The following is a 64,466-nucleotide window of genomic DNA, read 5'->3' as shown; positions in this document are numbered from 1 at the left end:
GGGAATGCAAGTTGGTACCGCCACTCTGGAAAACAGTGTGGAGGTCCCTTAAAAAGTTAAAAATTGAGCTACTCTATGATCCAGCCATTGCACTACTGGGTATTTACCCCAAAGATACAGACGTAGTGAAGAGAAGGGCCATATGCACCCCAATGTTCATAGCAGCAATGTCCACAATAGCTAAATCGGAAAAGGAGCCGAGATGCCCTGCAACAGATGACTGGATTAAGAAGTTGTGGTCCATATATACAGGAATATTACACTCAGCAATCAGAAAGAACGAGTTCTCAACATTTGCTACAACATGGACGGCACTGGAGGAGATAATGCTAAGTGAAATAAGTCAAGCAGAGAAAGACAACTATCATATGATTTCTCTCATCTATGGAACATAAGAACTAGGATGATCAGTAGGGGAAGAAAGGGATAAAGAAAGGGGGGGGTAATCAGAAGGGGGAATGAAACATGAGAGACTATGGACTATGAGAAACAAACTGAGGACTTCAGAGGGGAGGGGGGTGGGGGAATGGGATAGACCGGTGATGGGTAGTAAGGAGGGCACGTATTGCATGGTGCACTGGGTGTTATACACAACTAATGAATCATCGAGCCTTACATTGGAAACCGGGGATGTACTGTATGGTGACTAACATAATATAATAAAAAATCATAAAAAAAAAAAAAAGAGTTCAGAAATGGACCCTCAACTCCATGGTCAACTAATCTTCGACAAGGCAGAAAAGAACATCGAAAGGAAAAAAGACAGTCTCTTCAATGCATAGTGCTGGGAAAATTGGACAGCCACATGCAGAAGAATGAAACTGGACCATTTTCTTACACCATACCTAAAGATAAACTCAAAATGGATGTAAGACCACAATGTGAGACAGGAATCCATCAAAATTCTAGAGAAGAGCACAGGCAATAGCTTTTTCAACATTGGCCACAGCAACTTCTTTCAAGACATGTCTCTAAAGGCAAGGGAAACAAAAGCAAAAATGAATTTTTGGGACTTCCTCAAGATAAAAAGCTTTTGCACAGCAAAGGAAACAGTCAACAAAACTAAAAGGCAACATACAGAGTGGGAGAAGATATTTGAAAATGACATATCAGATCTATAAAGAACTTCTCAAATTCAACACCCAAAAACAAATAATCCAGTCAAGAAATGGGCAGAAGACATGAATGGACACTTCTCCAAAGAAGACATGCAACTGGCCCATAGACACATGAAAAAACGTTCAACATCACCAGCCATCAGGGAAATTAAAATCAAAACCACCATGAGATACCACCTTGTACCAGTTAGAATGGCCAAAATTATCAAGAGAGGAAACAAGTGTTGGTGAGGATGTGGAGGAAGGGGAACCTTCTTACACTGTTGGTGGGAATGCAAGCTGGTACAGCCCCTCTGGAAAACAGTATGGAGGTTCCTCAAGATGTTAAAAATAGAGCTACCCTATAACCCAGCGATTTAGGTATTTACGTCAAGGATACAGATGTAGTAAAAAGAAGGGGTGCATGTACCTCAATGTTCATAACAGCAAAGTCTACAAGAGCCAAACTGTGGAAGGACCTGAGATGTCCTTCAACAGATGAATGGATAAAGAAGATTGGGTTCATATAGACAATGGAATATTATTGAGCCATCAGAAAGGATGAATACCCACCATTTGCATCAATGTGGATGGAACTGGAGGGGATTATGCTAAATGAAATAAGTCAAGCAGAGAAAGACAATTATCACATGGTTTCACTCCTATGTGGAACATCAGGAATAGCGTGGAGAACCATAGGGCAAGGGAGGGAAAGCTGAATGGGAAGAAATCAGAGAGGGAGACAAACCATGAGAGATTCTGGACTCCGGGGAAAAAACTGAGGGTTACAGAAGGGAGGGTGGTGGTGGTTGGTTTAGTCTGGTGGTGGGTATGAAGGAGGGCACGTGTTGTGATGAGCACTGTGTGTTATACTGAACTATTGAATGGTTGAAGACTACAACAATAACTTATAATGTACTATATGTTGGCTGACTGAACATATAAATAAATAAATAAACAAACAAACAAATAAATAAAATTTGCTTTGCTGGAGGGGCTCCTGGGGCTCAGGAGGGGTTCAGGTCATGATCCAATAGCCTAGGTCATGGTCCTAGAGTTCTGGGATCCAGCCATGCATCATGCTCCCCAGGGAGCTTGCTTCTTCCTCTGCCTCTGCCTCTCCCTCTCTCTCTGCCTCTCCCAGCTCATGCTCTCTCTTTCTCTCTCTCTCAAATAAATAAATAAAATCTTTAAAAAAATAAAATATGCTTTGTTGTAACTTTGTATAAGGAATCTAGTTTGAACTTTCAGTAGGCTCTCCACATCAGAAGCCAAGCCAAATACTTGCCATCAGACATGCCTGCAATACCTGTAGATTTGGGCAACTTACTCTACTCAAGGTCCCCAAAGTATCCGGAGGTCCTGCACCTGCCAGGAAGTGGCATTCTTTACTCACTTGTTGAGGCTGCTGGGAACTTTGTAAGCAAGATATCAGACCAACAGTTCTAAGGGACTTTATTGGCTCCATTAAGTCAGCCTTAATTCCTTATAGCTCTTTGGTCATATCTGAGTCTGAATGTCTCAAATATTCCAGTGAAAGCCTTGGTAAATGTTTCCAATGGTGTCCTTTTACAAGGATAACAGATTCTTACTGAATTCATGTAAATAACTGTGCTTGCCAATGAAGAATGAATACTCACTGAATGTTTTTGAATTTCAGAGGGTTTAGGTAGAGAGAAAAGTTAAATGCTTCAATTTGTTTACAAAGGAATATTTTATCATACTTTTGTACATCATAGATATCTTAAGAGAAAGTTTCATTAACCTGGAAGAGCAAATATTAGAGAACCAGCAATGTTTCAAACAAGAGTCACAAAAGCTGTAATTATTGTCTTTCATTTATTTAGTCCCACGTTACAAATTCTTGTTCTGTTTGAATGCAGCTTTTAGTTAGTTTTGGAAATTCTTCCCCATTTAAGTTTTATGATTTTAAAGATATAAAAAACCTGTATTTGTTAAAAAAAATTTTGTTATCAATCTCCTTGAAGATGAAACTCGTTTTGCAAGTGCATCAGAACAAATACTTATAAATGACAAAAGACTAAAAAATGGACATGGTTAAAGATCTGATGAGAGATCATAATATAGCTGGCAAGAAAATCTGGTTATTTCTATGACACATAACATTTTAATAATCAGAATATCAAGTGATGGCCTCATACCAAAAGATATTAAAACTTTAGGAATTGTATACAATCTCTAGAACAGTTAGAGCATTTACCCAAACATAACCAAAGGCTTATTATTTGTTTAACAATGCTTCCAGGATAACCTAACATACCAAATAAACAAGCCTAATTGGTCAAAAAGACTTCACTTACAATTTAAATCTCAGGGAAGTTTGTTAAAACCTCAGAAAGTTATAAATAGTAGAGAGCCTAAATAGGATTACAGATTATTATAAAACTTAAAATTTAATTATTTATTTAACCAAGGTGGCAATAAGAGATTCCAAAGGTAAATATGTAGGGTTATATATTTGTTAGCAAAACTTAGCTCCTTTAAAATGGAGAAGTTTTAATTATCTTAAGTAATCAAAGACTTGATAGAAACAAAACATACAAACTTTGATTTTCCAGGCAGACAAAGGAGGGAGAGAGAAAGAGAAAAAAAAGGCACTTTGTTTACATTTTCTTATCAAGAGCAGACCAACAATCCAAGAAAATTTGGTCTTTTTAACAGAGAGAAAAGCAGAATTTCATTCTTATACCAGAGTACTGTTAAAATCCATTTATTTCCTAAATAAATAAATAAGAAAAATAAAATACTATAAAATCAATTTTTTTCAACCCTAGTCCTGATGGCGCATAAAATTTTTTTCCAAAGATTTCCCTTCATAAATATTTTACAACCTTTTTTTTATTCATTCAGATTTTGACCTAAGCCCTTTTCCTGCATCAGCCTTAATTATTCTATTTAGCAAAATTTTAACTCTTAGAAACCTTAGTCTCCAGTGAAAACTAAATAATAACCTATTGAGAACTATCTGTTATACCAGAATTCTTTTAGATCTGAAATTTATAATTACATTTTATAATTTAAAAAAACCATTTTTTTCATAGTACAATCTTTTAATAAAGCACAAAGCATATTTACTCACAGACCTAATTATTTTTAGCGTCTCTGCAATAAGAAGTCAAAAGCACAAACATACATTCAGTAATCAATGCTTCAGCACTCCATCCTATTTGGAAAAGACCTAGATGTCCAACAAATTCAATCCAATTTATCATCCAAGCAAAACATTAAAGTTTTGGGTTACCAAAGACTTTGAAAGCTATCTTAACAATTATCCATGAAAACTTCGAGACAGACAAAATTAAAGATCATTTTAAGTCACCTTTTTGCTGACAAATTGCAATGGAGAAAACATGAACTTATTTGACTTTCATCAAATCAAGGTAGAATAAAAGTTTCATAATGCTGATAACTCTAAAGATGGTACCTATCTTAATTAAGCTGATGAGGGAACAGAAGGCAAGCTGAAGACAAAGCAGAAACTGACACTCTGCACCCCCCTCCCCCATGGGATGTATGTGACATCCCTCAGGCACTCCTGGCTGCCCTAAAGGACAAAGAAATAGTTAACCTATAGAGACCACAATCCTGCAAGTCTTGAGTATCCCTCAGTTTACAAATGTCTTAGCAGTTTACAAGAACAAAGCTATCAGTAACCTCACTTCCAGAAGGAAATGTAAATACAACTGAATGTCTTTATAACCTGCAGGCCATAGACAGATACTTCCAGGAATCCAGGACCTTCATGTTAATGCCTTACTAGAGTAGTAAACAACCTTAACTTGACAATAGCAAGGCCTCTGGTATCCTGTGAGTCTTCTTTAACATATGAAAGTACTTTCTGGAAACCTCCCTTTTTCCTTACCTCCCCCAACCCCATAGTATATAATGAGCCACCCCTCAAAACCCTGGGGCAGCAGCTCTTTCTGCCCATGGGACTTGTTCCCGTACTTTAATAAATCACCATTCTGTACCAAAGATGTCTCAAGAATTCTTTCTTGATCGTTGGCTCCGGATTCCACCCCACTGAACCTCACTGATATTCCAAAACCTCATCAAAACCAACAAACTTAAATTAAATACTGAATATATTTCACCATTTCCCCTGGGTCTACTTAAAGTTCAATCATTTTGTTCCCCATTGTCAATTTTTACCTGGGACACTGGTGGGGAAATCTGATGTGGGCAGTGTAAGTCCACAGGGGTGCTCTTTGCTCCTTGACAGGAGGAGCCAATGATGCCAGAAGCACCAAGCATGGTATAGGACCAGTTTCAGGCTTCACCCAAGGTGGTGTAGAAACAAGGGGAAGGAAGGGGGAGACAGAAGAGATGAGGCACCCCCAGAAAGGCTGGAAGCAGATAAAACCCCAGAGGGCAGAGAAAGAGGTCTCCTGGTCATAAAGCTCATCAGATTGGACAGATGAAAAGACAGGTGTTTTGTTTTTTTTTTCCCACCAACAAGTGGAAATATGCAGTCCATGTCAGGCTGGAGAAGACAGGGTACTTCCTCCAAACGAAAGGAGTTTGTGATGTGATTTGGAATATAGGTGAGGTTCAGTGGGGTGGAATCCAGAGCCAACGACCAAGAAAGAATTCTTGAGATGTCTTTGGTACAAAATGGTGGTTTATTAAAGCATGGGGACAGGACCCATGGGCAGAAAGAGCTGCTGCCCCAGGTTGTGAGGGGCGACTGATTAATATACTGTGGGGTTGGGGGAGGTAAGGAAAAAGGGAGGTTTCCAGAAAGTTCTTTCATATGTTTATGCTTTGTCTTCAGCCAGCCTTTTGCTCCAGCATCTTTTGGGCAGCTGCTTGAGAATATTCCTTAAAGTCCCTGTCCTGAGGTAGACTAACCACAGACAGTTGACTCCAATTATCATAGCCATTAACCTAGGAAATGAATGAGGAAGAAGCCGCCACATATAGCTGGAGTAACCTGAGTCTATTAGAAGGAACAATGAGAGAGAATGTGCCCCGTTCATTAGGGATGGCTTGTGTTTTCTCCAGCAACCCAGGGTTATTAGGAGGAGGCCTGTTTAGACAATCATCATTCAATATGTCCAGAGGGGGTTTATCAACCTGACTGGTGGTTAGACACATTCTGCAAGAGACTCTTATGATGAAGTCATAGAATATAAGTGAGGTTCAGTGGGGTGGAGTCCGGAGCCGACGACCAAGAAAGAATTCTTGAGGTGTCTTTGGTGCAAAATTGGTGGTTTATTAAAGCACGGGGACAGGACCCGTGGGCAGAAAGAGCTGCAGTTACTTTCATATGTCAAAGAAGACTCGCAGGATATTGGAGGCCCCACTATTGTCAAGCCAAGGCTGTTTACACTATCACTGTGTCTTTATCAATGAGCTGCAGGTCCTTTCCTTAGTTTTAGGGCAGCCAGGAGTGCTGAAGAATGTTGAATACATGGGCGGGGGTTTGCAGGGTGTCAGCTTCTGCTTTGTCCTCTCCTGCCTTCTGTTCCCTCAGCACAGGGACAGGACCCATGGACAGAAAAGAGCTGCACTGGGACTGTGAGGCGTTACTAATTATATACTTTTTAATTAGTGGGGGATTACGGATAGCATAAGTCTCTAAGGAATTTGGAAGCAAGGCTTTCAGGACCTTGAGGGGCTAACTGCTGTTAAGATAAGGTTACTTTTAGTCATAAACATTAAGGCACTGAGGCAGCCCTGAGTTCCTCAAGGAAGGTCACATTCTGCATGTTACAGGTATCTATCAGTGGGCTGCAAGCTGTAAGGAGATTTAATTTAAGCTATATTTCTCATGCCTTTGTTTCCCTTATCACTAGTACTATACCTAACAGCAAAAGTAGGAAGCAAGCCAAACGCCCATCAGATAGACGGTTGATGAATCATTGTTACATAGTCATGCATGATCTGTGACTCAATGTTTCAAATGAATGAACTAAAGCAACACACAATACACAAATAGGTGAAAAAAGCAATTCCCAAAAGATTATATGCAGCATTATACCCTATTTCTAAGTTTAAAAGAAGCAAAATATCTCATTTTTGTCTATTGTATATATGGTTGGAAATAAACTATGTGAAATGGAAAATGTGGTATGGATGATGAGGGAACAGAAGGCAAGCTGAGGACAAAGCAGAAACTGAAACACCCCCCCCCCACACACCCCCCCCATGGGATGTATGTGACATTCCTCAGGCACTCCTGGCTGCCCTAAAGCACAAAGAAATAGTTAACCTATAGAAACCACAATCCTGCAAGACCTGAGTCTCCCTCAGTTTACAAATGTTTTAGCAGTCTACAAGAACAAAGCATTTCTATCAATAATCTAGCTTCCAGAAGGAAATGTAAATACAATTAAATGTCCTTATAATCTGCAGCCTCCAGGAAGTTCCCAACTATCTTCATGTTAATGCCTTACTAGAGGAGTAAGCAACCTTAACCTGACAATGGCCAGGCCTCTGGTATCCTGTGAGTTTTCTTTAACATATGAAAGTACTTTCTCAATCTCCCTGTTTCCTTACCTCCCCCCAATCCCATAGTATATAATCAGCCACCCCTCACAGCCTGGGGCAGCAGCTCTTTCTGCCCACGGGTCCTGTCCCTGTGCTTTAATAAACCACCATTTTGCACCAAAGATGTCTCAAGAATTCTCTCTTGGTCGTTGGCTCCGGACTCCACCCCACTGAACCTCACCTATATTCCACAACCTCATCATGGATAAAACCTTTTTTTGGGGGAAATAGTAAATATTTTGGTTGGGGAGGGCATGGTGGGGCTTGTGGGACAGGAACCTGTGGTTAGAGGTAGGCTATTGTCAAACCCTAGCTTTCATTTGGGTGGGCTCTCTAGTCTTTTTATATTATTTAAATGAATGAATGAATGAACGAACAGATGGACACGTCAACAAACTAATGAGGGGGAGGCCAGTGTATCTGATTCTCTAGTTCTGTACATCTAAAGTCTTGTGTTGCCAGAAATCCATTAATTTATATAATGTTCTAATTTGATTCCCACAAATGTATAATTTTGGTTCCCCATTACTCTTATAAATAAGAAATTGAGGTCCAGAGAAGTTAAATAATTCACCCACGGTCACACAGTAAGAACAGTCAGCTCCCCAGTAGTGTCTGAGCCTTTCACTCCTGTTCACTCCTCTTTCACCTCACTTCTGGGCAGTGTTACCTGCTCCTGTGGCCTCAGTTAACACTGTCACTCTGACAGCTAAGAAGCCCTTTTTAGAGAGCCCTTCACTGACCCCTGAATCTAAAATAGCCCCCTTGGCACTGAAGCACATCACCATGCTTTATGTTCTTCGTTTCACATATCATCAATAACTGGTTTCTTATTTATTTACTTTTTTGTGCCCTCCTCTTCCATCTTAATGGGAACTTCCTGAGAGAGTGAACCTTGTTACTTTGCCCAATATCATCTCTCCAGTATCTAGAATGGAATATTGTGGATGCATGAAAAATGTTTTTTGTCTACCTGGCTCCTGGGTCAACACACAAAGTCCATACATTTTCCTGAGCTTCAAATGGAATCATTTGGGTGCCTTGCAGATTTTACCAATCAAGGGCACCATTCTTATTCCAAATTCAAAATTTACAATATAAAAGCCATTCCCTAGGGGCTCTTGGATGGTTCAGTCAGTTAAACTTTGTTACTCTTGGTTTAAGCTCAGGTCAGGATCTCAGGATCTTGAGATAAAGCCCTGCTTAGGGTTTGGCACTCTGTCCCCAGTCCTCTGGAGATTCTCTCTCCCTCTTCCTCTCCCTCCCCCTCTGCTCCCCACCTCCACTTTGCTGATTGTGTGCTGAAGCATAAGCACATACTCTCTCTCTAAAAATAAAAATTAAAAAAATCTTATAAAGCCATTTCCTAACCCTCCATTCATCAAACCTCCTCTCTATTGATTTCAACTCAGAATAGCATCATCATCTGCTCAGTTCAAAGCTTAAAGACAACCTGGATAGTTGTCTCTCTTGTGCACCCCCTCCTCTTGGCTATTCATTGGGCAATGACAGGTGGAAGTGTCACTAAATTAAATGACACTCTGGCAAATGTGTAAGAATGTTTTTTTTGTGAAATAATGATTAATTCCATTTAAGTTGGTCATTTAAATGCTTTATTACATTACTGAAAAGTATCTTTCATTGGTCATACATATGAATTAAATACCTACTTATTATTTCAATGAAATTCTGGTTGTATGATGTTGAAGTAAGTCACTAACTTCTCTATGTTCAGTGTACTCTTCTGCCAGAAAGAGCTAACACAATCGCATAACTCATAGGGTTGTTGTAAGGATTGAGTGGATTACTGTGTGCAACTAAATGGCTTAGGACAGGACCATAACTATTTGCTCTCATGTGACACAAGCCCCTCAGGGACACATTTATTTCAGATTACAGTTTTTCTGCGAACCACCAACATGATCAAACTTACCTTCATCATTAAAGTCAGCATCATCACCGTGATATGGCTACTCCCATCAATTACCTTGGTCCTTTGAGCCAACCTCCATAACTAACCCAGCCCACATTATTCTCTTCTTTCCGGAATATCTAAAACTCTTGCAATCAATTCTGCATATTCCACACTCAATTGGATATTGTCTTAGTTTTTGTTTTGGCAAGCATCAAGAGATGGTAGTTATCTCATCTCTGGCCTTTCTTCTTCCTTATAAAGTTGTTTTTCACTTCTCAATTATTTACCACTTTACAAGGCCAATTCATTTACAGAAAGGATAAGTAATGACTTCTGTTCACACATCTTTGAAATCACTCTTTCTGAGGCCTCTATTGATGTCCTAACAGCCAAATAGAATGGACTCCCTGGGGCATTTTGCAATGATTAATGCCTTCTCTTCAGGACTCTTTGAATAATACTACAAGTCTTTTTGTTCTCCTTTTCTTAGGCTAGTACTGACCATTCTAATGCTGTCCATTCTGTTTCCTTACCTGTTGTCCATCAATCAAGTCTTAGAGTCCCCAGTTCTCTTTGATCCTGAAAATATGATGACTTCATTCTTGCCATATCATCAACCAGATACCATGTCCTTCTCCAGTTGGGTTACATGGCCTCCCTTAAGCTCCAGTAGCACCCAGGGCTTATGTCTAACAGAGAAGTGAGGTGCGCCCTCATCTGTCTTCCATGCTGGCTCATGATGGCCTCCAAGGCAGGAATAATTATTCTTGTATTTTGAGCATTTAGTAGAATGCTCCCTCCAATGTACAAGATATATCTCTGCCTAGTTTGATCTACTTGTCTCTAATTTCAGAGGTGTCAATAGACAAAGCATGAATTTTCACATCTGTGTATTCTCTATCCTTAAAAATGGTCTTAGAACAAAGCCCAGTGGAATCCCCTATGGCCAAGTGGTAGAATTGTCACTTACCTATCACCTCCTCTTCCAATCTGCTATGGCCTCTCATATCATTGTCTCTACCATGATACCACAATCTCTTGTGTTGTCTCTTGGCCACTGATTGGCTGCTCCTTGAGTTCCCCTTTCTGACTAGTGACCTGAGTTTCATTCCCTTGACTGGCCTGCTTACCAACACTTCATCTGAGTTTTATTCTGCTAGGCCTGTGCTCTCAGCCCTAATAAAGTCCTATTTCTGAGGCACTGATATATGAGAAGATCCATGATGAATCACATTTGATCCAGTTTGAGCCCTCCTTCAAATGATTTTTCCAGCTCAAAGAATGCAATCCTTAGGCCCAAGCATCTCCATGTATATGCCCAAAGGCATATCTTCATTAATTCTCTCAGTGACATTAACTCATTTCTTCCTTACATCTACCCCTTCTATGAGTGTTCAATGGGACTCCTGGGGGAAATGGAGAAGAATAAAGACCATACAGATTCTGCCCAAGGGAGCCCTCGCTCTGGAAGAACAGAGAGACATACAAATGGAGTTGGCACTACTCTGAGGAAATAGCTGTTAAGAATCACACCGGGGTCATAGGGCCTTCCCTTTAATAGCACACAGTAAACTGATTTACAGTGCATTATGTTCATGTACATCCTTAAGGAAACCTGGCTAATCTTTATGACAAGAACACCTTATAAAATTCTGACCTCAAAATAGATAATACATATTTATTGACTTAATGAAGGAGTGAAGTCATGAAGGTAGAATGGCTGGACTGCAGCAACCTGGGGAACAGATAGCTGGCAGCCTCTGGCTTCTGGGATTCCTCTTGGCCCTGTGCACGAGATCATAGAGACTCTGGGCTGGAAGTATGAGGATCCCAGGTGAGAAAGTGGGTGCTTAGCTACTTCCAGGGCTCTGGGGGCTGCTGTTGACCTGGGTAATGTCCAGAGGAGCAGCCATAATGCCAGTAACATGGAGCTCCCCTTGGAGCTTTATTTCTCCTCACCCTTTCTTCTATTCTGGAGTTTGAGATGGTAAAATGAAGTCTTCCCTCATTCCTGTGCTCCTCAAACCTCCCTGTCCCCTAATCCTGGGCACCCTTCTGTGGAACTAGCCTGTCCCAATCCCATCATGGAAAAGAATAAAGTTTCTCCTTCTAGCACCCCTGGTCCTTGCCCTGATGATCCCTTGGTACCACCCTCCTGAACCCTAGCCCCACTAGTGCCATGGGAGTTTCTTCAGGCAAAGTTGCCCAACTCAGCTTCTGAACATCCCAGCCAGAGCACTGCCTTGTCCAGACAATCCCCTAGGACAAATATCCAGACTAAGTTTAGTGACTTTGTCCTTTAATCTGGAAAAGGGATCTTCTTCCCTTCTGTCAGTCTCAGTGTTGGAGACCAGAAAGCATGTACAGGGTAGTAGCTCTCATGTTTCCTGTGATTTATATTAAAGAATGTTCATAACATGTATCACAATTTATTTTTATAACATTCTTTGATAAATCAACAAGAGAAACAACCAATAACGTTGAGATATGAAGATACAGAGATTTAGGTAGGTCACAGGAGGGACATGTGAGAGCTGAAACCATAGTGTGAAGTCCTAGTTCTTACTCTTAATTATTTCTGAAGTCATATGACCAGGCCTAAATGACTTCATACTCCAAATAATTTTGGCTCATTGCAAGCTGTTTCAGAAATGATTATTTTTCCATTAGGCGAGCATCATGATGTAATAAAAGAGACTGTAATGTTAAGTAATAATAATAACAATATGATGGTGATAATGACAATTGTGTTATTGAGGACTTATTCATGGCTTGACTTGTCACATCCTTTTATTTAGACTTTACAACCACCTATGCAGCAGATATTGTTTACATTATCTATATGTTGAAACTAACCAAAGCTCAGAGAGACTAAGTGACTTGCTGTTCCACACAGCTGCTTGGAGGGACAGCCACAGGCTAAGCTTTGCCCTCAGAGACCTTGCCTTTTTCCTGGGGGGCTCAGTCTCCTGACTGGTTTTACTTCTTGAGATCCAATAACATAAAATATGGTTTGTGTCTGAGGGTGCCTAACACTAGCATAGAATCAACAATCCATTATCTGAGTTAAGACAAATAGTCTCCACACCTGTGTCCCTGCTTCTGCTCCAGTAACCTCCACACCACCCCTTGCAGGGCACCCAGGGTCTGCTCTTGCCATACTCCTGCTTAGAACTGTGGCTTGCCATCTGAGGATATACAGCTGCTGGCCCCTTCCTCCTGTCCACACTCACTGGCAGCTTTCAGTTCTGTGAATGTGCCACCATTCGTCCTGTCTTCCTTGGTGTCTCTTCACACATGCTGTTCCCTCATTCTAGCATGCTCTTCATGCTTCAGTGCTTCTGCTCATCTTTAGATCTCAGCCCCATGTTCTCTTACTCAGGAAAGCCTTTTCTGGCCTCCCTGGCAGCATTCAGGCTCTGTGAACTTCTCCTGACAAATGCTGATCAGGGATATCACTGACTATCTGTGTGGCCCTTTGATTAATGTTTGTGTCTCCACTTGATCAAAAGCTCTCTATGACCCAGTCATTGCACTACTGGGTGTTTACCCCAAAGATACAGACGTAGTGAAGAGAAGGGCCATATGCACCCCAATGTTCATAGCAGCATTGTCCACAATAGCTAAATCGTGGAAGGAGCCGAGATGCCCTTCAACAGATGACTGGATTATACAAGAAGTTGTGGTCCATATATACAATGGAATATTACTCAGCTATCAGAAAGAACGAATTCTCAACATTTGCTGCAACATGGACGGCACTGGACGAGATAATGCTAAGTGAAATAAGTCAAGCAGAGAAAGACAAAATCATATGATTTCTCTCATCTATGGAACATAAGAAATAGGATGATCGGTAGGGGAAGAAAGGGATAAAGAAAGGGGGGTAATCAGAAGGGGGAATGAAACATGAGAGACTATGGACTATGAGAAACAAACTGAGGGCCTCAGAGGGGAGGGGGTGGGGGAATGGGATAGACTGGAGATGGGTAGTAAGGAGGGCACATATTGCATGGTGCACTGGGTGTTTTACGCAACTAATGAGTCATTGAACTTTATATCGGAAACCGGGGATGTACTGTATGGTGACTAACATAATATAATAAAAAATCATTAAAAACAAAAAAAAAAGCTCTCTAGGAGCAGGGGCTACATTTCTTTGTTTGCTTATCTTACCACTGTAGGCCCAGGGTAATGCAATACTTTATACACAGTAAATATCCACCGGCTGAATGAAAAATGCATGCAGGAGAGACGAATGAATCAGCATCACCAACATTATCACCATAATCCCTTCAATCTGTATTAGTATTGAAATATCTTTCTTAATTGCTCCAGCCCCTAGAATATATATATGCTGAAACATATTTGTAGTCTATCTGAAATTGTATTCAACTGGGCTTCCTGTATTTTTTTTTTTAAATGATTTTTTATTATATTATGTTAGTCACCATACAGTACATCCCCGGTTTCCGATGTAAGGCTCGATGATTCATTAGTTGTGTATAACACCCAGTTGGGCTTCCTGTATTTTTATTTGCTAAATCTGACGACTGTATCACAGACACTTGCCTTTTTATGTTGTGGGCCACTCATTTTCATGTTTGGAGGCTCACAGTCCCATTCTTCCACTGGCTTTTTCTGCAGAGAGAGAAAGTAAAATATTTGGAAGGCAGTGGCCCCTGATTCTCCTTTCTAGGCTCGTATCCTGTGCTTACATCTATCAAAGCTCTTAGTTATCACCCTGCATTGCAAATGTCTACTTATCTATGTGTTTTCTTCATTAGACTACAAGCTCCTTGAGGGCAGAGGCTGTAAGTAGCTGCTCAGAGAGTGTTTGTTGAGTGAATGGATGATGACTACTCCTAATCCAATTCTAGGAATCCAGTAGGTGATCTATAAATACTTGTTGAATGAACATATTTAATAAGCTCCACTTCATGAAGGAAGATCACATCCTTTTAGCATAGAGTATTTGAGATAATGACTATTAATAGGGAAAATATGAAAAAAGTAGTCATTACTAAGAATACATACACGATTTCCTTGGATTATGGGTTGGCTTCCAGTGGACATGTCAGTCTGGGTGATTTGTGTTCCCAAGATGCTTGGGGAAGATGCCTGACTGAGGCTCCCTAGGGATATTGTAGGAGGTACCATATATGGTAGGAATGCTAGATCTCCAAACGCCTGTGATTCTATGCTTCATGAATGTGATTTAGGTTTTACCAAGATTTAGGGATGTGTGTATGTATCTGTGTGTGTGTCTGTATACAATATGTTCACATATGTATATAGGTATACACATACACATATATAGATGTAAATACACACACACATATAAAATCTTTATTGAAATATAATTCACATTTCATATAGTTTGTCTATTTAGAGTTTATAACTCAATGTTTTCAGTATATTCACAGAGCTGTGTAATTACCACTGCAATCTAATTTTAGAATATTTCATCACTCCAAAATGAAATCCTGTGAAATCATGAAACCATTAGCAGTCACATCCCATTTCCCCAAGTTTTCTTTCCTGTTTCCACAGATTTGGCTACTCTGGACATTTTATAGAATGGAATCATTCAGGGGCACCTGGGTGGCTCAGTCAGTTAAGTTTCTGACTCTTGATTTTGGCTCAGGTCATGATCTCAGTGTCATGAGATCAAGCCCCATGTTGGGCTCTGTGCTCAGTGTGGAGTCTGCTTGAAAGTCTCTCTTTCGCTCTCCCTCTACTCTTCCTCTTGTGCACACTCCTTCTCTCCCTAAATAAATAAAGTCTTAAAAAAAAAAAGAGGTGGAGTCATATAGTATCTGGTCTTTTCAGACCAGCTTCTTTCACTTAGCTTAATGTTTACAAGGTTTATTCATGTTGTAGCATGTATCAGAACTTCATTTTTTATTATTATAAATACATATTCCATTATGTCAGCATACCACTTTGTGTTTACCATTTATCAACTGATGGACCTTTGGATTGTTGCCACAATGTGTCTATTGTAAATATACTGCTACAATACATTCATGTACAAATTTTTGAGTAGATGCATATTTTCATTTTGCTTGGTGATATTTTCACTTTGGTCAAGATGGTTTGGTGGATCACATAGTTACTCTATGTTTAACTTGAGGAACTGCCAAACCGTTTCCCACAGTGGCTGTACCATGTACATTCCCATCAGCAATGTATTGAAGATTTCAATTTCTCCATGTCTTCCCCAACACCTGTTATTATCTATTTCTTTTATTTTTTATTATAGTCATGCTAGTGGATATGAAGTGTTAGGTCATTGAGGGTTTGATGTGCATTTTCTTGATGACCAATGATATTGAACATATTTTTATGTGCTTCTTGGCCATTTGTGTATCTTCTTTGGAAAAAAAAATCTATTCAGATGCATTGTCCATTTTTAAATTGTAATATCTTTTTATTATTTAGTTTTAAGTGTTCTTTATATATTCTAGATATAAGTTCATTTTCAGATATATGATTTACAATATTTTCTTTTATTCTGTAGGTTTTTTCACTTTTTTTGAGGTTCAATTTTTTTTTTTTAATTTGAGTATAGTTGACACACAATGTTACATTAGTTTCAGGGGTACAATATAGTGATTCAACATCTCTGTACATTATACTGTGCTCACTGCAAGTGTAGCTACCATCTGTCATCATACAACACTATTACAATATCATTCACTATATTCTCTATGCTGTGCCTTTCATCCCCATGTCTTATTCATTCCATAACGGGAAGCCTGTATCTCCCACTCCCCTTTACCCATTTTTCCCATCCCCTAAACCCCTTCTCTCTGACAGCCACCAGTTTGTTCTCCAAATTTATACGTCTGATTCTGCCTTTTGTTTGTTCATTTATTTATTTGTTTTTTAGATATCACATAGGAGTGAAATCATATGGTATTTGTCTTTCTCAGTCTGACTTATTTCATTTAGAATAATACACTCTAGGCCCACCCATGTTGTCACAAATGGCAAGATCTCATCTTTTTTCCAGCTGTGTAATATTCCATTATATATGTATATTCCACTACACACATGCACACGCATAATTTTTATCCATTCATCTATCAATAGACACTTAGGTTGCTTCCATATCTTGGCTATTGTCAATAATGCTGTAATAAACATGGGGGTGCATATATCTTTTCAAATTAGTGTTTTCATTTCTTATGGGCATCTTTTCACTTTCTTGATGGTATCATTTGCAGCACAAAAGTTTTTAATTTTTATGAAGCCAAATTTAACTATTTTTTCTATTGTTGCTTTTGCTTTTGGTGTTGTATCTAAGAAACTGTTGACTAATTTACTTTTATGTTTTCTACTGAGAGTTTTATAATTTTAGCCTTTGGGTTGTAATCTATTTTGTGTTAATTTTTATGTACAGTATGAAGAATGATATATTTTAATCTTAATTTCACCTGCGTACATTTACGAATCTTATTAATACAAATTTATCTTCTCATCTTTCTGTATACATATCTAATGCTCACACTATTATCACTGCTCTATATTTATTTCATTGTTCTACCTCAATTTATAATTTTCTCTTCTCTCTTTCTAAATCTATTTCTATATTTATAATTTGAATAAATTATTAAGACCAGAAGTAACTTCAGAATTTATCTTGAAAGTTCAACTGAGACCCGGAGCATTTAAGTGATTTTGCTGGAGACCGTACAAATTTTAATGCTTTCTTTGTATCGATAAAAGAGATTTATAATGAATAAAGGAATTTTACAGTAATAAGTTAACCTCAAGATTATATTTAAGCAAAATATAAATATATATAAAATAAGGCATCCAGTCTCTAAACTGGAAGGCAGTTTATCTTTGAAACCCACAGCAAACAAATAATTCAAACATAAAAGAGGAATCTATATCTTTATATTCTTTTTTAAAAGCTTTTTGACATTCTTTTTTTTTTTTTTTTTTTTTTAGATTTTATTTATTTGTCAGAGAGTCGAGAGAGAGACAGAGAGACAGAGCGAGCACACACACAAGCCCGGGGAATGGCAAGCAGAGGGAGAAGCAGGTTCCCCACTGACCAGGGAGCCTGACGTGGAACTCAATCCCAGAACCCTGGGATCATGACCTGGGCCGAAGGCAGACACTCAACCAACCGAGCCACCCAGACGTCCCAATATATCTTTATATTTAATTTAGTAAGTGAAATCGCATCTTCTTTCTAGCCAACTTAAATCTACTGAAGTCTTTCTTGGTATCCTATCAGGCAGACAACTCTTTTAATTGGCTCCTGGGACGTATTACTAGGTTGATTTTCATAACGTCATTCAATATTTAATGGACACTTTCTAGGAACATGGCTTTCTGCTAGACACAGTCTTCTGCCACCAAGATGCTCATCTTCTAATGAAAAAAACAGACCCATCAATAAAGATGTGTATTATTTGTAAGTCCCATAAAAAAAGACTGTTGGGGCCCCAGTGTGGTTCATTTTACCCGTGGCAATAGTAATAGTAGAGCTAAGTGAGGCTGATGGACACCTTGGAGTTTGGCTAAATGTGATACAAATCGTAGCAGATGTCGGGCACATAGGGGAATGAGGTGGGTGGGGAGAAAGTGTCAGGAGACAGTGTTCTGAACAGAGGAAAGAATTCTGAGAAAAGAAATCAGACATGAAGCACCAGCCTACATTGGGAGCACATAACTGAGGATGTGGCAAAAGGTTTCTCTGTAACCAAAGACACCTTGGCATTTGATGTATCTTTGCCAGCAAACCCCTTTTATACTTCTCTAAATCACTGGATATTGATAACCCAGTGATACTACACTGATTACATTCTATAAGGCTGAGCATCTGATGAAGCAGGACTGTCCATTTGCCATGGTGACAACTGTCAGAGTTTACTACGGTTAAAAGAGTCGCTGGTTGAGTTCTGCACTAGATTCAGAGTATTACTGTTTGATGGTATGAGTGTTACAAGATAGCCAGTAACCCTTTCAGAGGCCCCAAATTCTCTATATAAGCAGAAGTATGACTTGTCTAGCCTAGTTTTTATCCTGCTAAGAAAACGTGCATATATTACTATTTAACTTAATTGAGGCAACATTATCAAATTTGCGAAATGTGAAAAAGTGTTAAAGTAGATGTGTAACTCTACTTTGGGTCTTATACCTACTCCCTGATTTCTACACACCTACTCTGTTGATGCGTTTCCAACTCCAGGCTCTCTCTGTGTTCTTCTACATCTTTACATCTCCTCGTATGTCCTTTTGATGTTCCCAATCACCATCCCTCTTGTGCTTGCTTCCTCTTTTACTTTTAATGTCTTTGCTACAGGTGGTTGCAGACAGAACTGGGGAGCTCTTCTTCTCTGTTTAGTATTAACTTTTCTTTGTTCTCCCTGACACAGGGAGGTGTTCTTATTTATCTGTTAAACAGACATTTGGTGACAATCTGTGATAGTATTTTGTGCCTTTACCTTTACATTTGCTCTAGTTGACACATGGGTACTGTGTGGTTTAAATACGCATCTAATCCATTGAAAATGAGTTTAGGGAGGACAACTCAGTGGTACCCTGGTGCCAGGATAAAACCCTGATTACTTCAATTCTTGAGGGTAGCAATCACAAGATACTGATAATTTACATGGAAAGATTGAAAGGTATCTGAGATGACAATATCACCTCCATTTCAGGGATGAGTCCCTGCACCTCCAGCTATTATAGAGATAGGAGGGGACTCAAATGAAAAGAAGAATGTGAATGATACAAAGGGAGAAGTTTTATCAAATCAATTTAAAAACATACATATTTGCAAAGAGTGGATAAGTATTTATTCTAGCTCTTAAGATCAAGGCATCCTAACACACCAGTGAATTCTTTTAAGGTTCAGCAAAACTGGGCCCCAAAGGATCATAACTCCTAAAAAGGGTACAACAAAACATAGACTGCCTCTCTATGTATCTGTAAATCAAGGTAACTTTGTCTCATTGTATATCTATTTCCTGAGCCTCTATCTTTAGACAACTTGGATTTGAATCCTGGTTCTGCCATTTCCAAGCTTGTGACCACCAACAAGTTACTTCTGTTTTGAACTTTGATTTTCTCAGCTATAAAATAACTATAATAATTCGTACCCCACCAGGGTTATTGAACATGAAGGGAGTTAATATATGTCAAATTCTTAGCCAAGTGACAGTTACATAGCAAGTGCTCAGTCAGTTATCTCTGGATTTATGCATGCTTTTTGAGTTCCCTCCATCTTTTCAAATTAATGCATCCATACATGCTGCTATCCCTGTGCCTCTGTGCTTCTTTAACATGACCTATTTCACTCCCAGCTTGTGCCCTTTATACTTCTGTATATTTTTAATCTCTAACTCATCTTTATCTTTTGCTCTATATATCATCGTATCTATTTTTATCATTTTTGTAGATATCTATATACTCAGCTCTCTTTTGATATCTTTATATCAATTTTATAAATCATTACATTGTTATCACCTGTTCCTAGGTTTATATGGTTATATGTCTAGCCATGTATATTTCTAAATAGCCCCATCTATCTATAGATATTGTTAAAAACTAACACCTCATCTCCTGGTCATTTGCAAGACTTACCCACAGGGTCCTCCTCCATGACTCCTCCCACCTTTCTCTGTAAAAAAGCAGGAAGCAGGAAGTAACAAGGGTCACAGTACTCTTTAGTCTTTGGATTGGACAATATCAATTCGTTCTCCAGTGGTTTAAGATGTGTGAAACAAGCCCAATTTCATGCCATTCTTCCATTCATCTCTCCACCCATTCATCAATAGACTGATATTAATTCAAGAATCTAGAGATACAAAAATGAAAAAGGTAGAGATTCTCTCCAGGAAGTTTACATACTATCAAGAGATGAGTGAGGGAGACTCTGGGATTCAATAATTCACATTCTGGTGAGGCCAGCTGGTCTATGTTTTCAGTTTTCCTTCTTCACTGATTTCCTGAATACCTTCTAGGCCAATATCAAGCCCAGGGCTCTACAAGTTCAGAGTACTTTGGCCAAATTTTGTGATCAGAGAACCACCTTCTCTGTTGTAGTGGAAAGAGTCCTGATCTGGTACTAGAGCTACCTGGAGTCTTATCTCTCCAAGACAGCCATTAGCTTTAGGCCCCAGAGAGTTTCATCTTTCAGGGCTTCAGAGTCCTCATCTGTAGAATGACAGGGTGGGATTGGAAAATTCCTGGGGACCCTTGTTGCTTTGACCTTCTGAAAGTCTATGGTCCTACTCAAGTTTGAAATGGTATCTTTGGAATGAGTGTTGGGACCCAGAACTTGGACTCTGAGGTCAGGTGGACCTGGGCAGAGACTTCTCCATAGGAGGAACTATATGTGCACTGTAGGTCACAAAACATTTTCATACCCATTATCTGATTTTATCTTCATGAGAACCTAGTGAAGTATTTTCACTCCCATCTTCATATGAGGAAACTAAAGCCCAGAGAGCTAAATGGGTAACTGAGTGCTAAATACTTTAGATCAGCTGTCTTATTTAAGTCACATGATAATCCTATGGCTTTTCCAATTCTTCTCCCTCTTCTTTATTTCTCTTCTTATTTCTTTTTCCTCCTCTTCACCTTTTTCCTCCTCCTTCTTCTTTTCATTATTTCCATTTTATAGACAGGCAATCTGAGACTCATGGAGATTAAGTAGCTTTCACCCATTAGTGAGTACTAGAGCTCAGATTCAATCCCAAATCTGTCAAAAGTCGGTGCTCACAAGCTTGGTCAGAATCTTAAATGCCTAGAGAGGTTGGAAGGTTACATAAAAAAAGTGAAATGATCCAGGCAAAAGGATTATTTCACTTTCCTTTAATCTCACCAAAGAAAAACAAGAGCATAAGTAAAATAATAAAAAGAAACTATACTTTGCATTGCATCACAGCTATATTATACAATGATGGAGAATTGTAGAACTTGTAAGTAGATGTAGAACATAAAAGTGGATGCCCTATCTAAGAGGGGCGCTATTAATATTGGGTTTATGGAAATTAGGCTCACCTATGACAGATCTTTTGATTTTCAAGGAAAACTTGGATGTCTAGAATCTTAAGTACAATTTCTCTATTTCTAAATATTAATGATTAATTACTAAATTATATAAACAAGAATTATGTAGGCAGGGGCGCCTGGGTGGCACAGTCGTTAAGCGTCTGCCTTCGGCTCAGGGCGTGATCCCGGCGGTCCGGGATCGAGCCCCACATCAGGCTCCTCTGCTGGGAGCCTGCTTCTTCCTCTCCCACTCCCCCTGCTTGTATTCCCCCTCTCGCTGGCTGTCGCCCTCTGTCAAATAAATAAATAAAATCTTAAAAGAATTATGTAGGCAAAAGGTAAAAAGATGTCTCATCCTGACAGTATCTAGCTCACAGGATGCTAGGTTAGTACTTCTGTCCTGCACTATGCTGTCTTCAAGGACTACTCTGTAGCATTAGCTGAGCACCTGCTGTAAAGGCACCAGGCTGCTCAGCTCATGAGTAGGAGTAAATGCTGTGCCTTGTTGCTTATTTTCAGCATTTACTCTGAGTGGATGTTGAATATTTCGAGTATCATTCTTGGTTGGATGGTTTTGCATAAAATAAATGCCTTAACCCTCACAACAATTCTGGAAAGAAGATTTAATTATCTTCATTTTTCAGTTGAGTAAATTAATACTCAGGTTAGTTTTAAAGGTCACCCAGCTGTAAGTAGCCAACCTGGGATTTTAGATTCAACTCTGACCATGTTCTCTTCATTCTGTAGTATTGTTTCTATCTTTGAGGTGACTTTAATTGCTTCAAATTAGGGAATTTTTCCTCTTTTATATTTACCTGATGGGAATCTGAGATAAGGAGGAAGTCAGGGGCCTGGAATCATATTTCAGGACAGAAAATTCCTTTACCACCCCTCATCATCCCCAGCACCAGGTCTCCTAGGGATGGAAAAGAAACTGATATGGTGAAGAAGGAGGAAGAAAACAAGAATCTGCTCCTTCATAGTCCAGAAGCTTTGACATTGAAGTGAGACACTCCCACATTCTGTAGGTGACTGCAAGGACAAGCATACAGGGAGGGGACTGGCTGCTGGAATGCCAACCTGGGTGATGAGTCAGGCAGATGCCAACCAGCTGTCTCATGGTGTAAACCAGACCCAGAACCTTTTATATAAAGACAGCCCTCTCTCCAGATGCTTCAGCCTGAATGTCTGCTTGCTGTGAGGAGGGTGAGTCTAGGGGCTGGGTCCTGGGATTGGGGTAGGGATGCATCTCAGGGGATGCCCAGATTCACAAGTGATTCAGGCGGATGCCCAGGTTCATAGTGAGGGAGGGGAGAGCTGCAAGCAGAGGAACAGTGGTACATAAACCTGAGGAGAAAAGTCTAGTAGACTTTTACAGAACGTGAGAAGAAGTGTGAAGAACTGAGGGTCTGAAGTCAGTGCATTTGCCTTTGATAATGCTGGCCTCCTCCTCAGGTACCACTTTCCCACATCAGGCCCTCTCTCCCTGGAAAAGATGCATTAGTAATTTACACTTCGTGAGCAGAGTTGTGTATAGGGGGGTTACTTTCCCTAAGGGCATGTGTTTCTAGATATTCTCTAAAAATGGAGAATGGAAGTCTTTGTGTACATTAGTATTTCTGGAGCTTATTGGGAAGTATTTTGTTGGATGAGTTAATCGTTAAATCAGCCACCCTGCTGTGCTTGTCACTGGGTTGCCTGTATATGAACAGGTGAATTTAGGAAGGGCAGAGGAATGGAGACCGCCCTGTTTCTCCCTGGATAAGTGTAGTGTTAGAGAGTATGCCTGCATCCTCCATGTCATGTTGGTAATGCTCCTGCTATGTAGGGGTTTATGTGGGGCTGAATGTCAGTCTTGTGATTGAGGAATCTTGCACTTTCTGGGTTACCCCATCTTAGGCAGTCATTCCCTGCCTCTAAGAGGGGCTGGCGAGAAAATACTTCTGAAGCCAGCGGATTGTCCAACTTTAAGCGATTTACAACAGCCACCTGCCTGGGCAAGTTGCCATGGTGGTTCTGAGCCTTTCTAAGGCTGGTGTGTTTTGTTTGTGTGTGTTTTGCATATGTCCATGAGGGTCATTTAAACAAATTCACCTAAAAAGATTGAATGTAGAGAAATAATCATTTTATGTTGGGTTTGAGCTGCCCAATAACTGACTGGATCCTTTACTTTCCAGTGGATTCTTTGAGTGCAGATGGTGCCTGAATGCTTGCTCCCACAGGCTCATTTTTATATGTTTGCACATGTGTGCATTGCCAGCACATGTATGTGAGGATATGCAAGCTCCCATGGGTGTGGAGACCCCACTTTGGGCTACAGCCTTAGAAACACCTCTACCTCCTGTAGAGTGCTCTCCTGCCACTTAGAACAAGGAATCCCATTGTCTTCAACACCTTCTTGTGTTGGACACTGGTATACCCACCCTCCAGGGGGAGACCCTGGATGCCTGCACCCCTGGCTGTGCCTTTGAAGTTCCCTCAGATGAGGACTTCAGTTAGGTCCTTTGGTAGATCCAAAACAGGTCTCATGGGCAGTGGTCACTAATACTGGGTCCATCTAGCTCAATAGGTGTTCTAGGGTAAAGGTCAAGAGTTGGGGATGAAAGTATAGGGAAGAAGCAGGGTGTCTTCCTCTTGGTCCTAGACCCTTCTCCCCCAAAACTCACCCACCTGACACTGATCTTTCTACCATCAGATCTCACTCACCTACCTGCATCAGAATCATGTGTGACCAGCAGCAGATTCAGTGGTGCCTGCCAGTCCCCCAGTGCTGTGTGAAGGGTTCCTCCTTCTACCCCTCCCAGTCCCCCAGTGCCAAGAGCCAGGTGCTGGTCCAAGCCCCTTGTGAGATGCAAATTGTGGAGCGTCCCATACCATTCCCAGTTCAAGTTTCCCAGGTAAAATGCCAGGCTCCATGCCAGTCCCAGACTATGCAGGTGAAGTGCCAGGCTCCATGCCAGCCTAAGACTACCCAAGCAAAGTGCCAGGCTTCAAGCCAGTCTAAGACCACCCAAGCGAAGTGCCAGGCTTCAAGCCAGTCTAAGACCACCCAAGTGAAGTGCCAGGCTCCTTGCCACTCTCAAATTTCCTGTGTTCAATGCCAGGCCCCATGCCAGCCTGAGGTTTCCTATGTGCAATATGAAGCTCCCTGCCCTGTTCAGACCTGCTATGTAGAATGTGCTCCAGTTTGTTATACAGAAACTTGTTATGTGGAATGCCCACTCCAGACCTTCGTACCCCGTCCAGCTCCTCAGCCTGTCCAGACTTATGTGGCTTGTCCCCCAGTTTCCCAGTCTCAGGGAAGATTCTCAACCCAGTGCCAGTATCAGGGCTCCCATGGCAGAAACTCCCTGCAGCGTCAGTCCCCAGCTTCCTACAGCAACTGCGCCCCCCAGCGTCAGTCCCGGTCTTCATTTAGCACTCGCGCACCCCAGGGCCAGGCCCAAAGCTCTTCTGGGAGCTTCCCCCTCCAGCGTCGCTCCCAGAGCACCAGCAGATGCCTCCCTCCTCGCCAACTGCAGCCTTCCTACCGCAGCTGTTCCCCTCCACGACGGTCTGAGCCCTACTACAGCAGCTGGCTGCCATCAGCATGTTCTTCGAGTTCCTGTAACTACTGCACCCCACCCCGCCGCTCTGAGCCCATCTACAGCAGTGGCTGTCCTCGGGGTCCCACTTCAGGCTGCTCTCGGAGATGTGGTCCCAAGTGCCGGATAGAGATTTCCTCCCCCTGCTGCCCCAGGCAGGTCCCTCCGCAAAAGTGTCCCGTTCAGATTCCTCCCATCAGACGCTGCTCTGAGAGTTGTGCCCCACGACCTTCCTGGGGTGCCTCCTGCCCGGAGCTGAGGCCACGTGTAGAGTCACGTCCACTCCCAAGCGTCTGTCCACCACGGCGACTGGACCAAAGTCCAGAGAGATCACTGCAGCGATGCCCACTTCCTGCCCCACGTTCATGTCCACGTCCTGCTCCACGGCCATATCCACGCCCAGAACCACGTGCAAGGTCAGATCCCCGTCCATGTCCTCCACCACGGCGACGTTCGGAACCCTGTCTGTGTCCGGAACAACGTCCAGCCCCGCGTGCAGCCTCATATCCCAGACGAGTGCAGCGTGATTTTCCCGAGTCACGTCCATGTCCACAGCCCTGTGAGCACCCAGAACCTTATTCACTTCCAGAACCAATTCCCCTTCCAGCACCCTGCCCAAGCCCAGAGCCGTTTGTGGAGCCTCGGCGCTGTCCCAGCCCATGCTCGGGACCAAATCCAATCCTATGCCCTGGAGACGTAGGCGGTCATGAATCCAACCCATGCCGCCTGGACACCAAGGCCCCCAGCTGTGGCCCAGCTGTTTATAACCAGTGGCAAGGAAGTGGTGACAGCTTTGGGCCTTGTGATGGGATTCCAGAGCCACAGGGTTTCGGTGATTACGGAAACCAAGGAGGTACCTGTGTTGGAGTGAAAGGAGGTTCTTCTGCTGGAACAAAGGGTGCTTATTTTTAAGGAAGCATGGTTGAGACATCCCTGCCTCCTGCCCTGAAAATGTCACACCTCCTTTCCCAGCAAGCTCAATTTCCAACATGTTCTTGTTGTATCTTTCCAAGACAGTCAGAGGCTCCCTGCTGCAGAGGTGATGTCCAAACTCCATTGCGTGCCATTTCAGGATCCACACCTGGGTCTCAGGCACCTCTCCGGCCTCACATGTGGCTCCTCCCCCATACACACCCTCAGTTCTAGCCAAACCGGTCCAGCCACCAGGGCACATCTGGGTGTTCTCCAGAATATACCGTATGTGCCCCTGCCTCCAAGTCTCTGCTCACTTCCCACCCTCCTTGCTTAGACCACTTCTCTGCTATGCCCAGCCTCTGAAATCCAGCCCATCTTCCAAGACCGTTTCCTTGGAGTCTTTTCTGTTTGTTCCTTCCCATGGGAGCCTACACTGACTTCCTAGAACCCATTGCATTGTCTATACCAGCCATTTGGCAACTGCTTTGTAATGTCTCTTAAATTATTTCACTTTTAAGATGTGTCTGTTTTTTGTGCCCAACTAGGTTGTAAACTCCCATTTGAGTGGAGTGAGAATATCCCTGAAGTCTCATGCTTCTCCTGGGGCAAGCAGCTGCTGTGCAAAGCTTGTGGGTTGGCAGCTTGAGCCATGATCTATCCTGATAGGCAACCCCAGGATCTGGGACAGAAAGAGGCCATGTAACAATAAAGATGATACCCTCAATATCTGAGTCCTGCAAAATGCCTGTTTTTTACCCTTCCTGACTCTCTGGGATGAGCTGCTTTATTATTATTATTTTAGTTTATTATACCTGCGATCTGATCTTTCCTTAGCCGGGTGGGCTGCCTTGTGGGTGTTCTGTCTCCCCTCAGTGTTCCTGGCATCTGGTGGGAGAAGCTGGATGATAAGGAAGGAGGAAGGAGGGAACAAGAAGAACAGCTCTTGCTCCTCCATCTTGGGGTAAAGGTCTCAGGTCTGGGTTGGGCAGGTCACCCAGCTGTGGGTGTCAGGAGGGAGAGGGGAGCTTGAGGAGAACTGGAAGTTCTCTGTGATATTCCACACAAGATACACTCTTCCTTTGTTCGAATAAACTATTTGCCCTTTCCTTTCTTCCTTCTTTCCTTCCTTTCTTTCCTTTTCTTTCCTTCTTTCTTTCTTTCTTCTTTCTTTCTTTCTTTCTTTCTTTCTTTCTTTCTTTCTTTCTTTCTTTCTTTCTTGACATTGTAGAAAAGGGAGCATCCAAGGTGGCCTCTATGTTCCTCCACCACTCCTGAATCCCAGTGGGCATAAGTGGTCTTGGCAGCACGATGGTGGGGCTTGGAGGGGCTGGAGAGAGGGGGTGCCTCTTCTCTCCACTCCCTGCCTATGAGGTGGGAGCTATAGAATGAGTGCTCTTGAGGAGAACCTTTCCCCAAATGGAAACAGTTCCCCAAGGCCACCAGGGTCTGTAGAGGATAAAGGGGGTCCTCTTAAGAGGACAGCAGGGGGGTGTCTCTGGCCTGGACTCACAGATCCAGCTCCACAGTTGGATACCACAGATCTAGGATCTGGCTCTGAGGGTGCCTTTCCCTTGCCCCAGGGATCTGGTCTTGCAGTGTCAGAGGTGGAGACCCAAGAGACACCTGGCAAAAGAAAACTGAGGTTCTTTATGTGAAGTCCATTCATTCATTTATTTATTTAATTTTTTTTTACTGACAAATATTTATTTTTTACCTGCCAGGTAGGCACTGCTAAAAGGGACAGAAATAACTCTTCTTTGGTCTCAGAGAGCTTACAGCCTAGAACACTGGTTCTCAGGGTAGTACCTGGACCAGCAGCATCAGCACCACCTAGAACCTTGTGACAAATACAAATGCATCACCCCAGACCTACTGAAGCAGAGACTCTGGGGGTGGGGCCTGGGAAGCCGAGGTTTAAACAGCCATCCAGGTGTTTCTGATGCCCAAGAATGTTTGCTTGTTACTAGTTTAGTAAAATACCTTATACACGTAGAACATGAATATATGTATGTGTGTGATTATATATATATATATATGTATGTATTTTATATACAGTCTCTTATTTTCAGAATAGCCCATCACACAGGCATTATTATCTCACCATTTTGCAGAGCTGGAAACCTAAGCACACAGGCCAAAGCCACACAGCCAGACTCAATTCCAAGCCTACATTCTTTTCTACTACTCATGGCATCTTTCATCTCAGTCATAGTCCCTGCATCTTCCAGATATAGTTCCTGTATCAACCCAGTCATTTTTCCAACATACTTTTATTTTATTTTCACCAGTTTTACCTTTGCCTCTTCTCTTCAAATCCAGGCTTCTCCAGGACACTATCTGCTCCGTGGCACAAGCCCCCAGGGCCCTGGCAGGGCTCAAATGACTCCTATGAGGCACCTCTATTTTTCCATCAGCTGGGCCCCTGGGTGGGGATGGGGAGAGGCTTGAAAAACCCAGATGGGGATTCTCATTAGATCTCTCCTCCTGTTCTCTCAAACATACCCACAAACAAGGACCCTCTTGTCTGGAGGATGAGCGGGGAGCAGTCCATCCCCTCAAGACACAGAAGAAACACAGACCTGGATGGGAGAGAAGGGCATTCACTCCTAGGAAACCCCACTCCCCTCAGGTTCAGGGTACAGGTCACCACACAGGCTATTTGTTACGATGACCCATGACTTGCACTCTTCTCTGGAGATAGACTCTGGTTCCCCAGGATAAGTAGGGCTGGATACAGAAAGAGATTGGATGCTGGCAGAATAGAGGTGTCTCTGCGTGAGTCAGGCTGGGCCTGGGGCTCCCTCATAGACCATGGCTGTGTAACCAGCTATCCTCAGTGCCATCTCTGTAGCCATAGAGGCTCAGAGCCCAGTGCTCCTCTCTCCTGAGGAGAGAATTGGGTCTCAATTGGGTCCTCCCACCTCTTCTGACAGGGTGCCCAGGTTTGAGCCTTTCAGTAGGCCACCTGTGAAAAGTTACAGCCCATCTATGGCATCTCTGAGGAAAGAGGTGCTCAGGAACGCTGGTCTGCTGTGTCTGTCTGTATGCTTTTAAAGCATGGGGCTTCTAAAATGTATGTGGTGATAGGGCTGCAACCCTAGGAACATGGGTTAAGGTATCCTATAGCCCTTCAGCCTTGGCATTTGACAGCCCTTCCAGTCACCCCCTCCACTCCCCAGCCTCCACCCTTTCACGCATGACCTGCCTTCTGGCACTCTGCCTTTTCCTTCTATATCAACCATTTGAACAAAACTTGAAAGGCCAGGGAATGGAATTCCAGAGTAAAAAAAAACTATTTATAAAAGCCTTTTAGATGTGCTCAAAGACCCGTGAGAGACTCTCCTCTTTGAATAACACACTAACAATCTCAGGTAGTGCTCAGGTTGCATAGTGTTGTTTCCATTTCAGGTGAATAGACTGTTGCCCAGAAATGCCAGTGCATCAGGCAGATCTCAAACAGTATGAAACAGAAGTCGACCAGACTCCTATGCTTGGCATTCAATATGAGGACTTGGTTTCCAGAGATGAGGGGCTAGTTAGTCTGAGTGAATGTAAGAGAGATTGAGTCTAAAGACCATGCCTTCCACCCTGGAATCCTTCTTATATCTGTGTGTAAACTTCTATCCTTTCCCTCTTTCTAAGCCTCCTGCCCTGGGATTAGCAACTTCATTGTAGAATGAGGGAATTGCACTAGATGTTCTCAGAAATTCCTTCCAGACCAGGTGGGTTAGCCAGAGTTGCTCTTTGTCACAGGCACTAGGCTAGGGTGGAATGACCTGGGAACCCTTTTAAAGACACAGAACCCCAGGATCCATCCCCAGACCTATTTAAAGTGAATTTCTAGAGAGAGAATCTGGGACCTCCATTTGAAAATTATTCTGATCAGCTGAGATAGAAACCATTGCTGTAGTGGTACCCAGGGGTGTGAGGGAGCTTACTCAATATCTACAAGGAGAGTTGAAACTTGCACACATCTGGCCACAGCACAAGGAGGAGGTGGACAGGGTGGCAAAAATGGAGCTGACCACTAACTGTTTTTTATGAGAAGTTTTATGTAATTACACTATGTGAGAGTCAAATTTTCTTCTCCTCAGTATAGGAACACCTCAAGACCAAAGAGTCTCTTCTTTTCTTTCAGTTAAATCCCCAACCACTGCCACCCCAAATACCCAGAATTAGGCTTCTGTACATGGCTGAGGGTGGGGGGTTGTCTGATATATGTTACAGATTTTTTACTGGGAGAAGAAAGGCCTAGTTTTGAAATCCCTGCCTTATCCAGGCATTACCTGCCTAAACATTAAGAGGGAGGAATTCCACAATCCAAAGTTTGTCCTACAGACTAGAATAGTCCCGGATGAATAAGGAAATAGAACAGTCATGCATAAGGGAATAGCTCAGCTCTTTATAATGGAACAGATAGGTAGATAGTAGGAATCAGAAGACAGCCAGTATACACAACATATAGGAGAATAGCCAGGTGGTGAGCAAGACTTGGTCCCTGGCCATAGCATACTCCTGATTTCTGGCTTGGTTGGACATCGCAGAGGATCCACATGCCTGTGGCCTGAAACTAGTTAGAAAGAGTGGGTGATACATGATGATTCATGTGCTTCCCCATCACCAGGGACCATCAAACTCATTCTTCCAAAAGGTGAAGCTTCCTGACCTGGAAGACTAAACTTGAAATATCTAGAAGGCTAGGAATAACCCAAGTTATGCTAAACCTACCCATCATATTCCTCACTACATCTTGTCATAGGAACCCTGAGGTAGGTTAACATCTTTCCTCTGTTCTCGAACGTTATATCTGACAGGAAGAAAACCGTTTATCGACTTATATTAACACATTGGTTCGCTTGACAAAGATTTATTGAGACCTAGCTATCTGTAGGAACTGTGCTTGGTCCTGAAAATACAATGGTGAGTAAGGCAGACAATGTCTTTCCCACCTGGAATTTGAGAGACAATAGAGTTTATGAGAGCTTGAACATGGGAGGCACAAGGCACCACAGAAACCTAAGAGGGGCACTTAAGTGGAGGTGCCCACAATCAGAGGTGTGAAAGGTTGGTGGGAGTTATCTAATGAATGGAGGAAGGAGTGAATGAAAGAGTTCCAGGAAGAGACAACAACAGGTATGCTGTCATTAAACTGACATCATGACAGACAATGCAGGGAGGAATGTTTCCTCCTTACATGACCATTCTTCCTAGTTCCAAATACGCCCTTCTTTACCCAGCTCTAATCAACTTCTTATCAATATTTTAGAGTAAGACTCGAGAGGAAACTGACCTAAAATTTCAAGTGACTTCAAGTGATGAGGGAGGATTGAAGAACATGCCTATGAACATGGGTTAGAATAACGGACCTAATTTGACCGATAAAATGCAATTGAGATAGAGGTGAAATTCTGAGTTTAAGTTAAAGATCTGTTGCACTTGTAGAAGGTAAGTAGATATATGCAGAGCCACACATATGGAGAAAAGTTTGGTTGATTTAAATCTTAGCATGGGGCAAGTGTGAGATTGTCTGTGGCACATGGTGATGAGCTCTTGTTCTTCAAAATTCATTACTTGTGTATAACACCCAGTGCACCCTGCAATATGTGCCCTCCTTAATACCCATCACTGGCCTATCCCAATCCCCCACCCCTCCCCTCTGAAGCCCTCAGTTTGTTTCCCAGAGTCCATGGTTCCATTCCCCCTTCTCTTTACGCCCCTTCCTTCTTCCTTTCTTCTCCTACAGATCTTCCTATTTCTTATATTCCATAAATGAGTGAAGCCATATAATAATTGTCTTTCTCTGCTTGACTTATTTCACTTAGCATTATCTCCTCCAGTGCCGTCCATGTTGCTGCAAATGTGAAATCGTTCTTTCTGATGGCTGAGTAATATTCCATTGTATATATGGACCAGAACTTCTTAATCCAGTCATCTGTTGAAGGACATCTCGGCTCCTTCCACAATTCAGCTATTGTGGACAATGCTACTATGAACGTTGGGGTGCATATGGCCCTTCTCTTCACTACGTCTGTATCTTTGGGGTAAATACCCAGTATTACAATTGCTGGATCATAGGGTAGCCCTATTTTTAACTTTTTAAGGGACCTCCACACTGTTTTCCAGAGTGGCTGTACCAACTTGCATTCCCACCAACAGTGTAAGAGGGATCCCCTTGAGAGAGAGAATCTTAAGCAGGTTCCATGCCCAGCATGGGACTGGACATGGGGCTTGACATGGGACTCCATCTCACAACCCTGAGATCATGACCTGAGCCAAAATCAAGAGTCAGATGTTTAATTGACTAAGCCACCCAGATGCTCCTAATGTATTTTCAAAGAAGTAGCATGCTGCTCTCTCTCTTCTATTATTTGAAAGATTTTCTTTCAGAAAAAATAAAACTCAAGAGCTTAAATCTAATGGATGGAAATTTCTGTCTAGAAATAAAGAGAATAATTTAATAATCAGAACTGTGTGGAAATGGAATGCAGTTACTCTTGCATCCAACAAACACTTATTCAAATACTGAGGTTTTACTATGTGTCAGGAAGTATTCTGGAAGCTTGGGACATATTAGTGAATGCAATAGACAAAGATGCTTGTTCTCAAGGAACTGACATTCTAGCAGAGGAAAACAGATAAAAATGGATGACGTATTTAAACACACACACAGACACACATACATACATACATACATACATACATGCATTAAAATATACAAACTGCTTTGGAAATAAAAACAAATACAGCAATGGAGATGTTCTGGGCAGGCATCACAGACAGCATAAGAAGGGGAAGAGGACTGAGCTCAGTGTGTGGGAGAAAGGGATCCAGAGAAAGGGATTCCAGCATGCAGGAATAGAAAGGGCATAAAAAAGACATCATGAGCTATGGACTCATGGACCCCAGCTCCACTACTTACTAGCAGAGAGGTCTTAGCTTTGGCAGTTTCCCTGACACGTTTATAAAATGTGATTAAAAGAAAAATATACTCCTGTTGTATACCCCTGTCTGTGTCACACAGGATTAAATAGATTATTTGTGTTATATACACTTTGTATATTATAAAACACTACAAATATATTTGCCTTTAGCAGTGAGATATTCACCCTGAAGGGGAGAAGTACAGGGAAGAGATGATGATTGGTCCATATGATGAGGGAAGTTGGCCACAAAGGCAGGCCAAGTCCAGGCCCAAGCAAAGTCTGGACAGGCAGACAGGCAGAAGCGAAGAACAAACAGGAATGGATGTGGTCAGCTGGAGCAAGTCAAGAGAGGTATGGAGGAGACAGAATGAAGGAGTGATGGGACATGGGAAGGCAGACAGAAGAGGGTTGGGAGATGGGTGGTGGGAAATGGCTCAGGCGGGAAGCTGAATCTAGAAGGAATAAGGGATTTGGGGACAGTTGGCTCACATGCCAAGATGAATGTTGGCTTCAAGGATGGTGAGGTGAGCTGCTATCACAAATGGTCATTTGTGTGTTGATGCCACTCAGCCAGTTTGCCAATGGCATGGTTCCTGAGGTTAGCCAGGAGAAGAGGAAGTGCTAAGGAGGGAAGGCTCTCAATCAATCAGAAATACTTCAAAGACTTGAATCAAGATTGGGCCCTTAGTCATTGAAAGGCCTTCTGACTTGACCCAGCCTGGATAAAAAGGCTGGATTGGACAATCATTTAATTAATAAGTTCTTTCCATAGCATCTCATCAACATTCCTCAGAGGCTTGTTTTGTTCAGTCAGAAACCAGGAGGTGTTTCCAGTGAGCATAGTCTTAATCCTCCTGCAGCAAAGCAGGGTTTTCCACTCTCAGCACCAGTGACATTTTGGTTGGGGTAATTCTTTGTCATGGGAGTACATTGTAGGGTATTAAGTAGCATCCCTGGCCTCTACCCACTAGATGACAGTATCAAACACAATCCCTTCCCCACCAGCTGTGATAACTAAAGGCCTCTGTAGATTGTCAAAAGCTTCCTCCTGAGGGCATGGAATAGGAGTTAGGGTGTACAAAACCCACTCACCATCCTTTAATGAGAACCATTGAATTAGAGGAAAGAAACTGGCCTTGCCTTTCGGACATTCCCAATACTACAGAGAATGCCATCCAGCCCTCACTTCCATTCCGAAAGACTCCCATCCATTAACAATAAAAAGTTTCTGTTGATGTAAGGCAGGGGCACAGGCAAAGAATTCCAGCTTCAAGGATTTTCAGAAGCTTCTTATTTTTCATTGAGGGAACTGATATACTGATTATGGAAGGGTAGATTATCTTGGCTATTAAGGCAATTATGAGTAGATTAGCTGTGACTGTCATTATAGTTTTTTGGCAAATTTATCCAATAGCTCAGAATACTCCCTAATTCTTCCACTGGGTCTGCTAAGGAGGGCCAGTGGCAACCTGAAAAACAGTTGTAAGCGAGAATTTCCATTGTCTTGAAAAATCAGAACACAGGACATTTTCACACAAAAAAGAATAAATTTTTATTGATGGTTGGTTAATAGGATTTGTACGTAAAAGAGAGAAAAACGTACAAAAGTTCATTTGTTCAAAAGCATGTCCACATTTCTATTCTCCTGGATCCCCCAATGAATACAATATAATAGTTGAGAATAAGTAAAAAAAAAAAATACTGTATAAGACTGTGTTATGAATTGAGGTTGATGGTATGGTTGAGTTGGGAAAATCTTGAGCTACCAGTTAAAAATGGAGAGAACCTGAGCCTTGCTCTACTCAGAATTTGGACAAACTGGTACAGCAAGGCTTCCTTAGCTAAAGGAGTGATTATTAACCATAAGTTGATACTCTTGGAAAATGTTAGATTTCTGTGTTCCTCTAGTGACCAAAGCATGTAAATACTACAGACTATACTGTCTTATCTAAAACCCTTGGTACCAGATGAGGTTCAGAACTAGTTTTCTAAGCGGGATAGTGCAGTGAACAGAATTTATTGGTTACACTACAGGCATACTTCGGACTTAACCATGCACGATCCCATCACCAAGCAACTCAAATGAAGGAGTCTACCGCCTCTTGGGTAGACACAGTGTATAGTTCAGATCCCCCAAATCCATGGCTTCAGGAGTCCTGCCCCTTTGAGAAGGCCATTAATATCTCTGCAACAAAACACATGAATATTCACAGTAAGGTGAAGCCACCTCACTGTCAGGTCAGGTCAGGTCAGTTTTTTGCCACCAAATGGGTGTCATCAACAATCAGACAAGAAGCTCAGTTTTCAGAGGCCTTTGGTTGGAATAAGGATCATGAATCTTCAGTAACATTTAGGGGATTGCAGCAGTGGTCTTTTCTTATCTCGTTTCCTACTGCTGTCGTCCTCTGTCCTAGCATCTCCTACACTGTCCTCTTCCATATTAGGACCCAGTGTTACTGTGATTATCCTTACCTGCTAAAACGACAACCATACAACTTGCAATAGTAAAATTAAACTAAGACCTTCCAAGCATTTTTGGTCAACATTCAATAAAACTCAAGTGACTGACCCTGGCAATGGTCTCCCCACCACCCAGCCTTCCATTTCTCTTTAGCGTACCCCTATCCTCACTCTCTCTCCTGGCTCCAGCACACATGCCCTACAGTCCAGTCAGGCTGGATCACTCACCACTCACAAAAGACCACCTGTATCCTGTTGCCTGTACCTATTATCACACTGCTGCTTCTCGCTGGAATGTCCTCTGACCCCCAACCCCTAGCCTCCATGGGTCAAAGCTTCTTTGACAAATCTTTCCCAGACACCCTTCCTTAGAATTCCCCTCATTCACCTCTTTTCCAAGGCTAAGTTGTATCCTTGTTTTTGGACACGTTGTACCACTTATTGGCTTTCTTTTTACTTATCCCACTTGGGATGTATTAGTTTTTTAGTCCTATTGAGATAGGGAAACTGAAGGACTCCATAAAATTCTGCTTTTTGCTCCTTTTCCTGCTTCTATTCTTGCTAAGACATGTACCACCACCTCACTTTATACATGCCTCAGAATGCATATAGTATATGTCCTCCTTCTAAAGGGCAAGGAGTTAATGATTTATTTAGAACAGAAAACATCTAAGGAAGGACCAGGTGAGGATGACTGGACAAAGCCATTCCAGACCACTAGTACTAGACATTTTGAGGCCAAGACCCCCTGTCTCCAAGGAGTAACTCCTGGGCCCTCACCTTTGTTCCAATCAATTCCTAGATACCTGACGGGACATGTACACCAGACCCTGAACAAAGATGAGACTCTTACTCCTTTCCTTTCTGAGTCTCCCAGACACTCTGTCTATACCTGCACTCTCTCTATGCCTTTGATAAACTGTGCTGCCCCTTCCTGCTGGCTCGCATTTGATTTCTATCCTGTGTGCAGCCAGGGATCCTCTCAGTTGGCCCTGTGGGACCCCCTCTGGGTCCTCAGACCTGGCCTGCCTGCATCTTGATAGTTTTCATGAAATTTGGAAAATTGATCATTATTTTAAAAATATATCCCCCATTCTCTTTATTCTCTTTCAGAAACTATAAATATGTGAGTGTTGGATTATTTGCTATAACTCAACAGATTAACACTCATCTGTTCATTGTTTTGTATTTTTCCCCTCTTTTCAATTCAATTCTTCAAGTTCAAGTTCACCAATCTGTTCTACTGCAGTTTACAATCTGCTGAGACCATCCAATAAATTTTTGACATTTTATTTAATTTTGAACATATTTAATTTTTCAGAGACTATGTTTTTCATTTTTAGAATTTCCAGTTGGTTATTTTTGAGCATGGAAACACAGGTAATATGTGTTATTCGTATAATATGAATTATATTGCAACAATGTAATGTAAACAATGTAAACAATTTTTACTTGAATATTGCGTGTGTCTGTTCTTAGGTATGCCAGGTAAACCAGCACCACTTCAAGTAGTGCTATCAGGCCACCTTTGGATTACTCCCTTCTGTTCACCCCTTCCATTTTTATTTTACCTTCTCCCTTCAATTTGCTCCCAGGAAACAGTGAATTCTTCTCAGGTTATAATTTAGGGCATTATGGGCAATATGCCCACCTTCAGTACCTCTTTCCTGTAATTACTCCAGATCTACCTTCATCAAACCAAACTCACTGAGGTATAGGGGAGGAAAAAAACGGCATTTAGTTTGAACAAGATGCAGCTACTAAAGTTGTCCATGGCTTAAAGAATCCCCCGTCCATTAAAAATCCAAGTTTACATCTATTTCTCTCTTTTATTTTCTGTCTATCTATCCATCTATTTTCTGATTGTCACCAAGTGCCACATACTATCTTGCCTGTTTCCCCTTTGCCATCTTAATTAACATGTAGATCCTGCAAAAAAAAAAAAAATTCTATCATTATCTATATTTAAAAGATGTGTACTGTGAGGTTCAAAGAAGTTGAATACTTTGGTGAGGTCCCTAAAGCCTATTTTCTCAACCACTATGCTACACACACCACCCCCAACAACTTAGACATACAGATTTTCACCTGAGCCATGTAGATTCAAAGGTTTGGATGAAACCATGTGATTTCACTCATTTGTGGAATTTAAGAAACAAAACAAACAAGCAAAGGGAAAAAAGTAAGAGAAAGAGAGGGAGAGAGGGATAGAGGGAGAAAGAGAGAGAGAGAGAGGGAGAGAAAGAAACAGACTCTTAACTATGGAGAACAAACTAACGGTTATCAGAGGGGAGGAGGTGGGGGGAGTTGGTGAAATAGGGGATGGGGATTAAGGAGCACATTTATTGTGATGAGTACCGGGTGATGATGGAAGTGTTGAATCACTATATTGTACACCTGAAACCAATTATAACACTGTATATTAATTAACTGAAATTTAAATAAAAACTTTTTAAAAAAACCCAAAGGTCTAGGTGAAAAATTACTATCTAGGGTGGAAAGAAAGCAGGGGCTTTGTGACCAGGTCTATAAATGTGAATAGAAGTCCTTCCATGGAAAAAAAGTCAACAGAGGACTCTAGGAATGGGGATGTTCATTTTGACTCACCACAGTCCCCATTGTAATCAGGTACTTTCCTAGCTGGAAGGACATGCCTTGAGGTCTCTAGAGGGAGGCAGGGAGGAGCTGTCAGTCATTACCTGTCACAGGACCATGTGGGTGGCGGGAGACGGGTCATGCCATACTGGGGCCTTGTCTCACATGCGGGGGGCAGAGCCCAAGGCCAGGATAAAAGGCCTTGGGTCCAGAGCCCTTCCAAGCACTCCTTTCCTGAGGTGCTGACAGACCCAGTGCTGCTTGTGCCCCGGTAAGTGTTCCCTGGGACTGAGAGCACAGCCTTCCATAGCGGGAGTTCAGAGCAGAGCAGGGGGCAGGTGAGGCCTTGGGCTATGGTTGGAAGGACAAGGACCAAGAAAATCTGAATCAGGAGGTCCAGGGTGGGATGGGTGAGAGAGACCAAGAACAACTAGGAAGATTTGTGTGCTATATGCTAGAATTTTGGAAACAGCAGAGTGTTCACAGTTGCTGGGTGTGTTTCTCTGGTTTTGGGGAATGAAAACATTGATGGCTAGATTATGCTGGAGTGGTTGCATAGTGGGAATATAGTTTTGGAAATACAGCCAGGCCCATTTGCAGAGACAGTGCATTGAGGATGTTGGTACTTAACAGAAGAAAGAATCAGAGACACTTCTGGATCTGTTTAGACTCCAACAGGAAGGTCCATATTGGGAACTGGGGGCACACTGGAGCTGAGAAACCCTGGGGCTTGCCTGGGAAGCAGCCTTTGGGAGGAGGACTATGTGGATTAGAGCCCTGGGTTAGGAGTCAGGGAGTTTGAGAACAGAGCTGTGACAAGCTAGTGACTAGCACTGGGCCAGTGAATTTGTCTTTTTTCCTTTCAGTTTCTTCATTTATAAATTGAGATGTTTGGGACAAATTGACTCCAATTTGTCCAAAAGGCCCTTTGCAGTTATGATTTTCTATATTCTACAAAACCAAAACATATCAGAAATCCTTCCAAGAGAGAATGTTTTTGCTTTTTCCTTGAAGAGGCTTTCAGTGCTAAAATGGTCCTTACACTGGATGTCTGCAAGATTCTTGGTGATGTGAGAAAATGAAAGCTGGCCTAAAGCCAATTTACTTCCTGGTCTTTTCTCAGACACTAAGGAAATGCTAATTAGCATCAACTTTCTTAACATATTTGGGCATGATATTGTTGACAACATTCCAAATGGGATTTGAGATGCAACTCTGTGAAAGAAGGCAATGGTATACCAGTAAGAGTGATAAAAATGTCAGAGATGGTTTTCCTATATCTGATCTCAAGACTTTCAAAATCAGGATCTAGAAGTGATGCTGAGAACAGGAAGAGGGGGTGGTGCTCTGCATCCTGGGTCTGACTGTGTGACTCTCTCCCTCAGCTCCTGACCCCACCAGCCGAGATGTCCTGCCAGCAGAACCAGCAGCAGTGCCAGCCCCCTCCCAAGTGTCCCGCCCCCAAGTGCCCCCCCAAGTGTCCCCCAAAGTGCCCCCCAGTCTCTTCCTGCTGCAGTGTCAGCTCTGGGGGCTGCTGCGGCTCCAGCTCTGGGGGTGGCGGCTGCTGCAGCTCTGGGGGTGGGGGCTGCTGCAGCTCTGGGGGTGGTGGCTGCTGCCTGAGCCACCACAGGCCACGCAGGTCCCACCGTCACAGACACCAGAGCTCTGGCTGCTGCAGCCAGCCCTCGGGGGGCTCCGGGTGCTGTGGAGGGGGCAGCAGTCAGTCGTCTGGAGGCTGCTGCTGACGTGGACCCCGAGGGAAGAAGAGCAGAAATAGAGGCAGAAAGGGACAAGGTCATCTTCCGTCGGTCTACCTGTGCTGCTGAGACATTTTAGTGAAGATTTCAAACTCTGTTCTTGAGGATTCTTCTTACCTGAAATCCAGAAATCTGTGTCCTCTCTTAAATACTCATCTAAAGCCTGATCCCATGTCTGCAGCCTACCCTGGGAGCCCCAGACAGTAATTCCTATGTCATTCCACGGATAATCCCCTTGGTAGTCCCTCCCTGAAGCAACACAATAAAGAATGTGCTCACCGTCGTGCTCTGCCTGCTTTTCCCTTGCTTGTAAACGGGCTGGGAAGGTGAGCATCTCTGGTATCAGCTCTGTTTCCCCTGTCATCTGGGCCCTGATTCAGCACTGATTGTTTTTGACGGGCTGGGAAAATTCTTTTCTACCCTTCCAGAGTAGAAGTTCTTCCAGCTGGACTAAGAATTAAATGGACACGAGACAGATTAACAGGAGAAAAAGCCAAAGTTTTATTACGTGTGCACGGAGGCCCAGGAATGGCATTGAGGCCCAAAGAAGTGACCAGGGCAGGCAGTTCTTATACATTTTAGACAAAGAGACAATAAATCTGTCAGGCGTAAACAGGACAAAGAAAACTTAACTTTGGGAGCTTCAATTAGTAAGGGATTCTAAACAAAGTTTGGGCAGGGGTGGTAAACGAGTAAAAAGTAGGGGCGCCTGGGTGGCACAGCGGTTGAGCGTCTGCCTTCGGCTCAGGGCGTGATCCCAGAGTCCTGGGATCGAGCCCCACATCAGGCTCCTCCGCTGGGAGCCTGCTTCTTCCTCTCCCACTCCCCCTGCTTGTGTTCCCTCTCTCGCTGGCTGTCTCTATCTCTGTCGAATAAATAAATAAAATCTTAAAAAAAAATTAGTAAAAAGTAACAGGAGTTGTTTATACAACCTTCTCGGGTCTGAGTTTCCCACCTCCGGAGATAAGGGTGTCTCTTCACCTCCTGCTCCAGGGAGGGTACTTTTCACATGGAGAAGTATTTCCTGCTTTCAGGGGGACAGAGGAGGGTCTGAATGTCCTTCTAACAAAGGTTCTTATTTAAGTAGCTTTAATTTGAAGTAATCAATATACCATAGTCGTATATTTGGGGGCAGAACTGCCCCTACAGTTCCGTCCTCTGACACTTTCCTGCAAGTTTCTCATATTAAAGCTGAGCTGGTGACTGAGGAGGGAGAAACCGATTTAGTACGAGGGGTAAGAGATCTACAAAGAGCAGAAAGACCACAGACTAGAATGAGGATGAATAAACAGAAAAGAAAAAATGGGGGGGCGCCTGGGTGGCCCAGTCGTTAAGCGTCTGCCTTCAGCCCAGGGCGTGCTCTCAGGGTCCTGGGATCAAGTCCCGCATCGGGCTCCCTGTTCTGCTGGGAGCCTGCTTCTCCCTCTCCCACTCCCCCTGCTTGTGTTCCCTCTCTCACTGGCTATCTCTCAAAAAAAGAAAAAAAAATGGAAGCACCTTTCCCCACATCCCATTAAACCAAATTCCCTAAACCTGGAAATAGATTGGTCCAATAGAAAATCTGTGCTTCGTTTATCTAATAAAAAATGTTAATCCTTTCTTTTAACTGATTCACATTTGTCCTGTTTGGTTTACGTAAAAGCAACACTTTTCACCAATGATTGCAGAGGTAGTCAGTGGATCTGGGACATGGTGATTTTGGAATTCCACAGAGGCTAAGCTCTTAACTTCTGACTGGAGTACTTTCAAAGTTTGCGTGGTGGTATTGAATTCTTGTCGCATCACCATAGAGAGATTTAGGATTGCTTTTTCTAATTTATAATCTCCAAACTTTGGGAATGACACCCTTAACACTGAAGAACTTGGAATTATGATATGACAGTGGATTCTCTACAATTTCTTGATGGACATGTTTATGTAGCACGGTTTTATGAACAAAGAAGCCCAAGTTTGTGATTGGCTGGCGTTTAGGTTGGAGTACTTAGGGACAAACGGAGCCAGGTATCCAGGTCTGCATTGTCCTGACCACGTAGGCGGGAATACTTTGTAGACCTTGTTGCCACATAAAATAAAAAGACCAGTGTGGTTTATAGACAAGGATAGGTTGGAACCTGGTACTTTCAAAGTGTGGAGTGCTCCATGACCTTTGATAATGTTAACATTCATACAGCTCCATTTTTCATGTGGTCCTGTCAGTATAGGAGAGTAGCTGATGTAGGAGGCCTATAGTTTGTTTCTGGCAGTGATAAAGCTTAGTTTTGTTACCTAGCTAAGTCAGTCCAGAATTTTGATTGACCCAAATATAGTTTGTGGAATTCAGTAGTCTAACAAGGGGGGTAGCTGAGATATCCCATGTTGTACAGGGTTGATCTGTAAAACATTTGGTGATTTGGCAAATGTCTATGCTAGAATTATTTTTAATCTCCTTGCTATGTTTAAAGATACTATGTTTATTTTTTTTAAAGATTTTATTTATTTACTTGAGGGAGACAGAGAGAGAGAGTGAGCACACACAAGCAGGAGGAGCGGCAGAGGGAGAGAGAGAAACAGATTTCCCGCTGAGCAGGGAGCCCCACGTGGGGCTCAATCCCAGAACCCTGAGATAATGACCTGAGCTGAAGGCAGATGCTTAACTGACTGAGCCACCCAGGAACCCCAAAGATGCTATTTTTAGTATAAAACCACCAGATTCATTTGCAATAAAGTTTTGGTTTATCTCTTAGGAGAAGTCCAGTGGCATGTCTGTCTTCAATGCAAAAGGGAAAATTTTCAGTTATTGCCTTTATTCTGACAAGGGACAGTCCTTGAGCTTCTGTAGGGATTTTCTGGAGCCCAAGTAGTTCACCAGGTAAAAAGGCAGAGTGATGTTCTTTTGGCTGTGGATACCATACCTTGGAATCTACCCATCTACCATGTTCAGACAACCAGGTGTTCACATCTGCAAGCATGAAGACCACTTCAGGCTCTTTTGCATTATCTAGATGTTGACATGGTCAATAGTCAGACTGATTTATAAGTATGGCCACAGTTTGATAAACTGGTTTAAGGAAGTGTTTGGTCTGTGCCTGACCTACTGAAAAAGAGAGGGTTAGTAAGAGCAAGACACAGGTTGGAAAGGAGCCCATAGTGGAGACTTAAAGAGAGGGGAAGTAGGATAGACAAGCACTCTCGTTAGCCTTCCAACAAATAACCTATAAACGGGGGGAAAGTATTAAAAAGTATATATATATGTGTATATATATATATATATATATATATATGGTACTTTGTTAGTATTATATATAATATATTATAATATAAATATATAATATAAATAAATTTATACTGTATAATAATATATAGTAGATATTATATATAAATTTAGATTACATATAAATATATAGGAATATAAATATATATAGGAGTGGTGCCATTGCTTCTGGGACCTGGGACTTGAGCCTAGAAATCCTTTTTTCAGGTCACCTGCAAAGGATGGTCTCCTAGTTGTCTTGCAGGTGTTGATCTGGGTCTATTTTGGTATGGTTTGCATGAATCCAGAGGATTTATCTTTTATTCTGGTGGCAGTGTAGGTGATCAGCAGCACCTCACTGAGCCCTTCCCAGCAAGGTGCCAGCTAGTATTTTCTTCTAAAGACCTTGATGTAGACCCTCCCGGATTGAAAGGGCCCATCAGTTGGTGGAGGCCATGCCTCTTTTACCTGTTGATGATATGCTTCATGTATACTAGTTAGCCTTGTATATGATTAGTCATAGCATCAAATTACTCAATCCCTGAATGAAAAGTTTAGAGGTGCCAGTAGGCATTGCACAACCAAATACTATTTCAAAAGAGGTCAATCCATGCCTCCTATTTGGAGTATTATCAATAAGGGCCAATGGCAATTCTTTTGACCATTTAAGTCCAGTTTCTTGACAAATCCTTCTTAAGTTCCTTTTTATGTAAAGATTTTACAGTCCACTTGCCCTGATGACTGAAGATGATATGGGGTATGTGATTTTTTTTTTATTATGTTCAGTTAGCCAGCATTTAGTACAACATAAGTTTTTGTTGTAGTGTTCAACAATTCTTTAGTTGGGTATAACACCCAGTGCTCATCCCAACACATGCCCTCCTTAATATCCATCACCCAGTTACCCCATTCCCCCACCACCCTCCCTTCTGTAACCCTCAGTTTGTTTCCCAGAGTCCAGAGTCTCTCATGGTTTGTGTCCTTCTCTGATTTCTTCCCATTCAGTTTTCCCTCTTCCCCTATGGTCCTCTGCACTGTTCCTTACGTTCCACATAGGAGTGAAACCATATGATAATTGTCTTTCTCTGCTTGCCTTGTTTCACTTAGCATAATCCCCTCCAGTTCCATCCATGTCGATGCAAATGGTGGGTATTCATCCTTTCTGATGGCTGAGTAATATTCCATTGCATATATGTATCACATCTTCTTTATCCATTTGCCCGTTGTAGGGCATCTCAGTTCCTTCCACAGTTTGGCTATTGTGGACATTGCTGCTATGAACACTGGAGTGCATGTGCCCCTTCCTTTTACTACATGTGTGTCTTTGGGGTAAATACCTAGTAGTGCGATTGCTGGGTCATAGGGTAGCTCTATTTTTAATGTTTTGAGGAAACTCCATACTGTTCTCCAGAGTGGCCATATCAGCTTGCATTCCCACCAACAGTGTAAATTTGGGACTTCATCAAGATAAAAAGCTTTGCACAGCAAAAGAAATAGTCAGCAAAACTAAGAGGCAATCCACAAAATGGGAGAAGATATTTGCAAATGACATTATGGATAAAGGGCTAGTATCCAAGATCTATAAAGAACTTCTCAAACTCAACACCCAAAAAACAAATAATTCAGTCAAGAAATGGGCAGAAGACATGAACAGACACTGCTCCAAAGAAGGCATACAAGTGGGTAACAGACATATGAAAAATGTTCAACATCACTAGCCATCAGGGAAATTCAAATCAAAACCAAATAAGATATCACCTTACACCTGTTAGAATGGCAAAAATTAACAAGGCGGGAAACAACAAATGTTGGCTAGAATGTGGAGAAAGGGGAACTCTCTTACACTGTTGGTGGGAATGCACGCTGTTACAGCCACTCTGGAAAATAGTATGGAGTTTCCTCAAAAAGTTAAAAATAGAGTTACCGTATGACCCAGCAATTGCATTACTAAGGATTTACCTCAAAGATACAGATTTAGTAAAAAGAAGGGGCACATGCACTCCAATGTTCATAGCAGCAATGCCCACAATAGCCAAACTGTGGAAGGAACCGAGATGCCCTACAACAGGCAAATGGATAAAGAAGATGTGGTTCATATATGCAATGGAATATTACTCAGCCATCAGAAAGGATGAATACCCACCATTTGCATCGACATGGATGGAATTGGAGGGGATTATGCTAAGTGAAACAAGTCAAGCAGAGAAAGACAATTATATGATTTCACTCATATGTGGAAATAAGGAATAACATGGAAGACCATAGGGGAAGGGAGGGAAAACTGAAGAGGGGGGGAATCAGAGAGGGACACAAACCATGAGAGACTATGGACTCCAGGAAACAAACTGAGGGTTTAAGAGGGCATGGAAGTGGGGAGATGGGGTAACTGGGTGGTGGGTATTAAGGAGGGCACTGATGTGATGAGCACTGGGTGTTATACACAACTAAAGAATCATTGAACACTACAACAAAAACTTATGTTGTACTATATGCTGGCTAACTGAACATAATAAAAAAATATATTGAGATCATACCATTACATTTTAAATCAAATTAAATTTTAAATTAAATTATTTAATTTTTAATTATAATTATATAATTATTATATATTTATACACAATGCTTTACATATTATATTTAATTATATTTGTATGTAATATATTTGTATATAACATATTTATGTATAATATTTTATATTATATTTATATTATATATAATTTATATATAATAAATGTTATGTAATAAATGTTATGTAATATATAATAAATATAATTATAAAGAATTTTAAGTTTCAATTTTGAATTACATTTTTTGAAAAACTTTGAATTAAATATTTTAAATGTAGCTTAAACAATTTTAAATTAAAAAATTTTAAATTTATTGTGAAAAATTGATATTTAAGGAATATAAATATTTATTTAATGAATAATTTCTTGCTCATTATCCATACTGAAATAAAAAACATTTCATACATTTGATGCCTATCTTCTTTCCTTCCCTCCAGAGTTGATTCATTAGCCTGATTCATCCTGAGTTTGAGATTAAGTATTCCTCTGTACTTATATTTCTGGCGCATTATAAATTTCCTCAAAATATGTGGAATTGTTTACATATTTTTAACTTAAATATTACATATTTGAAGCACTTGTGCAAACTTGCTTTTCTATCACAGAGTCATTTGTGAAATATTCATGTTAATCAGTGTCATGTAGTTTATTTTTTACAGCTATATTGTACTCTACCTTACGACCACACTATTTATTTTAGCAGTTTCTTACTGAAGAACATTTATGTTGCTTCTAATTATTTTGCAGTTATGAATAATTCCATTATTAAAAATCTCTACATATTGTCTATGTGTGGGTCAGCCTCTCTAGGATATGTATGCATATCTCTATCTGTATCTCTATCCCCACCTCTATCTACCTACCTACCTATCATCTATCTATCTAGAAATTGCATGGTCAGATCATAGATATGTTCATTTTTGACCTTACAATATATTGTTACATGGGTCTCTAGTTTACAATTCCTCTGTTAGTGTGAAAGAGTTTCTGTTGCTTCATTCAGGCAACACTTTGTGATATCAGATGTTTATGTAATTGTTCAGTGAGTGCGAAATACTCATTCTATGTTTTTTGTGTATATTTCATTGTCACCGTGTTATCCATTTTCCTCATCATAAGTGGTCTTGAGTGGTCTTCATATATTTGAAACAATGTTTTTTTCTTTTGTAAATTGCTCTTTCTTACCTTAGGAATAATTTTTATTCATTTGATTTGCGAGAATTCTTTACACATTCCACCTTTTATTCTGTAGAAAGATGTTGCAAATATCCTCCTCAATGTTGGCTTTTTACATTTTTAATGTTTTCTTTTCATGAATAAAATTATATACTTTTAAAATAGCCGGGTTTGTGAGATTTTTGCTCTGTATTTTTTTTTTATGCCTCTGAGAAAATAGACAATGTGTATATTGGTCTCTGCCCCTATTTCCTGGCAAGAAGCTCCTGAAACCCTAGTAATTTCTTGGTTCCACTGAGGCAACTCTGGGTGGGCTCCTGGATGGCTCCTGGATGGGGGCTCATCCCCAGAAAGACGAAGCCATGATTAGGAGATTGGAATTTTCAGCCCCACCCCCTATCCTCCAGAGAAGGGAGAGGGCTGGAAATGGAGTTAATAATTGATCATGCCTGTGTGAGGAAGCCTCCATAAAATACCAGTAATACAGCATTCAGAGAGCTTCCAGGCTGCCAAACACATGTCCACCAGGAGGGTGATGTACCCCACCTCCAAGGGGACAGAAGCTCCTGTACTTGGGACCCTCCTAGACCTCCCAGTCTTCATCTGTCTGTTCTTCTGTATCCTTTATTATATCTCTTAATAAACTGGTAAATGTTAGTGTTTCCCTAAGTTCTGTGAGCCTCTAGTAAATTAATCAAACCTGAGAAGGGGGTCACGGGAACCTGTGCTTCAAAGTCAAAATGAATAAAAGTTGTGGGAACCTGGGGACCTACTGCCTGTGACTGGCATCTGAAGTTGAGGGGCGGTCTCATGGGACGGGAGCTTTAACCTGTGGGCTCTGACACTGTTTCCAGGTAGATGGTGTCAGAACAGAGTTAAACTGTAGAACACCCATCTGGTGTCTGTTAATTCTTATTGATGTGGGGGAAAAACAACAAACACCGTTTGGGAACCAAAAGTGTTAGAAGGGAGGTGTTCTATGTTGGTAGTAAAGTAGACACATAGGAAAGAAACACAGGAGGAAAGAACTGGGTTTTCCCACTACAATGCCTTATTTAAGAAATCTTTCTTTATCACTATTTCTTATAATTTTTCACTATATTTTCTTTATATTTTATAGATATTTTCCATTTTTATATATTTGTATGAATTTTATTTTCACCATATAGATAACCATTTGATTGTCATAAAAGTCATTATTCCCTAAAAATCTCCACTACCACTCCAATGATATAGCAAGTTTGCATATTTTTTTTGTATCTAAAACTAGCTCACAATTTTGACCCATGTTCTAGCCATGGATCTCTGTGAGATTATCCACTATCTTTATTACTCTAGTTGTATGATCAATCATGCTGTCTACCAGTGGTTATTTCTCCATATAATTTTTAGAATGAGTTTATCACATTCCACAAAGGCAAAACAAAGCAAAGCAAAGTGTGATGTTGGAATTTTAACTGGTATTGTATTAAATATATATAATACTATTAGGGCAATTTTCATCTTAGTGATATTTATTCTTCCATTATACCATGAACATATGTATAGATCTTACCTACTTAGATCTTCTTTAGTATCTTTCGATTAAGTTTTTAATTTTTTTTCAATAAAGTTTTAACATTTTATACATAAATACCTTGTTTATTTAAAAATATTATTATATAGCTTATGTATTTTGCTCTTTTTTATAACAGCATTTTTAAAATCTTTTTATCTTCTGTTATTTTTAAAGAAGTATAGAAATATTGATGTGACAGTTTGCTGTACTCTTATTATTTGTACTTTTCTACAAGGAATATTTTTATGCATATATTGTTTTCTTATCATCCCATATTGTTAGCTAGGATGCCACAAGCAGTTACCCAGATCAGAGGGCTGAAAGCTATCAGCAGGAGGGAGGATGGGGAAGAGACAAAAGCAGGGAGAAAGCCCAGCTAGGTGTTTCACCTGATAGCCCCTTACATGAGCCACTGAGAGCCAGACTGCAGATGAGGACCCGTGCAGAAGGCCCTGAGTTGTCCCAAAGTTACCTTTAGCTCATTATAGTACCAAGGTTTCCTATGGGGGGGTGTCTACCATTTTTTTGAGCATAGTATTTATGCATTAGCATGTTGGCATGCTAGGCATGCACAGTTGAAACAAAGTGCCCAGGTAATAGGATATGCATAAGTTCCTTTAATGTATATGCAAGCTTCCTGCCCTTACCCTTAAGGCACTGAATAAAAGCTTCCTGTAATTAAGCCCATGGAGAGACAGTGCTTTGAGAGCTATTTCCCTGTCTCCTTACTTGTAACAAGTAATAAAAAGTTCTTTGTTTTCAGCACTTCCTTGGGTTGCACTGCAAGCTGCAAACTCTTTGAGTTTAGTTACATTATCTCCTAATGCTAAATTCTTAGATATTTGAACACTATGAAAGAATGTTCTCACTTTACATTCTAATTCATTTACACACCATAAAGCATGTACTGAATCGATGAATCATCACATTTTTATGCATAATCAGTATGCTGATTTATTTTCATACCAGTGAAGCATGAGTGTCCAATTCCATGCATCCTCTCCAAAACTATTTGTTAGGCACTCAATGTTCGCCAATCTGATATGAATGACTAAATTGGATACACACCCTTTACCATAAAAAAATGAGGGGTTTTTTTGATGATTAGTAATACTGAACATATTTTCAGGTACTTTTTGGACATTTGTGTTTCTTTTCTGGTGTGTGTATTGCCTGTTCCTGTCTTTTGTCCAACCTTTTATTGGTGTGCTTGCATATTTTTTTATTGATTTATGAGAACTGTTTTTCTATATTCCTTTTTTTTTTAAAGATTTTATTTATTTGACAGAGAGAGACACAGCGAGAGAGGGAACACAAGCAGGGGGAGTGGGAGAGGGAGAAGCAGGCTTCCCGCTGAGCAGGGAGCCCGACCTGGGATCATGACCTGAGCTGAAGGCAGACACTTAACGACTGAGCTGCCCAGGCATCCCTGCTTTTCTATATTCCTAGTGAATGTATTGTAATTTCCCCCAGTGGATCACTTTTCTTTCTGTCTTATTTATGGTGCTGTTTTTTACATAGAATTTTAACTTTTAAATTAGACACATTTATCAGTTTTTTTTAAAGATTTTAAAAATTTATTTAGAGATAGAGATACTGAGAGAGGTAACACAAGGAAGGAGAGTAGGAGAGGGAGAAGCAGGCTTCCTGCTGATCAGAGAGCCTGATGTGGGGCTTGATCCCAGGGCCCTGGGATCATGACCTGAGCTGAAGGCAGACGCTTAACGTCTGAGCACCCAGGTGCCCCACTTTTATCAATTTTTGAAAGGAAATCAATAATGTACAAGGTTCTGTCTCTGCAAAGGGCTGCAAGGTAGAGGGAAAAGAGCAAAATTTGCACTGTTTTAATGACTTCCCATGGATCTCAGCAGTGTTTCCTCCTATCCCTTGAGATTATAAGGACATAGGAGACAGATGAGTATATGACTCCAGAAAACCAAATCCTTGTCACTAAACATTTTTTTCTGTTGAGATGATACCAAATCAATATAAATCTATTGAAATCTAATAGCCATGGCTTAGAAATGATTCTGCACGATATTACAAGCATGCTGCTGGTTTTTTACCTGTCCCCAAGTCAGATTAATTGATGTTTGGGTGCTGCCTTCCCTGCCTGGAGGCAGAGGCATGACCCAATGGCATCTGAGACCCATCATTGTAGGAATCAGTGAGCTGGGCTTCTGAGTAGTGACCTCTCCTTCCACAGCTCAGCCCTTAGGACAAACATCACCCACAAGTAACATAGAGGACGTTCTCTGTAGGATGATATGGTTAGCACTCATCACTGTGCATGTCTTATCCGATTGCCTAACATCACCGGGAAAAGCTGTTTGCAAACTCTCAGGTGCTATAAAGTGCTGGTGAAATGATTATAAATGTATGTTTTGGCTCTAGATGCTGATGGGGGATGCAAACATATCAGATAGAGACCCCATTCTCAAGAAGAATTCAGGGATATGTTGCATAAAGTAAAATAAAGATAAAACACAAAGTAGCCAGTCCAAAGTAGAGCCCATAGGCCAATTCAGCTTCAGAGAAAAATTTCTTCTCTTAAGGGAGCAAAGGAAAAAAACCCCATAGAAACAGAATAGCTTCATACTGCATAGATATTTGAATGCAAGGACAAAGATAGGTTTTATCCTGAATCACTGAAGGCCCTTGAGAAAACTTCATTTACTGATAGTGTGACTATATAATTTACCATCCAAACTGGGACACACTTGAGATTGAAAAAAAAGAGTTTATGATAATTTATGCTGTGACAGAAGGCATAATCAAAACTGTCCCTGGCAAATAAGGATGTATGAAAACTCTATTAAGTGGTCATAGAAAATTATTTCTTAGAAGATCTCTAATGAAGAAGAGAAGGAGGGATAAACCAGGAAAGTGAGAGGCAAAAATGTCCAACGACACACACACACTTTAAAATAAATGTATGTTCATGATGAGGTTGTCTACCCTTCTAGTAAGGCATTAACATGAAGAGAGTTGGGAACTTCCTCGATTCCTGGAAGTATCTGTCTATGGTCTGCAGGTTATAAAGACATTCAATTGTAGACATTCCTTCCAGAAGCTCGGTTATTGATAGAAATGCTTTGTTCTTGTGGATTGCTAGGACATTTGTAAATTGAGGGAGACTCAAGTCTTGCAGGATTGTGGTCTCTATAGGTTAACTATTTCTTTGTCCTTTAGGGCAGCCAGGAGTGCCTGAGGGATGTCACATACAACCCATGGGGGAGTTGCGGGGTGTCAGTTTCTGCTTTATCCTCAGCTTGCCTCCTGTTACCTCATCATTTATATAAACACACACACATTTAGTCTCTGTATATTATTTGTACACCAACATGCATAGGAATAAACACATATTTATATTTGCAACTACGTGTTAACTGGCTTCACCATTTTCTTATGATTTATTCATTATGTTTTTCTTCAAGTTCTGGAGAATTTCAGATTCTCCCCCAGTGTTTCTGCCGCTGTCAGGAGAGAGGGTTTTCCTTCACATGCTTCTTCTGGCTTCAGTGAGCCTTCCAATTAATTAGTTTACTTTTGGAAAATCTCATCGTGGTATTGTACACCGACTTGAGGCCGATGTGAACTCCTGTCCTTGCCCTTCATCTACTGAAAGTATAGTAGAAAAACTTTTTGAAACAGTAATAAACAGTAATAAAAACCTGGAGCCAGGGAGTTGCCAGGAGCTTAAAGAGCCCCTAGAGGGCTCACTCACTGTGAGTTGCCCTGGCCCTGGCATCTGGATTTCCCACACTTAGACTTCCCTGGCCCCTGATTGGTTGCTCTAATTATGTGGAGCAATGCAGAGCTCCCCTATTCCTCACCAATGAACTCCTTTCCTGGAGCTATTTCATAGTCAAACAAATCAAGACATTAAGCAGAACAAAGGAGTCTTAAACAGAAAGAAAGAAAAAAAAAGGTAAATAATTTGAAAAAAAAAAAAACACCACACCAAAGTCCAGATTTCCCCTCTTTTGAAGGAAGCTATGACTTACAAAGGACAGATATCTTTCTTATTTATGAATATATAGGTATCTTATTATTAAGGGTCCACCAGGTTACAGGTCTTCTATCAGGCACATTCTTTACACTGTCTTACTGACTGAAGCAGTATAGGAACAACACTGTGAGATATGTTTAAGATCTATTTGCTTATTTGAGAGTGAGGGAGGGGCAGAGAAAGAACCTTCAAGGACACTCCCCACTGAGCTCGGAGCCTGACACAGAGGCTCAATCCCAGGACCCTGAGATCATGACCTGAGCCAAAATCAAGAGGCCACTTAACCAAATGTGCCACCCAGGCCCCCTCCCCGTGAGACATTTTTGTCATTATTCATACATTATAATAGAGGAGACAGATAAACAAAACTAAAAAAGAGTCACTTTATGTTCCTTTCACAAGGATGCACAGAACCAGGATTACATTCTAGGTCTAACCATAGGCTCTTAAAAGCAATGGGATACACCAGGGATCAGCAAATTTTTTCAATAAGGGCTAAGGGCTAAATATTTTAGGCTTTGGAAGCCACAAGGTCTTTGACTCAACTACTCAACTCTGCCACTGTACTTGAAAATAGCTGTAGATAATAAAGAAATGAACATGGATGCGTTACAACTAAAAAGTTAGAAACATTGAAATTCGAATTTAATTCCCATGTGTCATGAAGTATTCTTTTTTTTTATTTTTCTTCCCCAAAATGTAAACATATAAAACCATTCTTAGTGGGACGCCTGGGTGGCTCAATCAGTTAAGTGTCTGCCTTCAGCTCAGGTCATGATCCCAGGGTCCTGGGACCGAGTCCCACATCAGGCTCCTTGCTCAGTGGGGAGCCTGTTTCTCCCTCTGCCTGCCACTCCCTCTGCTTGTGCTCTCTCTCTCTGACAAATAAATACATAAAATCTTTAAAAAAATCTTAGCTTGCAGGCTATACAAAGCAAGCAGAGGGGCAGATTTGAGCTCCAGACAATTTTGCTGACCTCTGGGAGCCTGGCAGGATGGCTTGGTCTTGGGCATAATTAGAGAAATGTGAAGGTATCTCTAAATTATAGCCCAGAACAGGCTGAATTTATGTGGGGAGAAGAAGGGAACAAGGGACTGGGGCCCAAGGTCCAAAACAGGAGCTTTGAGGCCTTCCAGGTGGCACTTGCCAAGGAGAATAAGGCAGAAGATCAAAGTAAGCTTTCCCACAGCCATGTCATTCCTTGTTTCTAAGGAGCCCTATTCCTAGCTGGGAACAGCTGCCCTGGGTCCCATAGAAGGAGTCAGGGAGCAGCTGCCACTCATCATTTGTCACAGGACCATGTAGGTGGCAGGAGGAGGTCCCCTCATGCCCAGGTCCTGTCTCAGAGGCTGAGGGCAGAGCCCAAGGCCAGGATAAAAGGGCCTTAGTGCCAGAGCCCCTCCATGCACTCCTGTCCTGAGGTGCTGACGACGTAGTGCTGTTGCCTGTGCACTGGTAAGTGTCCCGTGGGACCAGGACCAGGGCCTTTCACAGAGGGAACTCAAATTAGAGCAGAGCGGCAGATGGAGTGGGGATTTGGGGGAAAAGGATACATTAGGTTAGAGGAGGAGGGTTTGAGGAAGGAGTGCAGGGAGGGGTCTAGCACCACATGGGCACATGGGGAGAAGAATCAGATGGTTATGCCTTTGAGCCCTGGAGAAAGCAAATGGATCTGCAGTATGGTGTGCCACTCAAGATGGGGTTACTGAAGCACAGACACTGGGCTCTCCTCTGAGTTTTCAGGAGGGAGCTCAGCTTGGAAAACACAGCCCTGGTCCTCTCTGCAAAGGAGGGTTGTGGACAGAGACCTCAGGCTCCTTTGAGCTTGTTAAACCTGCCTATCCATGAGTCTGGGAATGTGTTTGCAAACTTCCTGTGTTGGCAAATCACCTTGCCAACCTATCAGCATGAGGTGGTGGGGAGAGGAAACCTGGGTTCCAGACTGAATCAGTGGGCTGGGTCCAAGTCCCAGCTTTGCAGGAGCTGAGAGGCTCATTAGTCTCTTTAATAACATGAGCTTACTGAGGCAGGCCATCTCCAGGATCCTTTGCAATGCTGACCTCACAGAACAAAATCATCTTGGAAGTTATGACAAAAGGCAACAATTACTATATGTTTCCTTTAAGAAATAATAGCCCCTCAAATGCCTATTAATTGAACAAATTCAGATTTGGAGGGCATGGTTGGACGAGTTCCATCTTCATTTACGAAGCTTTAGACCCTTGGACATGTTTAGTAATATGGTTTGGTCTTAGTTTACTATCTTGTATACTGGAGGAAAGTGCATGTCTGACTTACAAGGCTCCACTGAGGACCCAAAGAGATGATGCCAGAGTACGGGAAAGTCATGCAGCTGCTGGATTATAGAGATGTTTCTATGTGATGTTTCTATGATTATATGGGATGCTAAGAGGGTGAGAGGGGCAGGAGGGCTCTACGTCCTGGGTCTGACTGTGTGACTCTCTCCCTCAGCTCCTGACCCCACCAGCCGAGATGTCCTGCCAGCAGAACCAGCAGCAGTGCCAGCCCCCTCCCAAATGTCCCTCCAAGTGTCCCGCCCCCAAGTGCCCCCCCAAGTGTCCCCCAAAGTGCCCCCCAGTCTCTTCCTGCTGCAGTGTCAGCTCTGGGGGCTGCTGCGGCTCCAGCTCTGGGGGTGGCGGCTGCTGCAGCTCTGGGGGTGGGGGCTGCTGCAGCTCTGGGGGTGGTGGCTGCTGCCTGAGCCACCACAGGCCACGCAGGTCCCACCGTCACAGACACCAGAGCTCTGGCTGCTGCAGCCAGCCCTCGGGGGGCTCCGGGTGCTGTGGAGGGGGCAGCAGTCAGTCGTCTGGAGGCTGCTGCTGACGTGGACCCTGATCCCCTCTTCCCCTGACCTCCCTGAATGGTGGAGAGATCTGAGCAAAAGCTTGAGCTCTGGCCCAGAGGGTCTTTCTATCCTGGTTTCCACAAGCCAAAAACATCTCTCTAAAACTCATTTCCTGCCCTCCTTCCCCCTGTCTGTGACTGCCCTGGGAATCAAAGCATAGACCTCATGTCCCTCTGCAACTTATATTATTACATTTTGTTGTCGAAATTGAAACAATAAAATGGAATCTGCTCACTAACTTAACATGGACTGATTTCATTTCCTGTTTTTGTCACCATTGTTCTCTTCCCTGTCCTCTGCTGGTGGCTGCAGAGGCATCAGTAGACAGAGGACAGGGTCAACTACAAGAAGGACATTTTTCATATTTTGTATGTTTGCAATTTTCTGTAATTCTTTGCTTTCCCTGTTATTTTTAATTTTTTTGGAAGATTTTATTTATTCACTCGAGAGAGAGACAGAAAAAGAGAGAGAGCATGAGCAAGGGGGAGAGGCAGAAGGAGAGGGAGAAGCAGACTCTCCCCTGAGCCGGGAGCCTGACATGGGGCTCAATCCCAGGACCTGGATATCAAGACCTGAGCCCATCATGACCTGAGCCAAAGGTAGATGCTTAACCATCTGAGCTACCCAGGGGCCCCTGTTTTCTCTTTTAACAACTGCCCTGAAGCAGCATTAATTGTGAACATTGTTCTTTCATCTTTTGGTTCCCTTCAGATGTCTAACTCTGTCCCTCAGTCATGGCCAGGAGACAGACATTGTCCTCCTTCTTCCTACCATTATCTCCTCACTCCAGGGCTTCCATTCCCCACTCTGCTCCTAATCAGTCTCCCTCAGCTTAAATATACATACACACACACACACACACACACACACACACACAAATGCATATATGCAATAAACCCTTATTAAGTTTTAAAATCACTTTTATTGCTGTATAATTTACACAATAAAATTCACTAATTTTTAAATATACAGTTCAATGACTTTTGCCAAATATATGCAGTTATGTAACCACAAATGCAATCAATGCATTTAAAATGTAGTTGGTGGCTAAATATTATTTGGAAAAAATCTAAACAGTAACACAAAATCCGTAATTTATAAAGGGAAATGTGGATATATGAAATCTATGTGGTTAAATGTGGAAAAAACAAATTCTAAATAGTGGAAAGCACTACTAAAAAGATGTAAAGATATTGTCTTTCTTAGTTTGGTTTATTTCATTTAACGTAATACCCTCTAGGTCCATCCATGTTGTGGCAAATGCCAAGATCTCATTCTTTTCTATGGACAAATAGTATTCCATTGTGTGTGTCTATGTATATATGTATATACATATATACGTCTTCATTTTTATACATTCGTCTATTGATGGGCACTTTCACACCTTGGCTATTGTCAAAACGGTGTGATAAACATAGGGGTGCATATATCTTTTTGAGGACTCTCCATACTGTTTTCCACAGTGACTGTACCAACTTATATTCCCACCAACAGTGCATGAGGGTTCCTTTTTCTCCACATCAGTCGTGTTGCCAACACTTGTTATTTCTTGTGTTTTTTATTTTAGCCATTCTGACAGGTGTAAGGTGTAAGGTTTTGATTTGCATTTCCCTGATAGTGATGTTTTCATGTATCTGTTGGCCATCTGTATATCTTCTTTAAAAAAATATCTAGGGGTGCCTGGGTGGCTCAGTCGTTAAGCGTCTGCCTTCAGCTCAGGGCGTGATTGTATTTTTAATGTTGAGTTGTACAAGTTTCTTATATCTTTTGGTTATTAACCCCTTATCAGATATATCATTTCTTCTCCAATATATCTTCTCTAATTCAGTAGGTTGCCTTTTAATTTTGTTGATTGTTTCCTTTCTTGTGCAAAAGCTTGATGTAGTTCCATTAGTATTTTTGCTTTTGTTTCCCTTGCCTTAGGAGACAGATCTAAAAAAAATATTGCTATGGCCAATGTCAGAGAAAATACTATCAGTGTTATCTTCTAGGATTTTTATGTTTTCTGGTCTCATGTTATGTCTTTAGTCCATTTTAAAAAGATGTATTGTTTATTTTAGAGAGAGAGAGAGCACGCAAATGTGCAGAGGAGAGGGTCAGTGGGAGAGGGAGAGGGAGAGAGAAACTTCAGCAGACTTCACACTCCACTCAGAGCCTGACATGGGGCTTGATCTCACCACTCTGGGATCAGGACCAGAGCCCAAACCAAGAGTCAGATGCGTAATGAACTGTGCCACCCAGGTGCCCCTGTCTTTAGTCCATTTTGAGTTTATTTTTGTGCATGGTGTTAGAAAGTGGTCCAATTTTATTCTTTTATATGTAGCTATTCAGTTTTCCCAGCACCATTTATTGAAGAGATTTTTTTCCCATTGCACGTTCTTGCCTCCTTTGTTGAAAATTAATTGACCAAATAAACTAGGGTTTATTTCTAGGCTTTCTACTCTGTTTCATGGATCTATGTGTCTGTTTTTCTCCCAGTTTTGATTACTACAACTTTGTAGTCTATCTTGAAAGCTGCAATTGTGATACCTCCAGCTTTGTTTTTCTTTCTCAAGATTGCCTTGGTTAGTCAGGGCTTTTGTGGTTCCCTAAAAATCTTAGGATTATTTGTTCTAGTTTTGTGAAAAATGCTGTTGGTGTTTTGATAGGGATTGCCCCGAATCTGTGGATTACTTTGGGTAATATGGATATTTTAACAATAAAACTAATGTAACATTGTGTGTCAGCTGTACTCAAATAAAAATTTTAAAAGCCTTTAATACTTAGTAATAAATTAGTAATTTTGAATTATTACTACCATTAAAAAAAGATAGAAGGAAACAAAATCAATGTCTTGAGAAACTCAAAGCTTTTCCTCTAAGATCAGGTATTAGGCAAGGATGTCCCCTCTCACCATTCCTTTTCAACACAGTACTAGAAGTTCAGCTAATACAATAAGATAAGAAATGTTAATTAAGGGTATACAGATTGGGAAGGAAAAAATAAACTGTTTTGTTTGCAGATTATTTGACAATCTATGTAGAAAATCTGAAAGAATCAACAAACAAACCTCCTGGCTCTAAGAAGGAATTATAGTAAAATTGAAGGATACAAGTTTAATCCACAAGAGTCAATCATTTTCCTATATACCAGTGAACAAGTGGCATTTGAAATTAAAAATGTAATTCCACTTACATTAGGACTGCCCTATAATAAAATACTAAGGTGTATATCTGACAAAATATGTATGAGATCAATATGAGGAAAACTATAAAACTCTGATGAACAAAATCAAATAAGAACTACATAAATGGAGTGATATTCCATGTTCATGGGTAGGAAGAATCAATATTGTCAAGATGTCGGTTCTTCTCAACTTGATCTATAGATTCAATGCAATCCCAGTTAAAATCCCACAAATTATTTTTTGGGTATCAAGAAACTGCTTATAAAATTCATATGGTGAGGCAAAAGATCCAGAATAGTCCACACAGTATCAAAGGAGAAAAACGAAGTTGTGGGACTGACACTACCCAACTTTAAGACTTAGTATAAAGCTACATAATCAAGACAATTTGACATTAAAAAAATAATAGATAATAGATTGATGGAACAGAATAAAGAGGCCAGAAATAGACACCCATAAATGTAGTCAATTGAGCTTTGACAAAAGAACAAAACTAATACAGTGATACAAAGATACTCTTTTCAACAAGTAATGCTGGATAAAAGGGGCATCTACATTAAAAAAATTAATCTGGACACAAACCTTATATCTTTCACAAATATAAACTCAAAATGGATCACAGACCTAAATGTAAAATGAAACATTTTAAAACTCCTAGAAGATAACTGTTGAAGAAAACCTAGACTAACTTGGATTTGGTGGTGAGTTTTTAGGTACAACACCAAATACACAATACAGGAAAGAAATAAGTGATAAACTAGACTTGATTAAATGGAAAGTTTCTGCTCTGCAAAAGGCAAAGTTAAGACTGATAAAACAAGTCACAGACTATCAGAAAATATTTGCAAAAGACACGTATGATGAAGGACTATTACTCAAAACATATAAATAACTCTTAACACTCAACAATAAGAAAATAACTCAGCTAAAAAATGGACAAAGGACCTTAACAAACACCTCACCAATAAAGATATACAGATGACTAATAAACATATGAAAAGACACTCCACATCATATGTCATCAGGGGAAGGCAAATTAACACAACAATGAGATACCACGATACACCTATTAGAATGGCCAAAATCTGGAACACTGGCAACACCAAATATGGATAAAGATATGGAGCAACAGGGAGTCTCATGTATTGCTGGTAAGAATGCAAAATGGTATCGCCACTTTGGAAGATGGTTTGGTGGTTCCTTACAAAAGTAAATGTACTCTTACCATGCGATCAAGCAATCTTATGGTATTTAACCAAAAGATTTGAAAACTTGTGTACACACAAAAAACTGCACGCAGATATTTAGAGCAGCTTTATTCATAATTACCAAATCTTAGAAGGAACTAACATGCCCTTCAGGAGGTAAATGAATAAATAAACTGTGGTACATCCAGACGATAAAATGTTATTTGGTACTACAAAGAAATTAGTTATCAAGCAATGAAAAGACATGGAGGAACTATAAAAATATATTACTAAATAAAAGAAGCCAATCTGAAAAGGCTATATGCTATATGACTTCAGCTATATGACATATGGAAAAGACAAAACTATGGAGACCATGAAAGGACAGTGTTTTTTTGAATCTTGAAGATGAGGGTGTTGTTGAAAGATAGGATAGGGGAGGTATGAGTAGGCAGAACACCGAGGATTTTTAGGGCAGTGAAAGTGCTCCATACAATACCATAATTATGGATACATGTCATTATACATTTGTCCAAACCTACAGAGTGTATTCCAAGAGTAAACAGTAATGTAAACTGTGGATTTGGGATGGCAATGATGTGTCAATATAGGTTCACGGATTGTAACAAATGTACCACTCTTGTGGGGGATGTTGATAGTGAGGAAGCTATGCATAGATGGGCATAGGGGGTGTGTGGGAAATCTCTGTACCTTCCTCTCAGTTTTCCTATGAATCTAAAACTGCTCTAAAAAAAATAAGGTTTAATAAATAACTTGGGAAAATAGATTACAAATGACAGTTATAGGACTAAAATCCCTAATAAATATAAGGTTCATATAAATTAAGAGTAAACAAGTAAATATTCCTATAAAAGATTTGGAAAAGCCGTGAAAGATGGATTCTTAAAAAAGAGAAAGAGGGGCACCTAGGTGGCTCAGTTGGTTAAGCGTCTGCCTTAGGCTCAGGTCATGATCCCAGGACCCTGGGATAGAGTCCCGCGTCAGGCTCCCTGCTCAGCAGGAAGTCTGCTTCTCCCTCTCCCTATTCCCCTTCTCATGCTCTCTCTCTCCCAAATAAATAAATAAAGTCTCAAAAAAAAAAAAAAAAGAGAAGAAAGAAAAATAATAAATATTTACAATTACCACTGAAATTAGTTTGGAAAAACAACTCTACCTTGCTCTTACAGAAGAAGCAGAATTCATTTTTTAGGAGAGAGCATTCAGATTTATAATACATTTCAAAAATTAGCTCACAAAATTCATTGTTGGTACAAAACTCACCAGGTGATGTGCAAATGGTCACTCATGCTTTGTCCTGAGAGTGCAAATTAGCATAAAGATTTGGGTTATTCATTAACCCATTCAACGAATATTTATTGGGGTAGATGAATTAAGCTTAAAATGAATGTACAATTCATAACGTAACATAAACATTGCTATAACGTTGAGTCAAATGAGTTAAAAAAATAAAAATGAAAGAAAAGATGCATAAGAATGTACACTGCAATAATTCAGAAGTAATGGGAGAGCCCAGCACAGCTGAGACAAATATGAGGTAAATATAAAAATAATTAGTAGCAAGACTCAGAAAATGTAACTTTAAAAGATGCTGTTTAAAATAGTAACTGAGTTTTCACCTAGACTCTAAGAATATTGCTTCGTCATTTATAATTTAATTTAATATGATTTAAAGGGTTTATAGAGATGGAGAAAAAGCGAAGATTGCAGATTTGGTTGGTGCTGGCTCTGGAGCACAGAGAAAGAACAGTTTCTCAGTCTGCGTTGCTTCTGGCTAGATCTCAGCAATGCTTTCTTCATTCCATGAGATAATGAAAAGTTAACAACTAAAGGTGCTGGGAAAAGAAGTTTTGTGGGTGCAGTCTTTTAACCCCCGCTCAGCGCCTTGGGCGTGGGACACTTCCTCACCAAGAGATAAAGAGGCTGGCACCTGGCCACCCCCACTGTTGCATCTCTGCTCTGGGGTGGTGGGGGGGCAAGATTCCTTCACTGCCGCATGAGAGCAGTGGCCACTGGCCATGGGGGATCAGTGCCCACTGTGGAAGCCAGTCTTGACCTGTCTCTTCTCTATGTGAGTGAAAGGTTATTCCATCTAATGCTTGACTGCATTGTGTTTTCCTTGGCAACTCTGATACTGAGATGCAGTGGGCTGAAGTATTTAGAGTGCTCCCCTGGAATTGTTAACCTGTGCATGGTACTCTGCTTGACAAAAAGAAGAGGGTGCAGCAGACACCTTGATGAATGGGAAACCTCAGAAAGCCAATGCTTTGATGGTCAAAATGTTTATATATTGGACTGTTAGTAAAGCCATGAGAATTTAAGCCAAGGTTTAAAACCCCGTCTTCATGATACAACTATGCTGCTGACTCATTGCCTACATCTAAGTCAGGTCAATCTGTCAATTGCGCATTTGTCAATTTCGGCATTGCCCTGCATAGAGGCAGAGGCATGGATCAGGCATTTCAACCCCATCATCCCACACATCAGGAGCAGGAATCCATGTCTTCACCACTTCCCCATAACCAAGTCTTTGAAACAGCCTGAATGTTAGCTCCAAGCTGCTTAGGTGTTTCCCTGGTGTAATCAGAAACTGGCTCCTATTGACAGAGAGCAGGAGAGAGCAAAGAAAGCCTCAGGTTGGTAGGCAGCTGGTTTGATGAACAAGGAAACTTACTCAGGGGGCTTGCATTGGACAGCTGCAAGACAGGTAGATCTCCACACACACACCCCCCCTTCAAATCATGCAAATTTATGCAGAGGCCTTGACTGGGCTCAGTCTCATATGATATCTAGGTGGTCTCAACACCACATCGTCGTCTCAAGGCTCTGTCCTTAGGGCAGCCTGAGGGAGCAGGGAAGGAAAGCAGAACCCACATCCCAAGGATGGGGAAGGGGTGAGAAGTCTCCAATTGCCAAAGTCCATCCAGCTCATGGGTCAAACAGCACTCACATTCTCTTGATGACCTCCCCCAACACTGAGCAGGAGAACAAAGCTCTCAGCACAATGTGGCCAACACACCTCACTGAGCCTGTTTCAGAGAGTGATCTCCTATGGGAATGATCTCATTCATCAGGATTAGGTATATGTAACTTGAAAAATCAATGCTAATGCTAGTAATAGGATTTTAAGATCAGTAACTACTCTCTGTGCATAACCCTTTATGAACCAAAGGAGGTAAACAAACACAGATCCAAGCCAGAATGTTAAGGAACTTATTATAACCTCATCCGAGTGATATGTCACATGACGCATTAAATAGCATGTGGGATTTGAGCTCCCCCATCGTGACAGGGCAACAGCATGTCATGCAAGGTGGGAAGAGGCGTAATGGAAGTTCAGAAATAATGTCCATCAGTTTCAGAATGTTTCTAAGGTAGGTGACAAATGCTTAAACTTCAGACAGAACATACATTCATGTTTCACAGTAGGATTTTGAAACGCCTCCCATAATAGTGTGTGTTCTGAAAAAGACGTTCATAGCTTGTTGTTAATTATTTATGGAGATGGGAGAGCTTTTGTTGGATCTCATAGTGGAAGAGATTCAAGGGGGTCCTCTTATCCCTGTTATCCCAGCCTGTGAGAATGGACCTGGGCATGAGGAGACCGGCTCCTGTGATAGGTGGTGACTGGCAGCTCCTCCCTATCTCCCCACAGGGCCCAGGACATCGCCACCATCAGTGCCACTTCATTCTCCCTACAGCCACCTGTCCCTCACACATCCTTCTTAGAGTCTGGTCCCCCAGCCCCTCTGTGCTAATGCCCTGACAGCCTGCTTTGAATGAAGACCCCCAGAAACAGCTACGTGTCTCTGCTTGTGTCCCTGCCACCCTGGCAGATCCTGTGTGTGTGTGTGTGTGTGTGTGTGTGTGTGGTGTATGCATGGGCGTGTGCATGTGTATGCATGTGTGTGCACGTCCGCACCATCACAGTTAAAAGTCTAGATTAGAAGTGAATGAGATCCACCTGGGACACAATCCTGGTCCTGCCACTTACTAGCCATGGGATCGCGTGAAAATCACCTAACTTTTCTCGTTCTCGGTTTCCTCAACTTTAAAACAGGCGATAAAAATTACTCTCGATGGTGTCATGAGGGTCAGTAGAATCATGGAAGGGAAACACAGTGGAGCCTCAGATGTGAACTCTCTATCCAATGATAATTAAAAAGGAATGGATTGTTTTCAGATCACAGCTATTTTCCAGGTGAGCCGCATCTGACTTTTTAAACGACCATTTTTTTCCACGGAGGTCTTTCATACATTTTCATATAAGAATATCCCTGTGGGGGAGCCAGGGAGAAAGGCTGCACTGCCTTGCATGGGACAATGAGAGCCTGTTTTCCAGGGATCTTATAGGCAGGAGGAGGGGGAGCCCGTGGATGAGAAAGCAGGAAGGGGAAGAGGCAGTGAGAGGGTTCTAGGCTGGGGTGTGGGTGTATGTGGGGGAGGACCCCACAGGCAGGAGACCCTGGGGCTGAGGAGGCGGGAAGACCTTACAGAACAGAAGGGCTTGGGATTCAGTAAGAACCTCCAGTGTCGCTGCTTTGCTTCCACGTGGACATGAGGTTCTTTGAAGGACTTTTGGGGAATATTTTTAGGGGAGTATAATAAAGATTAATGTCAATGTGGCATATAGCAGGTGTTCCTTCCATGTCTGGAGGGCAATATATTTTAAAAATAAGCAAATTAATTAAAGACAAATTAGACCTGAGTAATTATGAGAAGAAAGTGCTCCCCCAGAAGTGTCCAAAAATAATTCTCCAGGGCCTGAGAGGAGCCCAACGTGACTCAGTAATATCTATAGCTGGGTCATAACAGGCAAGGAGAACCAATAGCTGGTGAAATGTACGTGTGTACATGACTGTGGATATGGTAGACCATTTAACTGATGTGTATGTTACATATGTGG

General features: G+C 41.5%; 1 protein-coding gene across 1 annotated transcript; it reads left to right on the top strand.

Annotated features, from left to right (window-relative positions):
• The first annotated feature begins 24,269 nt into the window (after nucleotides 1-24,269).
• LOC103667590 (keratinocyte proline rich protein) lies at nucleotides 24,270-39,800 on the top strand. The gene is made up of 3 exons (XM_008695765.2): nucleotides 24,270-24,494; nucleotides 24,546-25,983; nucleotides 39,409-39,800. The coding sequence occupies exons 1-3, from the start codon at nucleotides 24,270-24,272 to the stop codon at nucleotides 39,798-39,800; spliced, it is 2,055 nt and encodes a 684-aa protein (XP_008693987.2).
• Nucleotides 39,801-64,466: the final 24,666 nt, after the last annotated feature.

Source organism: Ursus maritimus, unplaced genomic scaffold (assembly GCF_017311325.1).
Source record: "Ursus maritimus isolate PB19 unplaced genomic scaffold, ASM1731132v1 scaffold_12, whole genome shotgun sequence".
In the NCBI taxonomy this organism is placed as follows: domain Eukaryota; kingdom Metazoa; phylum Chordata; class Mammalia; order Carnivora; family Ursidae; genus Ursus; species Ursus maritimus.
The sequence above is the reverse complement of the archived record's forward strand: the minus strand, read 5'-3'. Positions and strand labels throughout refer to the sequence as shown.

Bases quoted from the DNA above. Each gene is read 5' to 3' on its own strand.
- LOC103667590 (XM_008695765.2), top strand. From the start codon at position 24,270: ATGTGTGACCAGCAGCAGATTCAGTGGTGCCTGCCAGTCCCCCAGTGC. The intron at 24,495-24,545 runs GCTCCATGCCAG...GCTTCAAGCCAG, and splicing joins CTATGCAGGTGAAGTGCCAG to TCTAAGACCACCCAAGCGAA. The intron at 25,984-39,408 runs GTACCTGTGTTG...TCTCTCCCTCAG, and splicing joins TGATTACGGAAACCAAGGAG to CTCCTGACCCCACCAGCCGA.